Here is a 72089-nt window from a genome sequence, read left to right as displayed (position 1 = left end):
GTACGATTCTGCAAATTCGATTTTTGGCCGGAGTTTATGTCGATTTTGTCGGAGAAGTTGATTCAGGAGTTATTCTGTGATGTTTTGGCCGTGGTTGGATTGCTGTGTTGATTTGCAATGAAAAGCACTCAAAAACAGCACCAAATGGTGTTGATTTGGGGCTGATCGGAGCTTGGCCGGACTCCGGGAACTCACCGGAATCTAGAAAAATTCCGACGTGTTCTTGGTGACCCGGAATCCAACCCGTTTGACCCGTTCAGATTACCCGGTTTTGATCTGTTTTTGTCAGAAACCAATTTCTGACAACTGTTTCTGAAATTTTGATTTTTATTTTATTTTTATTAATTTTAAAAATCAGTTTTATTTATTTTGTAAATTGATTAATTAATTATTTAATTAATTAATTTATATTATAAATAATTCTGAATTATTTTCTAAAATTCAGATTGAATTATTTTCTTAATTATTTATTATTTATTTATTACTTATTAATTATTTAAAAGTGATTAATTATTTTGATAATTAATTAAATAATTTTCAATAAATCATAATAAATTCAATTTAATTTGAAAAATTATAGAAAAATTATTTCTAATTCTGATTTTCTTAAATAATGATTTAAAAATTATTTTTGGGTTTTAAAAATTAGTAATAATTATTTATAATGATTAATAAATGGAATTATCAGTATTTAATTAATAATAATTCAACCGTTAGTCCGTTTTGCGTGAAACGAAAGCCTCTTAACTCAGAAAAATGAATCCTTCTCATTAAAAATAATATCAAAGCTTAATTTTTTTAGAAGTTAGTTGATTTTGTGACTTGTTTGATTATCAGTCAAGTTACGTGCCGAGACGAGTCCGAAAAATTCCGGAAAAATGGGAAACGAGTCAGATAACGATCAGTTAAGCAATCAGCGAGTCGATTTTGGTTTTAAAAATTATTTTAACCATAAAAATGATTATATGCTTATGTGCTTATGTGTATTACGTGGTTAATCGAGTCTTACTTGCTTATATGTAATACATGAGTCAGTCATAAGCGCATGGGTAGATGTTAGGATCAGTTTGAAGTCGATTCAAGATACAAATGAAGTACGACGTGACTTAACCAGTCTGTTTTGCCAACAGAAGCTAAGCCAGCCAGGCCAGTTGAGTCGGTAATAGTCCAAGGTGATAGACATAAGTGATTCAATTGCAGTAAGTCGCGCAGAAGGCAAGTTTTTCCTCTATTCTACTTTCGGAATAGTGATATTGATTCAAATATTTATCACATTTACATTCTCTTGATTATTGTTCTTGATCACTAATATACAATCCCTATTCCTTTGTTCATATTTCATTTCAATTCTTGATTTCTCCGTTTCTTTTGATTCTTGATTCATATTCTGTTGGTAACACATGGAGATTGATATATTCTAGTGTTTGGAATATATCAAAGCATACCGATTGTCCCGGTTGCTGAGCTATGGACTGGATAAGGATATTTTGGGATTGAGTGTGTCTTAATCCTGAGGACCGGGATGACTGGTGCCTCGACGTGGGCCTTAGTGCCTGGGTACCCGACTGGATCTATATACTGAGATATGGATCTGCATTATATTCTGACTGATCAGCAGAATATAGATGCGAACTTGTGTCCAGTTTAGTTTATTTGTACTCGCCAGTAATGGCCTTCTTTCTATTCTCGTGAGGTTATATCTTGGCAGATATACCTGGGATGGCGGATTCATTTAAAATGCTTTAACACTGTTTATATGTTTGTGGACTTGTTGAGCAACTTTTGGCTCACCCCTTTTATTGTTATTCACCTTATTGTTTTCAGTTAAGAAGGAATATGAAACCAATCAGGACTCGAGTGGTAAAGAAGCGAGTCAAGCCTCGGGATCCTCTTATACCCAAGGTGTTGATCCCAATCCAGGAAGAAAGCTTTGAGTTGCCCGAGCAGGTGGAGTGTTGATAGATAGTAGGTGTGTGTGTTTGAATAAAAGTTGAACTTAGCTTAAAATGAATTAGACAATGGTTTGTAATAAAGAGAGTTTGTGAGACTTTGAATGTTGGTTTGTAATAAAAGTAGTTAGTGGTTTTTGTTTTTATACTTCAACCTAAAAAGATCCTGGTTAGTGTTAAAGGGGTTTAATTTCATTTCTTTATTAATTGTTAATCAAATTGTACAGGTTTGGTGATTAGCTAGTAACCCCCAGACTTATACCCCGGGTCTGGAGGGCGTTACAGGTTTGGTATCAGAGCTGTAGGTTTGGTCCCTGAAAACAAGAACATTAGGATTAAGATAAGATAAGGAGATCACATAAGATAGGGATAGTCAAATTAGGATGAATAGTGTTAGGATTTAGGTCAGATTAGAATAGGGAAATAATCTTAGGATTGTTAATGACCTTTTCTTTTCCTTGGTATATTATCAGATGGCATCTTCTGGTTATTCTGCATCTTCCGAGAGGACAGTCACTGGGCCAGTAGCACCAGCCATACCTCCAGTATCTGAGCATATGTTTCCTCCTCTACCACCTCCACCACCATTGCCACAGGAGCCGGTACCACCAGTACAGGGGATAGTGCATGACCCCATAGAGATGTTTGATCCATTTGAGTTCTTCAAGCCGATGGTTCCTTTACCTATTGAGCACCAGTTTATACTAGGTATTGAGCAGGAGTTACCACCACCACCATTGTTACCTCCTATACCAGTGCATGCCCCAGAGCCGGACATAGTTCAGATGATTCCAGTAGAGGGGATGGGAGAGCATCATGTGGATCTACAGTTAGGTTTACCCCAGCAGGGTGCAGGTATTCCGAGGGTTCCTTTTCAGGAGTCAGTAGGTCAGGTTGCTCAGCCGCATATGGTACCATACCATGAGTATAGAGTTATGAGGGATGAGGTGGAGTATTGGCGGGCACAGTGTCGGGAGATTATGCATCTATTTGATCAGAGGGACAGAGGACCGTTAGCGGCCCTACAGCCGGATTATTATATGAGACAGCGATTACAGTCAGTATTGATGAGTGCTACTTGGGAGCTGGATAATTTGACTCATGATGGACCTCCTTCTTTTGCAGAGTTCTACAGGGTTTTTCGCTTGGCACAGACTGTGGTCCAGGCACTTAGAGAGGAGCTTAGGCGTATTCCGCCTGGGTTCTGAGAGGGTTTGAGACGGTGACTCTAGAGTGCATGTGTATATAGAGGCAGCATAGTATAACCTAGTGAGTAGTGTGTATGTGTGTATCAGTAGTTTAACTTGTAGTAGTAATTTAACTTGTAGCGATAGTGTGACTTGTAGCCGTAGTGATGACCAGTAGCCCGAGACTTTTTGTATCAAGCATTTACACCTGAAGCTGGTGTCACATATATATAAGATGAACTTTTTTCAAATTCTTTTATTTAAATTTCAGTCTTTACAGTTTTATAGCATTTACTTTCACTTTACAGTTTTTCATATTATAATTCCTGTTGGAAAAAAAACAATTATTTTATTTAACTATTTACATTTCCAGTCTGTACACTCAGCAACTGTTTTCTTTAAATAAACCATGTTATGAATACAGGATAAATTGTTTTCCATACATATTGTCGATTGTTTATTAAACTGTTAAATAAATATCACCTGTTTTATTATCAGAAGAAGATGGCACCAAAAAGAAAGACTAGGGCTGAGACCTCTAACAGCAATTCTGAAAATCAGACTAATGAGACCATGAACCAAATGTTCCATCTGATGCAACAACAGATGGTAATGATGCAGCAGCAGATGCAGCATCAGCAACAGTAGATACAACAACAAATGTTACAATAGCCACCTCGTCCTGAGCTTCAATTACCACCAGTATTACCTGTTGTTACTTTTAAGCAGTTTCAGTCAGTTAAACCTCCAGAGTTTGAAGGGACTACTGATCCTATTAAAGCTACCACCTGGTTAAAAGAAGTAGAGAAAGCGTTCGCACTAGTGAAGGTAGGTGAGGACCAGAAGACTGATTTTGCTAGTTACTTGTTGAAAGGAGAGGCGAATTATTGGTGGGAATCTAAAAAGGCCTTAGAGGGTGAAGAAGTTATTGCATGGGATAGGTTTAAAGAGTTGTTTTTAGAAAAGCATTTTCCTCGCTATGTGAAGAATCAAATGCAGATTAAGTTTCTAGAACTGAAGCAGGGAAATATGTCCGTGGCAGAATATGAAGCCAAATTTATTGAGTTGGCTAGGTTTGTTCCAGAACAGGTTGACACTGAAGAAAAACTAGTTCAAAGATTTCAAGAAGGATTACGACCATGGATTCGTGGCCAAGTTGCAGTTTTTGAATTAACGACGTATACCGCCGTAGTTCAGAAAGCTTTGATTATAGAAGGGAAAAGTGAAAGATCTCAGCAAGACAAGGGACAGGGAAGTTTCCAAGATCGCTCCAGCAGAAAGCCGGGATTCCAAGCCCGGGCAAATTTGAATTTTAAAAGGATAGGACAAGGTTCACAGAAGGCAGGTAATCGTTTCCAAACCTCCAGTCAGCAGGGAATGGTCAGAGTTCCAGTGCCGTACTGCAAGACATGTAATCGAAAGCATACTGGTGTATGTTAAAAGGGATGTAACGTGTTATCGGTGTAAGCAGAAAGGGCACTATTCTAACGAATGTCCAACAAGTAGAACAGCAGAGATGACTTGTTTCCAGTGTGGAAAGAAAGGGCATATCGCCAGAAATTGCAAAGGATTAGCTATGGCAGCCAGTGTTCCGAGAATGTTAGCATTACCTCCGCCGCCGCCTAATCAACCCAAAGCAAGAACTTTTAACATGACCATGAAAGAAGCGGTGCAGAGTCCGAGTGTTATTGCAGGTACACTTTTGGTGAATTCTGTAATTTCAAAAGTATTAATTAATTCTGGAGCTACTCGTTCATTTGTTTCTGAAGAATTTCTTGGTAAGTTACATTGTGAAATCGAATGGTTGGGCAAAACGTTAATTATAAAATTAGCGAATGACGACCAAGTTTCGGTAGATCGAGTATGTCCTGCGTGTGATATAGAAATAGCCGGACATCATTTTTCGGTAGATTTAATTCCTTTTAAGCTAGGAGAATTCGATATTATCTTGGGAATGGATTGGTTAGCATGTCATAACGCTCAGATAGATTGCGCGAATAAGATAGTCAAATTGCGAACTGCGGAGAATGCAGCAATAATATTCAAAGGCGAAAAACAGCAGAAGAAATTTCTTACTGTGATGCAGACTAAACGATTGCTTCGACAAGGATGTGAGGCATACATAGTTTACGTGTTAGATACCGAAAGAGAAAGTCCTAGAATAGAAGACATTCCAATTGTGTGCGAATTTCCAGACGTCTTTCCAGACGAGCTTCCAGGGTTACCACCAGATCGAGAAATTGAGTTCACAATTGATCTAGCACCAGGTACAGAACCAGTTTCGAAAGCTCCATATCGGAATGGCTCCAGTCGAAATGAAGGAATTGTCAACGTAACTACAAGATCTTCTAGACCGAGGCATCATACGACCTAGTGTATCCCCATGGGGTACACCGGTGTTATTTGTGAAGAAGAAGGACGGCAGCATGCGATTATGTATTGACTATAGGGAATTGAATAAACTCACTATCAAGAATAAGTATCCCTTACCGAGAATCGATGATTTGTTCGATCAGCTAAAAGGAGCAGCATGGTTTTCAAAGATAGATTTGCGATCAGGCTATCATCAATTGAAGATTAAAGCTGAAGATATTCCAAAAACTGTGTTTCGTACAAGATATGGGCATTACGAGTTTTTGGTAATGGCATTCGGTCTGACAAACGTGCCAGCAGCATTCATGGATTTGATGAACAGAGTATTCAAGAAATATTTGGATAAATTCGTGATTGTATTCATTGATGACATCTTGATTTACTCCAAGTTAGAAGAAGAGCATGCAGAACACTTGAGAATAACTTTGGAAATTCTGAGGAAAGAGAAACTATACGCAAAATTCTCGAAATGTGAATTCTGGTTAAGAGAAGTACAATTTTTAGGGCATATTATCAGTAGAGAAGGCATCCAAGTCGATCCAGCGAAGATTGAAGTTGTGTTAAATTCGGAAAGACCAAGGACGCCGACAGAAGTTCGAAGTTTCTTGGGATTGGCAGGATATTATCGAAGGTTTGTCAAAGATTTTGCGAAAATAGCAACGCCGCTGACCAAGTTAAGTCGAAAAAGTGAAAAGTTTGAATGGAGTGATAAGTGTGAAGAAAGTTTTCAAGAGCTGAAAAATCGGTTAGTAACTGCACCAGTACTTGTATTGCCAGACGAGCTAGGAAATTTTGTCATTTTCAGCGACACTTCGTATCGCGGGTTAGGATGTGTACTGATGCAGCACGGTAACGTTATCGCATATGCTTCGAGACAACTTAAACCTCATGAATAAAAATATCCTACTCGTGATCTGGAATTGGCAGCGATCATATTTGCGTTGAAGCTTTGGAGACATTATCTCTACGGTGAAAAATGTGAAATTTACACAGATCATAAAAGTCTAAAGTATATCTTTACGCAAAAGGAGCTGAACATGCGGCAACGTCGATGGCTGGAATTGATAAAGGATTACGAATTCACGATTAGTTATCATCCAGGGAAAGCAAATGTTGTAGCAGATGCGCTGAGCAGGAAAGAAAGATTGAATCGGTTAACTTCGTGTGAAGACTTAATCAAGGAATTCGACAAATTGGAAATTGAGATTCGTATTCCCAATGAATCTGTAGAAGCTATCTACACTATGACTTTCCAACCGGAATTGTTAGAAAAGATTCGCTGCTATCAAAATGAAGTGATGGGTCAAGATGACGACCTGACGGGAGAAGAAATCACAACTCAGAAAGATAATGAAGGAATTTTACGCTTTGCGTCGAGAATCTGGATCCCTAACGTAGTAGAATTAAAAGAAGAAATAATGCGAGATGCGCACAATTCGAAGTATTCCATTCATCCAGGAAGTACAAAAATGTATCATGATCTGAAAGAAAACTTCTGGTGGCCGAACATGAAGAAGGAAATAGCTGAATGAATAAGTAAGTGCTACACATGCCAGCGAGTTAAAGCGGAACATCAACGTCCGAGTGGATTATTGCAACCATTAGACATTCCAGAATGGAAATGGGAACATCTAGCGATGGATTTTGTGGTAGGACTACCAAGGACAAAGGCAAATCATGATGCAATATGGGTAATCATTGACAGACTCACGAAGTCGGCACATTTTCTACCAATCAATGAAAGATTTTCACTCGACAAGCTAGTACACATATATCTCAAAGAAATTATGATGCGATATGGAGTTCCAGTATCTATCGTGTCTGATCGAGATCCTCGTTTTAACTCAAGATTTTGGAGACAATTTCAAGAATGTCTTGGAACTAAATTGAACATGAGTATCGCTTATCATCCACAAACCGACGGGCAAAGTGAAAGAACTATCCAAACGATTGAAGACATACTACGAGTTTGTGCGATCGATTTTGAAGGCAGTTGGGATGAACATCTACCCCTAGTGGAATTTTTTTATAATAACAGTTATCACGCCATCATTGGAATGCCATCGTATGAAGCATTATACGGGAGAAAATGTATATCACCTGTATATTGGGATGAAGTTGGAGAACGCAAAATTTTGGGTCCAGAACTAATTCAACAGATGAAAGAAAAGATTGAACTCATTCGAAAACGACTCGATGCAGCGCAAAACAGACAACACAAATATGCAGATCAAGCCAGGAAAGATATAGACTATCAGGAAGGAGAAAACGTACTACTCAAAATATCTCCATGGAAAGGATTAACCAGATTTAGAAATAAGGGTAAATTGAAACCACGTTATGTTGGACCGTTTGAAATTTTGAAGAAAGTGGGAAAAGTTGCATACAAATTAGCTTTACCGCCTCATATGCAGCATATTCACAATGTGTTTCACGTGTCCATGCTTAAGCAATATAATCCTGCTTCTAGGCATGTAATCGAGTATGAGCCGATAGAAATCCAACCTGATTTGTCTTTTATAGAACAGCCAGTAAGAATTTTAGATCGGCGAGAGAAAGTTTTGAGAAATAAGTCTGTATATTTAGTGTGAGTGTTGTGGAGAAATCCTATGGTTTAAGAATCAACCTGGGAACTCGAAAGTGAAATATTAGAGAAATACCCTCATTTGTTTTCATAGAAGATTCTGAGGACAAAATCCTTTTAAGGGGGGGAGGATGTAACGACTGGGAACTTTACGTTTATATTATATCATGATTATAATAAAATATGTGAATTAATGTATCATTTATGTGTGATTATCTGATAAACCCTAACTGTTACGTGATACGTGTATTCCATGTCATTTCTGTATTTTAAGGTATTTTTCAGATATTTTATTATGCATTTATAGGTTTTATTTCAAACGTTTTATGATCCAAATGATGATTTTAAAGCCAGTATTTCAAATAAAATAATGGGCCTTATTTTTCATCAAATGGCTTTTACAATCGCCTTGTTCTGAACATCTAGATAATTTATAAAATTTTCTCGTTTTGCGAAAAATGATTTTTTCAGGCCCCATTGGGTGTCAAAAACCCCACAAAAATCACATTTTTATTTTTATAAAATTATAGGACTTTCATTTATATTATTTCTTTGCATTTTTCCATTATTCACAATTTTTGGGAATTTTTGGCATATATATTGCATATATAAAATATTTATAAATTAAATTTTAATACTCAAAAATTATAAAAATTAGGGCCCAATATTTTTATTTAATGTATAATTAGCCCCTTAATTTTAATTAGGAATATTATTTTTACTACTATAAATAGCCTAATTTTTATTTAATTAATTATAATTAATCATTAAAATCTGCAAAATTACCAAAAATTCTCTGAAATCGGGTCGGGAAGAACAGGTTCGGGTCGAAGAATCAAGTCGTGATTTCTCACTGATTACAACATCAAATCGTGTGATTCAAGTACTCAAATCGAAGGTTGTGATCCGTTCTTTCTGTTTCTTGCATCAATTTCACGTTTTATTGCATCATTTTTGATTTTTGATTTTTAGGGTTTATGTTCGAATTAGGGCTTTTTGATTCTGGGGTTATTGTGATGTTTTGATGATTGATATAGCTTTGTTAGATGATTTACAGTCGATTCATGGTGTTTAATTGAACAAACGATGCTTGGATAGTGATTCACGAATTCTAGGGTTTAGGTCGAATTTTCAAAACACAACTCGATGATTTCTGTGAATATTTGGTTCTTGTAATGTTAGGGCTTTGATTGTATATGTTCTTAGCTTCATTTTGCACTATATAACGTTTGATTTTATGTACGATTCTGCAAATTCGATTTTTGGCCGGAGTTTATGTCGATTTTGCCGGAGAAGTTGATTCAGGAGTTATTATGTGATGTTTTGGCCGTGGTTGGATTGCTGTGTTGATTTACAATGAAAAGCACTCAAAAACAGCACCAAGTGGTGTTGATTTGGGGCTGATCGGAGCTTGGCCGGACTCCGGGAACTCACCGAAATCTGGAAAAATTCCGGCGTGTTCTTGGTGACCCGGAATCCAACCCGTTTGACCCGTTCAGATTACCCGGTTTTGATCTGTTTTTGTCAGAAACCAATTTCTGACAACTGTTTCTGAAATTTTGATTTTTATTTTATTTTTATCAATTTTAAAAATCAGTTTTATTTATTTTATAAATTGATTAATTAATTATTTAATTAATTAATTTTTATTATAAATAATTCTGAATTATTTTCTAAAAATCAGATTGAATTATTTTCTTAATTATTTATTATTTATTTATTACTTATTAATTATTTAAAAGTGATTAATTATTTTGATAATTAATCAAATAATTTTTAATAAATCATAATAAATTCAATTTAATTTCAAAAATTATAAAAAAATTATTTCTAATTCTGATTTTCTTAAATAATGATTTAAAAATTATTTTTGGGTTTTAAAAATTAGTAATAATTATTTATAATGATTAATAAATGGAATTATCAGTATTTAATTAATAATAATTCAACCGTTAGTCCGTTTTGCGTGAAACGAAAGCCTGTTAACTCAGAAAAATGAATCTTTTTCATTAAAAATAATATCAAAGCTTAATTTTTTTAGAAGTTATTTGATTTTGTGACTTGTTTGATTATCAGTCAAGTTACGTGCCGAGACGAGTCCGAAAAATTCCGGAAAAATGGGTAACGAGTCAGATAACGATCAGTTAAGCAATCAGCGAGTCGATTTTGGTTTTAGAAATTATTTTAACCATAAAAATGATTATATGCTTATGTGCTTATGTGTATTACGTGGTTAATCGAGTCTTACTTGCTTATATGTAATACATGAGTCAGTCATAAGCGCATGGGTAGATATTAGGATCAGTTTGAAGTCGATTCAAGATGCAAATGAAGTACGACGTGACTTAACCAGTCTGTTTTGCCAACAGAAGCTAAGCCAGCCAGGCCAGTTGAGTCGGTAATAGTCCAAGGTGATAGACATAAGTGATTCAATTGCAGTAAGTCACGCAGAAGGCAAGTTTTTCCTCTATTCTACTTTCGGAATAGTGATATTGATTCAAATATTTATCACATTTACATTCTCTTGATTATTGTTGTTGATCACTAATATACAATCCCTATTCCTTTGTTCATATTTCATTTCAATTCTTGATTTCTCCGTTTCTTTTGATTCTTGATTCATATTCTGTTGGTAACACATGGAGATTGATATATTCTAGTGTTTGGAATATATCAAAGCATACCGATTGTCCCGGTTGCTGAGCGATGGACTGGATAAGGATATTTTGGGATTGAGTGTGTCTTAATCCTGAGGACCGGGATGACTGGTGCCTCGACGTGGGCCGTAGTGCCTGGGTACCCGACTGGATCTATATACTGAGATATGGATCTGCATTATATTCTGACTGATCAGCAGAATATAGATGCGAACTTGTGTCCAGTTTAGTTTATTTGTACTCGCCAGTAATGGCCTTCTTTCTATTCTCGTGAGGTTATATCTTGGCAGATATACCTGGGATGGCGGATTCATTTAAAATGCTTTAACACTATTTATATGTTTGTGGACTTGTTGAGCAACTTTTGGCTCACCCCTTTTGTTGTTATTCACCTTATTGTTTTCAGTTAAGAAGGAATATGAAACCAATCAGGACTCGAGTGGTTAAGAAGCGAGTCAAACCTCGGGATCCTCTTATACCCAAGGTGTTGATCCCAATCCAGGAAGAAAGCTTTGAGTTGCCCGAGTAGGTGGAGTGTTGATAGATAGTAGGTGTGTGTGTTTGAATAAAAGTTGAACTTAGCTTAAAATGAATTAGACAATGGTTTGTAATAAAGAGAGTTTGTGAGACTTTGAATGTTGGTTTGTAATAAAAGTAGTTAGCGGTTTTTATTTTCATACTTCAACCTAAAAAGATCCTGGTTAGTGTTAAAGGGGTTTAATTTCATTTCTTTATTAATTGTTAATCAAATTGTACAGGTTTGGTGATTAGCTAGTAACCCCCAGACTTATACCCCGGGTCTGGAGGGCGTTACATGCTCCCAGGAATAAGGAGAGAAAAAGAGTGATCCAATGCAGTCCATTTCTTCAAGACTGGAAAAAGTGAGTGTGAGGAGTCCCACCTTAGATGGTAAAGGTGAGGGTGTGAGGGTGGGGAGCCAAGGTGAGACCTTGATGCAAGAAAAGAGAGATAATGAGAGAAATGGAGGTACTGGAGATATAAGGGTGGGTGTTATTGTAAGTGAGTTATTGAATGTCCAGGATGCAGACAGGGAGGGACTATCTCAGCAAACTCAAGTTGTTTTAGATTCCACCTCCTTAGATGCTGAGACATTTACTCACCCTGTTCCAGCCTATCAACTTCTAGCTGGACAGGGCAATGACAATGCAGAAAGGATGCTAAATTTGGTGCACACCACACAGTCCATGCAAAGAGCTAAGGATGCCATCACAACTTTGCCTTCAACAGCTGGTGATGTTGATTATGAGACTGGTGGCTCAGAAGAATTCTTTGGAGGTGAGGGTGGAGATAGTGAAGAAGAGCCATTGGACATAGGGGGGAAGTAGGCCCTAGTTCAAGATCAGGCATGCCATCTTGGGCATTTTCAAAGCAGTGTGATGAACACTATTTCAAGACAACACTCATCCAACTTATCAGCCAAACACAGTCTGCACTTCAATCATCCACAAATGCTAGCACCAAAAAACTTCTGCAAGCACATCTTGCATCTCTCCAACTACAGCAAATATCAGGCTACCAACAAAGTCAAAATGTCTCCCTCATCAAAAATGAAGTTGATCAACTTAAGAAAGACATGTCTGACAAGTTGGAAGCTAGACTTCCAGAGATAACAATGATAGACATCAAAAGACAGCTCAGGAAAAACTCTAATCTTGCAACCAAGGTGGATTCCTTGGATAAAAGAATGGCTGTTATGGAAGCTTCTCTTACAGCAATCCATCTACACCAAGCTCAACAAAAAGACTTGCTTCAGATACTGGTGGCTGCACAGACCTCCTCCTCTACTCAGCTTAATGATAACAAAAAGGGGGAGAAAGAGAGCTCTAGGAGTGAGGGGGAGCAAAAAGTGCTCAACATTCAAGTGAGTAAAGCAATTGTGCCAACAATTGCTTTCACAAAGCCACCAGCTAAAGATAGCATTGATCTAATTAATGAAGCAACAGCCACTTTGAGAGCATCTGAGAAGAAGCAGTTTAGTACAATAAACTGGGAGAAAATTGATGAGGATATTTAAAAGAAATTTGGTCTAGCAAAGAATTATCAGCCATTCATCACTCTCAAGTCAGGCAAATTTCTGTAAATGAAATGAGCGTGAACTATCTGGAAAAAGGCCAAACATCCTGCATCAAGTCTCCAAAGGCAGATCTAATCATGAAGCCAAAGGTGAACTACCTAAAATCTTCACTAAAGAACCCTTTGGACACAATGTATGAGACACCAAAGCTTGATGAGAAGAAACTGTTGTCAAGATCTATTGCATTTTACAAGGATACAGCTGATTCAGTATTGAAAAGGAGAATTGCCAAAGTTTTCAAAAATTGTAAGGAAATTTGTGTGGTGGATGGACACCCTCAATTTGCTGAAGCAAAAAGGGAAGAAAATGCAAGATTGAAGCAAGAAAAGAAGAAAGCTTCTCTAGATGCTAAAAAGCTCAAACAAAAGAAGGAGCAAGCTGCTATCTTGGCCAAGTTGCAAGCTGTGAAACCCCCACAACAAATTTCTGAATAACCATCTGAAACCACCGGATCTAAGGATCTGAAAATGCAAGAAGAATCAAAACAGAAAAGAAGGTTTAGATACAAACTTCACTCCAAGAGAAAAGTGAACTTTGATGAAGAAGGATTGGAAGATCAGTTTCCCAAAAAGTATACTTCTACAATAACTCAAACATCCATGCCCTTTGTGGCACATGAAGAATTCAAGATAGATCCATCAAAGAATTTCCATGGTGAACCTATCATTCCAAAGGATGAGCCAATAGACTGGGATAGTCTACCAATTCCTGAACTCAATCTACTTCATTTCATGAAGCCAAAGAAGACAAAGAGCAGGGCAGTCAAGAAAGTGAAGCCCTCAACTCTCAGATCCAAGTCCTTAACCAAAGCTCAAATAAAAGTCAACAAGGGAGATATCATGTACATCTGTGACATCAAGGAATTCTATGATTTAAACCTCTATCTGGATGAACTTGAATAAGTTAGAGGGATTGATGCTTACAGGAATCTACCTGAAAGGTTAGTATTCAAGTACAAGGGAGTAAAAAAGATACCATGGCCATTTCACAGGATTCTTCAAGAGAGTCAATCTATACTGATAAAAGTTTATTCATCCTTCAAAAAGAACTTTGGATTCAATGTGACAGCTAGAAGATTAGTTCTAAAGAAGATTGAAGAACTAAGGAGTATTAGAGCCAAAGATGCACTCCCAAAGACTTTAACCATTCCTTACACATGGAGTAGAGTGCATCTAAGGCCCTACTGGCTAATGGAATTCATGGATGATAAGGGAGTTAGAATATTCTTCAGATTAGAAGATCAGTTGAGCATCTCTAGCAATGAGACTCTTCTGGTAATGCAAGGAATGCTAGATCTCTCAAAATCTGATGAACTTGAATTTCACAGACAGCTCCAAAATCAGATTGAAGAAAATAACATGAAGCTTGGGAAGAAATCCAGACAATCAAAAAAATAGATCAATCTACTCAGACTAGAGGAGCACCTTGAAAATGATTGCGAGCAAATCTTTGTACACTTTGTCTTGTAAATTTTTCAGTAATTAATGTAGCACTTTTCAGTTTTATCTACTACTTTTTAAATCTGTATTCTTAGAGTGTTTTGTTAACATCAAGTTTCTCTTAATTTATGGCTACAATTCTAGTAGACATAAATTGGGGGAGATTGTTGGGAATATGTTGTGAACTTGATGATTTCATTAACAAAACACTTTAGTAGATTCAATTTAGTGAAAAATGTAGCACTCGACGGATAATCAAATATAGTCCCAACAGATGACTCAATATAGTCCCGACGGATGATGATTTGACATCCATCGAGTGAGTAGCTTATGTAACAATAAGTCATGTAGCACATTTCTGCAAACACGATTGTATAGACTCTGTAGTATCATATAAGTCATGTTGACTTTAACTAGATATGCAGAATATGTTGATTAATTATAAATATAAGATGTCTTGTAATTCTGCATAAGTGAAATGAAGTCAAGTGTCAAATAGCTACCTGACGGATGATCAACAAAGCTACCGATGGATGATCAACAAAGCTCCCGAAGGATGATCAACAAGGCAACCCAATGGATGATAATCATGTACCTAACGGATGATCAATTCAAACATCTGTTGACAGTGACAACACAGTCACATGCGTCGAGTATTTGCAAAAGGAATGTGGCAGCATATTCATCTGGGTTTTTGAGAACAAAGAAGCATTACCATTTCCATGCTATTATGAAGATATTCAAATATGCTGGAATAGAGTAGTGAAGCAGCATGGTATTAGACTTGATAGGTTTTGTTTTATTATCTTGTCTTATTACTATGTAATCTTGGTGATATATAAACCAAGTGTAGCAAATAGAACTACAAGAAGACTAAGTAAATACATTCTCTGAGAAACAATTGTAAGCTGTATCCTGTAGCATTTCTCTGTAAGTTTAGTTGTTCATATTTGTAAGCAGTTGTGAGCTATTCAAGTTTCACAGGGTTCTCTTGATATATATATATATATATATATATCTGGTGGATACATTCAAATCCATCAGAAAGTTTTTAAAGACTTGTGTTTTTAATTACTTGTGTTTTGATTCATCTAACTCTTCATTCCGCATTTTGCAAATCAAACACTTATATATTATTAAGTTAGAACCATTTTTCTTTAATCTGAAAAAGTAGCCATTACATTCAACCCCCCCTTTTCTATAACTCTTGTATTGTTAGGGACTAACAATCATATTGAAGAGTCATGATCAGCCTCATGTTTCCTCTTACACGGTTCTTGGGAACATTGAAGATCTTGCATTTCTTGGACTGAGAACATATGTAGGCCGCCCCCTTACTTGGATATAGATAAGCTTAAGGAAAATCATCTATCTGAGCCTTTTTGAGTTCATGAAGCAATTGAGTGTCCTCTGTGATGACTACATGTACCTTGTCAATCACTACATTCAGCTCAGATGCTCTCAAGGTTTTGAGATTTGGAAGAGACACCTGGAGACATTTGTCCACACCACCATCATTGATATTTACAACAATCCTTTTCTCCAAATAATTATCAACTTTCACAACCACTGCCCTAATGAAGTTGATGTTCTTGGACAATGCTCTTTTGTAGGTGATGTAGCTATTTTGAAGAGACATCCTCAGAAATGCAAGAAGTTCACTGAATTCTTGATCTTGATTTGGTCCTTCTACAACCTTGTTGAGTCTATCTTTTCCCACATCTTTGAATGGTTGAGTTTGTGAAGAACTTTGGCCATGATGAGTTGATGTGATAGGCTCCTCATATTTACCAGCATCCTTGGATTGTTGAATCCTAGCTTCTATCTCCCCTTTAGGCTTGTTGACAGGCGTGATTAGGGGAGTTGGTATTTATGGCCTTACATCTTTAGGAAATGATATATTGAGCTTCCCCGTGATGGCTCCCAAATCCACAGTATTCTACATTTGGAGATGTTTGTGAGAATCTACCCTGGTTTTGATATCTATTTGTTGATTTACACCAGGGATGTGAGAGCATGTATTTGTGCACTAAGTGAGTCATTGGAGGTTTGGAGAGAAGACACCTGTTGTTGAAGTTCTTGAATTTGCACGTTAGATGAGGATTGAGATTTGGAGAAAGTAGAGACCCCAAAAGTATCCTGGACAACCTTTTTAATTTCTTCCATGAGCAAGGTTGAAGGAGTGTATCTGCTAGAGTGCATCTGATCCCGCTTCAGTCTTGTGTCATTGGAGTGAGTGATATGGTTCTGGACTTGGTTGTGCAGAGCTACAAATGAGGTTCTAAGATTCTTGACACTTGAGTCCACTCCACTTAGAACATATCTTACCATTTGATCAATAAATATTGTGAATTTATTTTTTATCTCTGTTTGTGAAGGGATGATTTGGTCCATGTTTTCTCTAACCATCTTCATGATTTTATCCTGATGCCCAGTCAAAGTAATTTGAAGTGCTTTTCCAAAGTTGTGGAAAGCTTTGATTTGAGATTTATATAATTCATTGACTGCATCATAAACTTCTTGAGAAGATAAGGATCTGGCATTGATCCCTAAGATAGTTAGGTATTCCTCCCTGAACTGAGCTAATAAAACATCCATTTCAATTAAAAATTCCTTGTCCAACCATGCATCACAATTTGCACCTGACCAGCTTCATTTACAATCTTGGCTTGTTGAGCTTCAACATCTATCTGGTAGGAAAGTATGATGGCCTGATAGTCTTGGTTTGACATGTTGGATGTGAGAAGCTGCTTTGATATTTGTGCAAGGCCATCAAGTTGATCAACCACTAGATCATCAATAGTGGAGGGTTGAGCTGTTGTTTCTTGTAACCATTAGGAAATGAGATGAGGTTCTTGTGGTTGAGAGGTGGAAGGTTGATTGGTTGGGTATGAAGGTGATAGGGTAACAGAACCACCTGTGACAAGAGTCACAGTTTGACTCACAATTTGCACTGTGGTTATGACAAGGTGTTGTTCTCCACTTGTGGTAGGAACCTCCAGTTGAATTGGAGGGGATTTGGATGGGTTACTGTCATGTGCACCAGCCTCAAACCCTTGTGCTTCTTGCAGAGCACTGTCACATAAATGTGATGTTCGTGCCTCTCCCATAGCAGGGTCATTGGCAATTGAACTCCTAACCTCAATTGTTAGTACAGTTTCAGCTACGGTTGTGAGGGGAGTTGTTCATGTAACAGGAACCTCCAATTGAATTGTAGAGGATTTAGATAGCTTCCCCTCATAAGTACTACCCTCAAACCTTACAGCTTGTGAAGACTGATTTGCACATAAAGGTGCATCTGTAACTACCGTGGGGTCTTCAGTAAAAACTGATAAAGCCCCCAAATTTGTGATGGTGTCATCAAGGTCTACCCCATCTAGTAGCCTCTCCCCATCTAGATGTGGTGTCTGGGTGGTGAGCAAGGTTTCTTGAACCATGTCACTTGAAGTTGGAAACACTTTAGGATTAGATTCAAGTGTTTGACTATAAGATGAAGAAATTTTAGAAATCAGATTCTGAATCTCAGATTAGAGTGTTGGCAGCTCCCCCTGAGTAGAATAGGGAGATTCAAGTGATGTGCTCTCCTTGTGTGTGCCACCCTTATTTCTCCTTCCATACACTTGAATTTGTTCAAGTGATGGTTGTGTAGACTAATTACATGGTGCACTAGGGAGAATGCTCTTTTCAATAAAGACACCATGTTGAGAGGATGCCCCTAGAGTCTGTTTTTGTCCCTGTTTTACAACTACATCCTTTTGAGAGGTGGCTTGAGTGGCCAGGTCTAAGTTTTTAGCCTTCTTTGGTTTCTTTTTGACCAAGAGTGGCTCAGTTTCTATTTTTTCCTCACCACTTTCATTAATGATTGTTAGGTTTTCCTGCTTTCTCTTCTTTTTACTCACTTCACCCTTTTGAGAGGGTGAAGTGGTTGGCTTCTTAGATTCTAGTGGTACAGAAAAATTGTCTCAGCTTGGGAATCCCCTGTTGGTTGTCCTGTGTTTGTACTTCTACAGGTTAAGGGACCATTGTTGTACTAGATTGTGCATTTGATCTTATGTCAGGCATGGGATAAGGGTAATTCTTAAACCTCTCTATCATGAATGAAGTGATTTTGAGACTTACAGTTATGTTGTTATTTGTAGTAAATGAGCCAAATATAATTTTAGACACTTGCTTACAATTGCCTATTTTGTACTATCTATACCATTAAGTAAATGTATATCTGATACTTTATGATTTAAAGTAGATATAATAAATCTAGGAAAGAAAATTTGTTTACCTCTTGCAGCTATGGGCATTGTGAGCCTGGTAGCAAGTTCTTCCAGGATCAATAGACCAACATTCAAGTATCCGTTGTGGGCTATGGAGAACACCGGCTTCTGCACCACACTTGATATGTTATCATATCTTGTCTTTCTGCAGGTGAAGGCCTTCACTATAAAATCAAACAAGAAGGACCATTCTTTTATCAGGTTTGTTCTGTTCAGACTTGCTGGGTTGATTCTTCCACCATAATTAATGAAATCCATGAACTCAACTAGCTCATCCTGTGTTGGCACCTCCACTAGATTCTCAGTTGGAAGACCCAAAGCTGCATTCACAACTAACTCATTGAACTCAATTTGTTGGACTCCAATTAAGCTAGTCACCACCATAGATACAGAGTTGTCATGCATAATTGTCCATACTACTGATGTTATCCAAAACTCATGCAGGACATTCAAGTACAGGATTGGGTTAGCAGTTAAAGCACCTGCAAGATACAATTCAGACAGAAACTTGATAAACCCCTTGAAGGAATCAGGGGCCTGATTAGCATCAGTAAAAGCAAGGTAGTTAGTTCCATTCTTGGGGATATCAGCTCTAACATTATTGAGTGCCATTGTTGTTGAGTAAGAAAGAATGTGAAAGAAAAATGAGAGAGAAAGAGCTTGAAACGAGAGAGAAATTAGTTTGGATTGGAAAATTAGGTCACTTTGAGTTCTCGAAGGCGTAAGGATGTGTATGTCGAGATGTCTGGGTACTTATAGTAAAAGGTAAATGACTTATCGAGAACTAGAAATAAACATTTGAAATTTTCTTATCGAGAAGTCATATAGAAAGAATAGATACATATCGATATGTCATATTTCTAAGTCTTATCGAGGACTAGAAAAAGACTTATCGAGATTTTAAATAAATACCCAGTTTGTCCAAAATGGACTAAATTATTTCTAATTTTTATTTGAATAAATCAAAAGAAAATCAGAATGATTTTGTCAAAAGTATTTTACCAAAATAATTTATTAAATTAAATTATCTCAGTTCTGAGTTATTTATAAGTCTAAAATAGTACTTGTAGAGAACTCTGTAAGTTAACACTTATAGAGAACTCTATAATGATTTATCGATAAGTCATAATGAAGCTTATCGAGATGTCCCTCGAGAAGTCAGAAAATTGACTTATCAAGAACTCACTCGAGAAGTCTTAAAATGACTTGTCGATAAGTCAATTAGACTTATCGAGAACTCAGTTCACTATACTTTTGATTACTTTGATTCTACCTTGTGCTAATTTTACATATTGAAAATGCAAATCATTAGGAAAATTTTCTTAGAATTGAAAAATTCCAAGCTAAATATAAATAGAATGAAAAATAAATTTGCAGAGAAATCTGAAATATTTATAGTTCATATTTCAGTTAATTTCCAATTAAATCATATTGATTTTGATTAACTAGAAACTAATCTGCTATAAAACATTGGCTGAGTTCTTGCCTTAGGATGAAGAATTTAACATTCCAATTTTACCTACAAGTCTAGTAAAAGTTGCTTCATCCAAAAGTTTAGTAAAAATGTCAGCTAATTATTTTTCTAGTTGGAACAAAAATGAGCCCAATGGTACCATTTACAGCATGTTCTCTGATAAAATGGTATCTTACATAATGTGCTTTGTTCTAGTCCCGTTATGAATTTCCGTATATAAACAGCATCTTTGGCTGCTTCACTGGCAGCAATATACTAAGCTTCCATTGTAGAATCAGCTACTATCTCTTGCTTTGAACTCTTCCAGCTTACATCACCTACATTAAGGCAAAACATAAAACCTGACTGAGATACTAAATCGTCTATGTGTGTCTGAAAGCTGGCGTCAGTGTAACCCTTTACAACCAGCTTCTCATCTCCTCCATACACCAATAATAAATCTTTAGTCCTTTTCAAGTACTTAAGAATATTCTTGACAGTTGTCCAGTGACCCTGACCAGGATTAGACCAGTATCTGCTCGTCATGCTCAAGGCATACGAAACATCAGGACGAGTACATAGCATCACATACATTATAGATACAATTGCCAAAGCATATGGAACTTTGCTCATACGACCCTTATCATCTAATGATTTAGGGCAGTTGTCTTTTGAGATCAATATCCTATGAGACATTGGGACATATCCTCTTTTTGCCTCTTGCGTCCTGAAACGATGCAATACTTTGTCAATATATGTATTCTGACTTAGGCCGATTAATTTCCTTGATCTATCTCTATAGATCTTGATCCCTAATTTATAGGTAGCATCACCTAAGTCCTTCACCGAGAAACTATTTCCCAACCAAGTCTTAACAGCCTCTAGAGAATGTACGTCATTCCCTATTAGTAATATGTCATCTACATATAGTACTAGGAATGCCACATGGCTCCCACTAACCTTCTTGTAAACACATGGTTCATCTTCATTTTGAATAAAGCCAAATTCTTTGACTGTTTCATCAAAATGATGATTCCATCTCCTTGAGGCTTGCATCAATCCATAAATAGATCGAAGCAACTTACAGACCATCTTAGCAAATTTGGGATCGACAAAACCCTCAGGTTGTATCATGTATACGTTGTAACACCCCCACTTAAACAAGTAGAGGCTACACAAGCCAATCCTTATTTATTAATGGAAGTAAAAACAAGCTAAAGATAATTTATTAAGCTAACAAAAGTTCAAAAGATCCAAAATAAAGTTCCCTAACAAGATCCAAAATAATATGGAATAAAACATGTCCTTGACTTTATTTTCAACTAGATAACAAGCTAAAATCTGGGCAGCACTCATCACACCCCCACTTTACCCCGACTACATGTGGAAAGAAATAAATACGAGTGAGTCAAATGTCCAGTACGAATATATCATTAAAAGGTAAAGCAAAAGAATATATTTGATTTTAACAATTAGCCAAGAAGATGAGTAATATGACAGTAATTATTTAGAATCAAGGAACAAACTAATCCAAACAAAATCAAAGAAATGGCTGAGAACAAGTAAGGTGGGTATAATAAGGGCATCTTATAAAACCTCTGCTCGCTAGTAAACACCAAGCAAAGCACAGTGCAAACAGTTCCTTACAGTGCAAACAGTTCCTTCTCCGGTTATCCACAAGAAGGATAAAATGAAATGTATAAAACATTTCCCAAACAAACAAAATGATCATGATCTTAATCATGCCTCATACCCTAGAGACATGCTCGTATACTCACAACACTGATACGAGTTAGTGCCGAGAGCACCAAAGACTGCAAAAACTCCATGTGTCTCGTCTGTGATTTACCCACACAGATAAGTTTAAGAGCCCATAACAAATGGTTGCAAAATATTGCCAATGGTATTGAAAATAAAAAACTGCATGTGACAAATCAAATATACTGGTAGGCAACATGGATCAAAAGTGGCTAAGCAAAAATTAACAAGTGTACATATACAAGATGTATAACTTAACAAAATAAAATATGATAAGATAAATATGACAGGGCAATAAGTACAGAGGAAGAAAATATATTTTAAATGGAGAGAGAATGGAGGATACTCGTACCTGGAATGAGTCTAAAATATTCAATAATGCTCACACAACTAGCTCCAAATAACCTCCAAATCAATCTATAATATCAATAGAAATATAATTTATAAACGCCAAACTCTAAAACCCACTAAAAAGTAAAGCTAACAAAATTATAATATTTTATACAGCTACCACAACTAATCTAATATAGATGATCACCATCTGAAGCTAGAGTAGTGTAAATTTATAACTAACAAATAATCTTAATAATTTACAGGCTGGTTTATAAAAATATAAAAGATATTTTATTAATTTATAAAAATAATATAGAAATCTTTAAGTATATAACTTTATAAAAGTAGACAAACTTACATTATACATTCATTTAACACATTAAATTGTAACAACAATTTAAGAAAATGATAAAAATAAATATAGCATGCTCTATGCTTATCATACTGACAAGATTATCAAATTCACTTCTGCACATTAATACTACAATATTACTTACAAAATTTAAATTATCATGGCCAAGCATTAGATACTATAATTAATAACATATTGGTTATAAAAAACAATGAGACTAAAGTTTCAAATATATTATGCATGAGGAAAATATAATAATGTAATATGATTAACAAATGTAAACAATTTATAATTTTAGATAAACAAACAACCAATTATTAATTACTTAACTTAATTAACAAAATACTTTGACTACATATCTCCTGTAAAATAAAATACCATACATATCATTAGTCCCACAAATACATATTTTGTCAATTTTAATAAATCTCAATTAACTAAATCTTGTGAAAATAGATTTTATTTTACAAATATTTTTACATATTTACAAACTAGCATAATATAACATGATAATATTGTGAACAACTCACACACATAACTAGTAAATAATAATTAAGAAAACTAGCCAGACACTAACAATATTAAAATGTACCATATCATCCACTTAATGAAATATAAAAAAAAACTGAGAATCATATAATTTCTTAAACCAACTTAATGACATAAAAATTAAAAAAAAAACAAAAATAACAGGGAACATGACTAATTAGATTACTACCAATTAAACATCTTGTAGCCAGTACAAATAACAATCAATCAATTAAATCAATTAAACATGATTAAATAATAACCTAACACAATATATAAACACATAAACAAATAATATAATAATTTGCTAAAACTTACCTGAATTTAGAGCCAAAATGTGTACAAATAGTTATAAACCTGAAAATAAAATGACTAATATTAGTATACAATATAAATAATAATCATCTTAAATTACATAATTAAATTTTAAATAAACCTCCTCAAGATGTACACTTCTATGAAAGTTTTGGCCCACCTTAACCTAGCTATCTTTCTCCTCCTCTTGATCTTTAATAACCCAAAAATTTATTTCTCCTTCTCTTATAATCTTTAATAACCCAATATTTTTTAACAATGACACTCCGGTTAGCTCTTCTCTTACCTTCTTGCATATGTAGATCCAAAGCTTCCTTTCTTATGCACCAACTCTTCTATCTCACTCATAAATTATATAATACTACTCGTTTTCCATTTTGTTATCTGTCACTCTAAGATGAGTTTTTGTGTGAAAACACTAACAGGGTGACTATGTTTATAAGTAGCTCAACAAACTATGAAACTCTTATCACCTCGTTTGACTCATATTCAAATTTTAAACAAGTAAAAGATAGCTTACAAAATTCAAATTTTTAACAGCCAATTATCTACATAAAACATTATCCATAATTTGAATTTTAAAATCAATTAATAAAATATTTACTAAATTATTGCACCAACAATGTAACAAATAAAATATGGGTTATTATATACATCCTCTTCAAGGCTCCCATTTAAGAAAGCATTTTTGATATCCATTTGCCAAATCTCATAGTCGTAGTAAGCAATTATTGCTAGCAAAATCCTGATGGACTTGACCATAGCAACCGGTGAAAAAGGTCTCATCATAGTCTATACCAAGAACTTGTTTGAAACCTTTTGCCACCAGTCATGCTTTATAGGTTTGTACTTTACCATCCATGTCAGTTTTCTTCTTGAAAACCCACTTGCATCCTATAGGTTTTACCCCTTCAGGTGGATCTACTAAAGTCCATACTTTATTTTGATACATGGATTCCATTTCGGATTTCATGGCCTCAAGCCATCTTTCGGAGTCTGTACTGTTCATAGCATCATGGTAGGTAAGAGGCTCATCATTATCTATGAGCATTACATCATCATCTTGAGTCAAGAGAAATCCATAATATTTCTCTGGCTCATGACAAGCCCTACTAGATCTACGAACAACCTGTGTTTCCGGAGTAGGAACATCTTAATGTACTTCCTGCCCATTTTCCAACTCTGGTTCAATATTATTTTGTACAACTCGATCTTCATTGAGATCTATAGTCCTCCCACTAATTTTCTTTGAAAGTAACTCTCTTTCAAGAAATACAGCGGTTCGAGCAATAAACACTTTGTTCTCGGTAGGATTATAGAAACTATACCCTTTAGTTTCTTCAGGATATCCCACAAAATAACATTTATCCGATTTTGGTCCCAGCTTGTCAGACACCAAGCGTTTCACAAATGCTTCGCATCCCCATACTTTCATAAAAGACATGATGTGACATTTCCTAGTCCACATCTCATATGGAGTCTTTTGAACCGATTTAGTTGGAACTCGGTTTAGTGTATATGTAGCCGTTTCTAGAGCATAACCCCAGAAACTTATTGGAAGATCTGCTAGACTCATCATCGATCGCACCATGTCTAACAAGGTACGATTACTCCTCTCAGAAACTCCATTCCATTGAGGCATTGCAGGAGGAGTAAGTTGTGGTACGATACCACGCTCCTTCAAGAAACCTTTAAACTCGAGGCTTAAGTATTCTCCTCCACGATCTGATCATAGAACTTTTATACTTTCCCCTGTTTGCTTTTCTACTTCAGCCTTGTATTCTTTGAACTTTTCAAAAGAATCGGATTTGTTCTTCAAAAGATACACATATCCATATCTACTAAAATCATCAGTAAAAGTAATGAAGTAGTAAAAGCCGCCTCTTGCCATCGTACGCATTGGACCATATACATCACTATGTATAAGTCATAATCGTTCGGTGGCCCTTTCACCTTGTCCGGTAAAAGGAGCTTCAGCCATTTTTCCAATGAGACAAGATTTACATTCTTCGTATGATTCAAAATCAAACTTATCCAAGTAACCATCTTTATATAATTTGGAAATGCATTTCTCATTTATGTGACCTAAATGACAATGACAAAGGTATGTTTGATTTGATTCTTTCATCTTAATACATTTTTATCAGTATTTATGTTATAAACAGGAGTATCTATATCAAGAACATATAAACCATTAAACAAACGTGCAATCCCGTAGGTAACATTATTGAATGAAAAGGAACAACTATTATTCTGAATCAAAAACGAAAAACCTTTCTTGTCCAAACAAGAAACTGGAATAATGTTTCTGCAAATCGCAGGCATGTAAAAACAATTATCTAGTTCTAAAACAAGCCCAATAGGCAACGATAAACGATAAGTCCCTACATCTAAAGCAGCAACCTTTGCTCCATTGCCAACTCATAGGTCGACTTCTCCCTTTGCCAATGTCCTACTTCTCTGCAGTTCCTGTATATTTATACAAATATGAGAACCACATCCAGTATCTAATACCCAAGATGTAGAAATAGACAAATTGACTTCTATAACATAAATACCTGAATCAGAAGTAGTAATAACAGCCTTCTTCTTCTTCATATCCTCCAAATAAGCAAGACAGTTCCTCTTCCAATAACCTGGTTTCTTGCAATAGTGATAATCACCAACCTTTGGAACACCACCTTTAGGCTTCAAAGCCTTGGTCGGATCAGGTTTTGGATTGACATTCGATTTAGATCCCATCTTCCTCTTACCTTTTCATTTACCCTTTCCTTTGGCCTTCCCCTTATTCACCATCAACATGGGAGTAGGGGATGCCTTCTGAACGTTGGTCTCAGCAGTTTTCAACATAGCCAACAGTTCGGTGGGGTTTTTTTATCTATCTCATTCATATTGTAATTCATCACAAATTGAGAATAACTATTATTTAAAGATTGCAAAATTAAGTCAATTCGGTGCTCCACAGCAATCGGGGCACCCAACTTGGCAAGGTACTCAATATACCCAATCATCCTTAGAACATACGGTCCAACCGGATCACGTTCTCCCTGCTTATATACATGCAACAATTTGAAAGTATCAAACCTCTCCTGACGAGCCTGTCCTTCAAATATATGTTTAAGGTGCTCAATCATATCATAAGAATCCATATTCTCATGTTGTTTCTGAAGTTCAGCACTCATGGTCGCTAACATGAGACATTGAACATCCGTGTCATCATCAATATATTTCTGATAAACATTATGTTGAGCACAAGATGCTCCTTCAGGGAGAGGTGCAGGGCGAGGGATATCTATGACATAGAGCTTGCGCTCTTGTTTGAGGACAATCCTCAAGTTCCTCTGCCAGTCAAGGAAGTTTGTTCTTGTCAGCTTGTCCTTCTCAAGGACTGATCGCACAGAGAAGTTGTTTGAATTGATTGTCATTTGATATCTACAATGTTTAAAGTGCATAAGATAAATTAGTTTACAGATGATTATTAAATTATGTTCAAGTGATTATTCATATATATTCAAAATATATGTCTCCCACTATTTTATCAAATTAATAGCCCTATCTATTAATTCGGAAAGAGTATCTTTTATATACTTTCTAGTGAGCCAAGGTCCAAATTTTTACAACGTTTTAGTTCAGCTTTGGCTTTACTCCTAAAACATGATTCAATAAGGTAGACAACATTTGTCAATTATATCAACTATATAACTCTTGGATAGTTTAGTGGAACAACATTTATTCTTATTTATCCAATAAATCTCACCAAACTCTATGCCTCTAAGTTCACAATCATATTGTGGTAACTTAGTTAAGTTAAAACCCAAAGGTCTAAAAAGTATCATATACTTCAACATGTCGTCCCACGATAGATGGGAGTACTTCGCTCTGGCGAACCCACTCCTTATCGATCTAGGGGTTAACGCGTTGGACATATTGAAAGGCATCTAAATAACTTAATATAAACATTAGGGTTTTGTTAGTATTATAACGATCATGATCCCATCATAAAGAGATTCCCAATTTTTCCTTGAATAAAATACTTCAAATCAATACTCGTCAATAGTTTGATTTCTAGGTAGTGGATGAGTCACATCGGTCTCGTTTAAAACCCGCAGCCTTATAAGTTCTATGAACCCGTTGTTGACAAAATAGCCCCATGTCGGAAATAAAGAAGACTCATATTCATATCGTGTTTCATAAACACGAGAATCTCATAATCATTTGTAAATTTTAAAATCTTGAGTCGTTACAGATTTTATCTTGTTTAGGCATGGCATGGGTGACGTATCTAATACATACATTTATGCATGATTAATCTAATTAAAGCATGCATCATTAACTATTCTATGCATACATTCATACATCAATATGTAAAGTGCAATAAAGTAAATGTGTTTGGTTATGGGCCCATCCTATGTGATCTTTATCAAGCTCATGATAAAGATCAAGGTCAATCTAATATGGTGATGGAAATAAATACAACTACTTATTACATAAGTCTTTTTCTTTGTTTAGACTTCTTGTATACCTCGTCTTCTTCTTTGTTTAAACTCCTTGTATATCCCGTCTTCTTCTTTGAATCACCTCCATTGGATAACCTTCTTGAGTATTCAATTACATTACATGATTGAAAGTAAAACTAATCTAATAAACTTACAAGAATAACTCGAGTTACATTCGAGATTTATGATTACAAAGATTGACGACATGCAAGTAGTATTTAAAACCAAAACCAAAACCATTACACTAAGGTCGAAAGGCCATAACCATCCACCATACTCATACAACACATAAAAGCATGTTAAAACACATAATATGATTTTAAATATCATATTATCCATGATCTAATCATAAAAAGAAATATGACAAAAATCAGAAAAATCAGAATCAAATCAGAAAAACAAGAATCACTGTTTACGGGAAGTAAACGACGTCAAATGCCTTACAGACGAGTCGATGATAGCTTTAGCTATATGTTTTGTTTAGACACTCGTTTACCTATTGAATAGGGTATTCGTTTGCGTAAATCGAACACCAGACCCAGATTTCAGCAAATCTGCAGCAGCCAATTCAGAATTTGTATCTCATACGATTCTCATAATTAGAACAAACATAAATCATATATATATTAGTATATATACAGATTACATAATCATCATATGATTATACAACTCACATGAATATCATATATTCAAAACCATACATATACAAGCATATTATATCAACATCAAATCATGGAAAATCACGTACATGCTCATATATCGAAAACGGTTAAACACATAAACGAATTAAAAACTTTTCACAAGTAGCTCTGATGCTATTGAAGGGTTTTTAGCACATAAACGCAACAAAAACGTAAATTTAAATCTTAAAAATTGAACCCTCCGCAGGATCCATGCGAAAAACTATATTTAATTCGTAGTTCAATATGTTTACCTTAAGAAGATTTACGTTAATGGAAAGATGGAGGTCTTGAATGATCACCACGTAGCCCGTCGCTGGAACGATCTACGCCTTGAAGGTATGCACATGAATGATCGCCCAGAGGATGGGTGTGTACTAGCACGTTCTTGAGGCCGCCTTCTTGCTCTCTCTATCTCTCTTCAAGCTGCTAGGATTTATGTTTTATCAAATAAAATGTGTAACCCTAATTCTATTAGAAAAGATATTATATAGGCAAGAGCTAATGGGCCTCCAACCCTAAACTGAATTTTAGAGTTATTATTATTATTAAATTCAAAATTCTAATTATTGTATTATTAAGTCTCATTTAATCATCCAATAACTTACTTTTGGATTTAATATTAAATTCAAATTTCCTATTTATTTAATTAATTAAGTCACACTTAATTAATAACAAATAATTCAAATTACTTATATTTAATTTAAATCTGAATTTAAATTAAATAATCCTCCAATCATTCTTTGTGCGACCCTTTAGGTTATTATTACGTTGGCAACAATTTTAAATCTAATTTAAAATCATAAATAATGAGCGGCATCTAGTAATACATCATTGTTATCCAAGTAATAATAATTAAATCAGTGATCAATTAAATCTTTCGTGAATAATGTACAATGTAATATAATCCCTTTAGCCTTATATTATAGATCAAACTCGAGGCATGCATTGTGTCATCCTCTGTTAACGTTCAATCCTTCTTTCCTTGATCAATGAGTAAACTATTTAACAAATCAGTATTTGAGCACGGCCATGCATTTTATAGTCTTACTCAATCAAGAGGCCAATAATATCACTCCTTTAATAAAGGACGGCTAAATCCCATCTAGATCATTCATATTTCTCATATGATTCATAATGTACCCAATGTCTACTTTTATTATTACCCAGTCAAGGATAACTTTTAATATTATCAAAGTATATTAATTCTTGTATAGAAGTATAATGATTTCAGGTCAAAGGACCATTACATCATTATCACTGTGAGATTAACTTATGACACTATAAATATGTAGTACTCACAATGGGTCAATCCAGCACCATGTATTTAATACATGTGCCTGTGTTTTGACTTTAGTATCACCATACCTATGATCAATGAGATATGATCATCAGCCAACAAACACACTAGTCTCAATGTATTTATTATCGTCCCTTAACAATAATACTTGACTAGGGATCTTTAGGAATATCAATATTATTCCCATAATCTCATTTCTAAGTCACATACTTAGAGATATAGATTTACATATCATATTCCAAGAACATTTATTAATCTAACATCTTATCGCAGAAAATAAAAATATAATAAATTACTAAAGAATATCCATATAATCATAATTAATAATCCAAATGTTTCATAATATAAACATAATAGTGTATTCTCTAGGGCACATACACTAACACTTTGAACATAGGTGAACGAACCTTTCTCAGCATAGCTGGGACATCTTCATTTTCAGTTGATTTTCCTTTACCACCTACAACTTTCTTGTTGATATTCAAAGCATCATGATCAAGACCAATAGCTATATTAACAAATGGCTTGTTCTTCTCATGGTACTGACCAACCAACTCAGATGCATTCCTGAATGATTTCAGTTTCACCTCATTATTTTCAATCTTCTCTTTTAACATAGCTTCAATCTCATTGGCACATTTCAACTTATTTTTCAAATATTCATTTTTTTCCTTGAATGACTCAAGCTCCACAAGCAGTAGATCCAGCTTTTTCTTCTCACTATCAAGATTCTCATTAGCTTTTGTTAGCCTACTGACTTTCTCGGTAGCTTCTACCAAGCTAGTGTGTATGTGAAACATTTCCACACTCGTCTTTTCCACAGTCTCCTTATATTGACTAGCATTTAAATCAATAGTGATTAGAGTTGGTACCTTTGATTTTGAAGTGGAGGCTTCTCCATGCTCAAAGGTCATTAATGCATAGTTTCCAACTTCTTCATCCTCATCATCATTATCAGTGTCATCCCAACTCTTTCCTTCTATAATATAGACTTTTTCAGACTGCTTCTTCAAGAGAGCTTCATACTTTGCTTTCAGTTTCAAGTAAGCTTTATCCTTCTTCATCTTTTTAGGCTTTCTACATTCAGTAGCAAAGTGACCCAACTCATCACAGTTGAAGCACCTTATCTTTGATATGTCCACAGATCTTATTTTGTAACCACCTTTTCTAGCTGAATTGTACTAAGTTTTTGGTTTCCAATTATTGATGTTTGAAGACTGTCCCTTGCCATTGAAAAACCTTGGCTTCTTGACTCTTATATTGGAAAATTTCCTAGCCAAGTAAGCCATGGATTGGTCCATTTCATCTAGCTCATCCAAGGTGTAATATTCATTTTCCTCCAGCTCCAATACAACTTGCTTCTGAGGTCCTTTGTTCTTTTGTTCCATAGCTTGAACAACTGGAACTTGAACATCTTGCTCATCTTCACTTTATTCTCTGTCATTCACAATCAAAGCACTTGAACCATCAACAACATGACCATGGTGTGCTTTCAATGACTTTCTTTGCAGCATTTCAAGTTCATAAGTTTTCAAGATTTCATATAGAACTTCCAAAGTCAATATGCTTAAATCTCTTCCTTCTCTAATAGCTGATATTTTCTGTTCAAGATGGTCAGGAAGAGTTAACAGGAATTTTAGGTTAACCTCCTCAGCTTCATAATATTTATCATGTAGCTGCAAATCATTTATCAATTTATTGAACCTTTCAAAACTTCAGTAATTTCTTTTGGTTTAGCCATAAACCCCTCATACTGAGAAACCAGAATCCTTATTTGGTTTGACCTAACTTCCTCTATTTCTTCACATAGGATCTCTATTTTCTCCTAGATCCGTTTGGCTGTGTCACAGTTGACAATGTTATTATACATTACATTGTCAAGTGACTCTATTAAGATCAACTGCAAGCCACTATCCAGAGAGACTTTTTCTTTTTCAGGTTCAGTATATTCTGAAGGATCTTTAGGAGCATAGTGTGCTAAAATGACCATGTCTCCATCTGTAGAATCCTCAACTCTTACCATGGGGATGGAGGGCCCATTCTTGAAAATCTGAATGTATAATGAGTTGTCCATCCTGATGAACAACATCATTTTCTTTTTCCATAGTGCGTAGTTAAATCTGTCAAAGGTAGGAATTTTGATACTGCTAAGCTTCTGTGTATTCATTCTTCCAAGATCTTTAATCTGTTTGCTTTCATATTTTGCTCTGATACCACTTGTTAGGTAATAAATACAACACATAGGGGGGTGAATGTGTCTTAAATTATTTTTAAGCTTTTTGAACTATTATGAAAGTGGTGAACAAAGTAGTCTAACTTAGAGATAATATATTTTAACATGAATAATAAAATATGCACATGAACACACTATCTTTCAAAACTCACCTAAGTTTTTTATTAAAATTAAGTATGTCTTGCTACAAATTTCTGGGTTCTTTGTTGATAAAGAACTCAGCTTCTTTCTTGAGAGAGTTACAAGTTTTTTAGATCTATTTGTTTTAACTAAAACAAAGTATCCAGTATTTACTTTATAGAACAGTAAACACGGGTTTTACACAGCATGCAATAGCATGTACTAAACCCTACTTTAAGTTAACTAAAACTTTCTATTTTTGGCTTAGTGTATCTTTGCAAATCTTGCATGTTTGTGACTTTACTTTGTCAGTTAATCTTGGCCTTTGATCTTGTACTCTTCAAGCTGCTTTTTGTAGACTTTTCAAATCAGTGATTGATTTGTTTGTTGATTGATAATCTTGGATATTTAATTGGTCTGCATCTTGTACTTTAATTTTCATATCGAGATTTCCAATTTGTTATATAGAGAACTCGACATCTTGATAAGTATAATGGCTTATCGAGATCTCTTATTACTCTATAGTTGTTTTGACTTATCGAAGTCTCTGAGTACTCTATAAGATAATTTGGCTTGTCGAGATCTCTGAATTTATGCATTTAGAAAATACTTGTTGATATCTCTGAGATCTCTAGTGAGAATTTGACTTGTCAATTTCTCCAATCTTCACATCTTTAATTTTGACTTGTCGATATCTCTGAATTCTCTATTGCAGAAATGACTTGTCGATATCTCCAATCTTTATATCTTCATTTGACTTGTCGATATCTCTGAGACTTCTCTATAAGCTAATTTTGACTTGTCGATAAGTCATTCTGGAGTTCTCGAATGACTTCTCTATAAGACTTAATCTGTGACTTGTAGATTTCTTGACTTAGAATGTTTTACCAAAAACAGATTTATTCAACTCCAAGCTTCTTCACATTGTCTATGAGGCATGATCTTCATGATCTTCTTCCAGAGTTTATTCTTAGGCTTGAGACTGTTTACAGACAAATACTCCAGTCTAATCTATTTACACTTTTACAGACTTAAGTGATATAATATAAAATGCAAAATTAGATTATCATACAACTTACTTAGGGCTGTCAATTTGACTTAGTCTTGTTATAGTACATGCATGTCTTGCATAACAAAGACTTCCTACCTACTTCTGGGCTGAAGCTGTTAACATAGGGTGTTACACTCAAAATCGTACCCTGATTAATAAAGATCATGCCAAAACTCCTTATGAGATTATGGCTGACAAGAAACCAACACTAAAATACTTTCATGTGTTTGGGGCTAAATGCTTTGTGCTAAAGGAAGGAAATGAGCATATGAGAAAGTTTGATGCTAAGGCAGAAGAAGGCATATTTCTTGGCTACTCTTTGGAATCTAAAGCTTACAGGGTTTATGCGATTCCTGATCAGAAGGTGACTGAAAGCCTTAATGTAACGTTCGACGATGCCAAGTTATCAAGCCTGCAAAGAGAGAAGGATTCTAAATTTATGGAATTTAAAAATCTTCAGATGATCCTTTGGATGAAGAAGAACCTGAGCGGTATCCGAAATTAAGGACGCCCCCGAGTGCAGATTGCTCGTGCTATACCTTTAGTACATGGCAATGTTGATCCTGAATCAAGTGGTGGTAATGGTGGAAATGGTGATTATGATAATCATACAGGAACCCCTTCAAGAACTACTATTCAAAGATCATATTCATCAAGTCATGGCGGCAATAACTCAGGGGGAGCAGGAAGAGGATCTACAGTGCACACTCAACATCATGTTGAACAAGGGAAAACATCAAGATCTTATTTGTCTCGATAAAGAGTTTGGAACAGAGACCATCCTTTTAAACTGATCATTGGTGATCTTGACACAGGAGTAAGAACTAGACATGCCATACAGAATGAATGTCACTTTTCAGGGTTTCTGCCTGAAACGGAACCTAAGAAAGTGGATGAGGCACTTGAAGATCCAAATTGGGTTATTTCTATGCAAGAAGAACTCAATCAGTTTGAGAGGCAAAAGGTGTGGAAGCTGGTACCCCGATCAAAAGGCAAGTCAGTAATTGGAACCAAGTGGGTCTTCAGAAACAAGTTAAATGAAGATGGCATTGTAACGAGAAACAAGGCCAAACTGGTAGATAAAGGTTACTCTCAAGAAGAGGGTATAGAATATGATGAAACCTACGTACCGGTATCTAGACTTGAGGCAATCAGGATGTTTCTGGCATTCGCAGCAAATTCGGAATTCAAAGTTTATCAAATGGCTGTGAAGAGTGCATCCTGAATTGGGAGCTAGAACAAGAGTGTATGTGGAACAACCTCCAGGTTTTCAAGATCCAAATCTGAAAGACTTTTTATACTTTCTATTCAAAGCCTTCTACGGGCTCAAGCAAGCTCCAAGGACATGTATGACACTTTCTCAGAATTTTTACTTGAAAATGGTTTTACTAGAGGTGTTGTAGATAAAACTCTATTTTATAAAATGCATAAATCTGATATGATATTAGTTCAAGTATATGTTGACGACATTATATTTGACTCTACTAATGATGATCTTTGCAAGAGATTTTCCAAGCTAATGCATAGTAAGTATGAAATGTGCATGATGGGAGAGTTGAACTACTTTCTTGGATTACAAGTGAGTCAAAGGAAAGATGGTATATTCATTTGTCAATCTAAATACATCAGAGAACTTCTCAAGAAGTACAGTCTGTAAGATTCAACTCCGGCAAAAACTCCAATACCAACAACCTCTAAGCTTGATCAGGACAAAACTGGTAAGAAAGTCGACATCACAAGCTACACAGGTATGATAGGCACATTAATATATCTTACAGCAAGTAGGTCAGATATTATGTTTGCAACATGCTTATGTGCTAGATTTCAAGTTGAACCTAAAGAGTCTCATCTTATAGTTATTAAAAGAATTTTTAGGTATCTTAAGGGGACTCCAAATCTTGGTATTTGGTACCCCAAAGGTATAGGTTTTAACCTAGTTGGCTATACAGATTCAGATTTTGCAGGTTGTAAGATTGATCGGAAAAGTACTTCAGGAAGCTGTTCGTTTCTTGGAAGAAGGTTGGTATCCTGGCATAGAAAGAAGCAGCACTCAGTATCCACATCAACTAATGAGGCTGAATACATAGCTGCGGAGAGCTGTTGTGCTTAAATCTTGTGGATGAGGAACCAACTCCGGGATTATGGTCTATTGATGTCAAAGATTCCAATATTATGCGATAATACTAGTTGCACAGCAATCTCCAACAACCCAGTTTAACACTTAAGAACAAAGCATATTGATATCAGGTATCACTTTATCAGAGAGCATGTCACATATGGCACCGTGGAATTACATTTTGTACCCACAAAGGATCAAATTGCAGACATCTTCACAAAACCACCCGATGAAAACACATTCTCTAAGTTGGTTAGTGAACTTGGGATGTTAAATCTTTCTAATTAATTAATTAGAAGTCAGTAACTGCAATTTACCTTGGATAAATTCACTTGTTATTTAATTTTAATATTTTAAGGACAAGTAAATTTATTTGCCATTAATTATTTCTCGTAGTTCAAATATTTGTGTGCTTGCATCTAGTTGATAAATATTTTAGCACACTTATATTGATAAATTGTTTGAAATAATTTAATCATAATTGGTTAAGTTATAAGTAAAATAGTGCAGCATAATTTTGATTTAATAGATTGAGATTTTATCAATTCAATGATAAAAGTGTCAATTTTAATTAATCGAAGTTGTGATTTATTAATTTTAGAGGACTTTAAATCAATTAATATTTAAAGGGGTTCATTAAAGTTAATTTGTGAAATAGCAGTATACTTTATTTCATAAAAAATATAATATTATCAAGTTAATGATAATAATTGTATAATTATGAATAAAATTGTGAATTATCAGTTTTAATAAAATTTAAATAATTTCATATTTAAAAGAATTCAAAAAATGGTATAATAGTGGCACATTATTTATTTTGGAGTTATTAATCTATTTTTTTATGAAAAAGGATTAATAAATTGTTTAAACAAAATAAATATTGCGGAACAACTAGAAATTTTTTCTAAGTTCAAGTCTGTTACTTATGGGTCGCAAGTTAAATTTTGTGTGTTAAATAAAACTGACTTGTGACTAGAGGGAACTACCAGGTCTTGGTCTATATTTCTGCTTTGTTCACCAGGGTAGGCACAGAGTCACAACTTAAAATTTATTCTAAGTAAACTATTTCCCCATCTACAGTCGCAAGTCAAAAGGCTAGATTTTCTCCAACTGCTTACTTGCGACCTAGCTCCCCTCTGTTAGTCACAAAATAGCAGCTAAGTTGCTTACTTGCGACATGTCCACCCTTGTGGTCGCAAGTAAGGCACTTAAAGGTTTTTTTTGTTGCCTTTCTATATATATAAGTTCTTTCATTACTTTTCTTTATCCATACATATACACACAGCATTACAATCGCAAGAGAGAAAATAGGGAGTAATTTAAAATCGATTAAATACAACCAAAACTCTGCCAAAATCTATATATTTTATAGATTATTGAAGCTCATAACAAGGACTACAGTGATACTAACTTCTCTGAGTTTCACCGAGTACTTTTTGAGATCCAAAATTGTAGTGTTCTTGGACTTTAGGCCCCGTTTTGTTAAAGTTCTAATTGGTTTTAGAATGGTTAATCTATTAATTTGCTTTCTAGGGTTATCTCTTGGATATTTATTATGAGTTAATTTATGTGTCAGACTTAATTTCTCTATTTTAATTTTTCGTGCACGATTAATTTTTTTTATGATCAAAATTTTATTCTCATTTTATTTATTAAAATGGCGGAGAATATTAAGATACCGAAAACAAATTATGTCTCGGTTATATAATGTAATCCAGCTAAAACAGGTGATTTTAACAAATGAATTCGTTTTCTAAATGAGCACTCGATTGTGCACTATGCTTTAGTTACTAATGTCGAATTGAATGTTGAGCTCCTCAGATACATACGCAGTACAGCTGAAAACACATCAGATGACGATAAGCTAGGTTTCTCATTCTACACTGAGGATGATTTCAATCAATATCTTCATCTTCCTCGGGATAATTGCGATAAATTACCAAATAAATGGAAACTATATAGCTTTTTCAAAGCCGTCAAGAGCACCATGTCCAATGACATATTTCCAAAGCACTTCAACAAAAGTCATCTACCCAAACCTTGGAACTTGTTCTTTAACATTCTGTCCTACTGTCTAGCTCCCAAGACCGGTGAATTTCATGGACTAACACAGTTCAATCAGGAACTTGGGGTAGTTATCGCTAATAATATCCGAATCAACTTTGGACGTCTGTTCATGGCAGAGATCTTGGAGAACCAAGCTCATAAACAAGATCACATCTTGTTTGTCAGGTTTCTCCAGATTGTTCTTAATAGTAAGCTGACTGAAGATCAGAAAGCCCTAGTTCACAATGACAATTTGGAAGATTCTCAAGTCTTGTCCTAAAAAATGGTGGTTAAGCTGCTCAGACAGATTCCTTATACCAACAACAACCCCATTTATTTGATGGACTTCATGCAAGAGTACTTTGCTTCCATTACTCAAGAACCTGTCTCTGAGACTGAAGATGATCAAGAATCTGATGTTGGAGATGACAATGCTGCGAAAGCTGAAGCTGAACATGAAGCTGATCCACAACCTAACCCTGCGACTCAACCTATAGATGTTGACCAAGAACCTATTATTGTTGAACAGCCAGAAGAGGTTCTTCAACCTGAAGAAGTTGAGCCCACTCAATCAGAGATAAATGTTTACAGTCCAGACTTCACAAGTATGAATGAATCTTATCTGAGTACTACTTATGATGATTTAGCTGATATTGATTCATTTCACCTCGGTGAGTTTCACACACAACTTGCTCAAGAGCAAATAGTTACAGGAGGCGGTGAGTTTTTTTTCCCGCAAATTCATAACCACCCTCTGGAGCCAATAAACACAACTCAAACTCTCTTAACCCAATCCCTGGAGTATAAGGATTATATGAGTATAGAGGGAGAAACTGCACATGATGCAGCATATAAGGAAGGTACTTTGAATGAACCCATAGCTCTATCTCCATTGAAGGAAAGCAATACCCCCACTGAGATAACTGTAACCTCCCATGTATATTCCCAAAAGGATACAATGGGTGACAAGGCACATAAACAGTTACTGAATCCATCTTCTCAACAAGGTGAGTCTATTGAAATTTGTTTATCAGCCACGACATCCTGTATTGAGTCAAACACACTCTCCAATATTCAAGCTCTTGAAGCTTTAAATGAGTATATTAAAAGAGCGTTATTTGGTGAGGATGAATTGATGGTAACAGCGCATTCAACCGTATTATGGTTAGAATATCATGTTCAAGGTCCTTTAATGGATCAACTGCCTTCGCAGGTGTTAGGTTAGAGTGTTGTAATTGCTACCATATCTAGCACAACACTTACCTCCCCATGACTAATAAACCTGGATGTATCTGCGGATAGGGGATTCGACGTAGGTGCGGATCGACAACCCATTGGCGATAAACCAGATTCAAATGGTGAGCCTATGAGGAAAGTATCTTCACCAACACTAGAGGAAGCTGAGGAACAGATGCCATATATGACGGCCTCAATGATCCTCCCAGAGATTCCAACTCTGGACCTGTCGTCTCATGATGATATGCAACTTGTCTTGAATAAGGATCGGGAATCGCGAACTCCCATTGCACCACTACTGACCTCCTCAAGGATAGCTCTAGTGTTTCTTGCAGGTACATCTTCTGGATCTCGGAGCTATGAGCGGAGTGTACCCATGAGGATGAGTGATACACCAATTCCTAAACCAAGTGATAGAGTGTTGAGTGAAACACTGCGAGAAGCCTGTGAGACACCTACCTCCCAAACATTACCTATAGACATATCACAGTACGTCACAAAATCTTATCTTGTAGAGGTGGTGATGGAAGAGAGAAAGATCATCTCTAAGGACGAGGAATATGAAGATGAAGATGCCTTCTCGGATGACTGTTTGTTCTATGGATTGCCGGAGAAATTCAATCGATCTTATGAAGAAATTTAAGGAGAGATAGAATAATCAAGAGCAAGAGTTCAAAGAGCTTCCCAGAGAAGGGAAGCCAGAGAAGCAAGAGAATCATATCTTCGGGTAAACAGGAGAGGAAGTGAATGGGATGAGATAAAAAGGATAATGGACAAACCTGGAGCCTATCATAAGTTAGACCCTGGAAATATGAATCTTCTAAACATTGTGGAGAAGTACAGAGAGGATTAAGTTAATATTCATGAGTTCTATTATCAGTTCGATAGAATAATCACTGGCACTACTGTGAATATTCTAAAGAATGGATGGAAAATAACTTGTTAATCACATCGATGGACTACGAATAAAAATCTCCACTAGTGTCCTGAAGAAGCTAAACATTGTTGAACTGTTTATACTTTCATCAAAGATTCTATGGTTGAAATCGAATGAGAATGAATACTTCAGAGACAAGCTTCGGAAGATGATGATGGATGTGTCTCCTCAAACAATCCTTTATCCATTTGTGATCAAGGTATTTGCAGATGGCAGGATGCAGTACATCACCATGTATGATTAACATATAAGATCCATTCGTTTTCTACAAATCACTTTCCTGGAAAGTCAACTCATGAGCAAAAGAGCAATACTGGAGGCACCAGGAGTCAAGAGATCTGAAACAGACAAGAAAACTGCTAAAATTCTATATGCTTACAGACTCAATGATAAGATGATCAGGGATTCAGAGAGGGACATGAAGAAGGTTAACAGAGCTTATCATGAGATGGCTTTTATAAATAGAGAGGCAGAAATTAATCTTCTAAAAGATAGTGAACCTATCATCAGCACTGACAATGAAGGGGATCTAATCTTTAAGATTAATAAGACAAAGATTAAGATTAATAATTTCAGAGCGCGAATCAAAAGCAATACAATAAGCCTTGATGGATGTCAAATTGTCCACATGTAAAGCAGACAAGGTTGCTTTGATTTCTATCATACGGATACTTGATGAGGTAGTGGAAGAAGAATCGATCAATGACATTAAGAGAGTACGACGACATCTTAAAAGGATAACAGACTTCATTATGGAAAAAAGATCTACTCTGTTGTTTGAACCTATTCCTAAGCGCTCCAAAATCTGATATCTCCAGTTGATGTTTAATGAATTGAATAATTCACCTCCCATTAATGCACTTGAAATAGAAACTCGTGATTTGGTCCAAGCTAGACTGAATGACCTTCTGAATAAAAGAAAAAGGTCATCTCTTCCAGATTCACAAAATCAACAGATCCCAGAAAGAAAGCTGCCAAGAGAAAGTTTATTTAGACTCAATCCACTCAAGAAGAAGGTAGTCAAGGCAAGAAGCTGAAGAAGACAAAAACAAAGAACACATAGATTATTTGTTCAGACTAGAGGAACACTTCTTTGTAATTTGTAATTTAAGAAATATGGAATTGTATATATAATCCATTATGTATTTAATATTTTTATCTGTTTTGATGTTGTACTTTTTCTTATTGCCAATTGAGTTATCTTTAGGGATTTGCTTATTGAACTCTAACAATCAAATAGGGAGAGATTGTAAAGCATAATGTAACGTAATATGTAATCGAGGAATTATAACTCAAGATGAAACGGAAACAGATAAATAATATTAAACTGTGAAGCATAGGAACCCTGAAGATGAAGACTGGATAAATACTAAGAATCAAAAGATGGAATTAATGCTCTAACTCCATAACCAGGTCATGGGAAGAAGTTCATTAATATATTCAAGCCTCCATGAAGAATAAGATGTCAAACGACTTTCAGTATTAGTAAAATGGTTTGATTTGAAGTATTATAGATCAGGGGTTCAGTAATTGAAACAATGAATAATCAACCAAGATGTATCAGTTCAGAATTGTCAAGGAAATTAAATTAAATCAATTCATGTTAGTTGTTTGTGAACCAGACCAGTGCACCAAGCATCAACATATTAGAAAGGGTTTAATTCAGTTATACAGAAGAAATATTTTTGATACAGTTATTGGAGATAAGAAAGGAAAATATTCTAAGTCATTTCCTTACTCTAATGGTCGCAAGTAAGGGATATACATCTTCTTCCTTATGGTCACAAGTTGGAGTTAGTGCTAAGGCAAAGAAGAGTAGCTTGTGGTTGCAGGTTATGAGTTGATACAGGATATGAGCGGTCGCCATTAAGAATAATAACTCTGAGGCAACTATATACCTTATAGTCGCAACTCATAATTATGAAGATAATTCTAAGGCAACTACATGACTTGTAGTCGCAACTCGGAATCATGAAGATAATTCTAAGGAAATAATTTTATAGTCTTAGAGTATCTCCAGTGATATTTGCTTATCTTTAGCTAAAATTATATATAATAATAATTACTTAAAATTTGTTGGACATGTAAGATAATGGAATTAATTCTCTATGGTTTAAAAATAGTATATTACTATTGTTTCAAGTTATTTTAAATAAAATTTATTATTTTTATATGATAAAAGATGATATGCATTTACGGGTTTGTCAAATAGAACCAACAGAAAGGGGTTAGCTAAGTCAAGGAGAATAAACCATTGGAAATTTCTATAAATTTTATTTATAAAATATTTTATATATGTTTTATATGTTATAAACATCGAAGTGCAATCAAGATTGCACAAAAACTTGCAAAACTTGTAATTACCTGTCACTTTAACCTCAAATAAAAAATTGTTAATTCCTAAAATACTAAAAAATTATTTAAATTGATTCTAAAATCCAAAAAAGGAATTGGTGAATCCTAAATGTTAAAAAATATTAAATTACGGTATAATTTTAAATTGTAAAAATATTAAATAAGAAAAATATCAAAAACGTAATATTAAGTGATGTTTTCGGACCCCTAAAATATACGAACAAAGGTCCAGATTGTCACTATTTCAGTTAATAATGCCCAAATTGTCACTTCAGGGGAGAAAAACCCAAAATGTCACCTCATAATGTCATATAATGTTCCGTTTTTTAATACATACAAAACGGAACATCGTTTTCCGTTTTGCCTCTTATTTTTTTATTAAAGTAGCAACGTGAATTCAAGTCACGTTTTGTATTTCCTTTATTTTATGTTTTGTTTTCTTATTTTAAACTTGTTTTGATGTATTATTTAGGGTTCCAGAAACATCATTTAATGTTACGTTTTTCAATATTTATATTTATTTAATATTTTTAGAATTTATAAATGATACCATATTTAACAATTTTTAACATTTAGGGTTCAACAATTCTCTTTTGGGTTTTAGAAACATTTAAAAAAAATTAAAAAATGTTACACCGATTAGCCCTAAACCCTAGAGCCTAAACCCTAATCTAGGAACCTGAAATATTAATTTTAAATTAAATAATTATAAAATTTAAGAATGTAACTTAATTTAATAATTTTTAACATTTTAGTGTTCAACAATCCCCTTTTGGGTTTTAGAAAATAATTTAAAATATTTTTTATTAATTTATGATTTAATAATTTACAAGATATAGTGTTTTGTTTATATGTATATTTTTTAAAAAGGTAAAAACGTTAATTTATGTGACGTTTTGCTATAAAACGCTGTTTTATCTAATGTTTTGCCCTATAAAAAAATCAAAGTGCTAAAACGGTAGACGAAGTTCCGTTTTCCCATATATAAAAAAAAATTAAAGTACTAAAACGGCAGACGAAGTTCCGTTTTACCTTTAAATAAAAAAAATCAAAACGGAACACGATGTTCTGTTAAGAAATGATATATAGGGTCATCTTTTTCGAAAATGACAATTTGGACCATTTTCAATGTCAAAGTGACATATAAGGTATACACCCAAAGAAGCTCAAAAATAAGAAGAAAAAAGGACACTGGAACACAAAAAGTTACTTCAAGTAATGTGTAACATCAAGAAATAAAAAATAAAATACCAAATGCTATATTTTGTAGCGTTTTAGGTGGTTTTTCAAACGCTACACATTATAACGTGATTAAGTAATAATTTGGGCCATAATTTTCAGAAATGATAATTTGGACCATTTTACTACTCAAAACGACATTTTGATCCATTTCTCGAGAAAAATCAGACATAACAAAAAAGGGGCCCAAAACCTTCCAACAAGTACACTTCGCTAGACTAAAAACAAATATAGTCCTCCATCTGTCCCTAAATACTTTTCCCCATTTGTGTCGGACACGTTTATCAATACACGTTTTTGATTGTTAATATCTTTAATTTCGTATTAGTATTAAATATAAAAACTTCATTGTATTAAAATACTCGTAAACACGAATACAACAAGATCACTCAAAACTATATTTGATCTTATAGATTAACCGTAAATTAATAATCAATCGCTTAACGTGAACAGTAATAAAAGTCAAAATGGGTAAAGTATTGTGGTACGGAGGGAGTATCGTTCTATAGAGATCAATTCATAACTAAAATTTCAACAAGTGCACTTTGCTAAGGTACGAACACAGGTAGTATCATTCTACAGAGAGCTAAGATCACAAGCTGACAACAATAACTAAAATTCTCAGTCAGCTGCAAAGTAATATGACCACCAAGGCGGCCTGGAATCTTAAAACTAAAAAGACATTTTCTGGCAAAAGCAGAAACTCTATACACGAGATTGTTGTTGTCCCCTCATCATGCCTTTCACTAAATCTAGTATACGAAAATAATCATAAAACAGTGACGAGTGTTCTCCTTCAAGTCCATCCCTGTGATGTCTGTTGCTTCCAGCCAAGTTGTTGCATGGACTCCCACCTACAACCAAGTCAAAGCCACCAAACGAAGCCATAAATTCTTCAAGCTTATCACCATTCAGTTTCTGGACATCAGCAATGTGAATTAAATTTCCTTTCTGGTTAGTTTGCTCCCACCAACTCCTAACAACATTTTGGTTGGCTTCTGAGATCTCCACGGAGACAACATTTTTTAAACGGATTCCAAGGCGGTGGAGGGCCACTTCAGCACCTCCGATGCCAGAAAAAAGTGATAACAGATTAATGCCACCAGGAAATATATCCCTCAGGACAGACAAGTGATAGGCAACAGTGTCTACCTGAAACGATTTGTTATCATGGTGAGTATGGATTAATCGCATATAGGTAATAATGAGATCAATCTAAAGATTACAGATATCCAATTCAATTTATAGGGTATAATATACATTAACTGTTTTGGCTTTATAACTAATATACTAGACTAAATTGCACTTTATGTACCTAAAATTTAATCATTCCGCACATTGTTGGCCGAAACAAAAAAGTGCATATGCATTGCTAATTGTACTCTTTTAACACACCATAGGGGCTTCGCCCTGCTTCCGTTATAAAATTAAAAGAACCCTAAATTTTCAGAGGGCAAAAGGGTCAGAGTAAATTTTAAAAGTCATTTCTCTATATCATATATATATAGAATTTATCCCTAATTTAGAATTTCAAACCCTAATTTTAAACACCAATTAAATTTGAAACCCTGAATATACATTTAAATGTTTCAATATATGCATAAACACAAAACAACGCCCTGCAAAAACTAAATGCATCGTAGTTTCTAGCAAGATCTTCTATTGCTACTCTGGGAAATCTTCTCTTTTATTATTAATATCATTGTTTTGCTATTTTCTTAAACCATTTTTTACTTGTTCAGTCGGATTCTAGTAAAAGTTTTCCTTGAAAGATCAATGGCAGTAATAACATCCCCCACGTTGCTTGTTAAGAACTGTCAGTTGTTACTAGCACCAATTGTCATTCCAACATCAGCAGCCACAGGGATAAGTTATTAATTTATTCCATCTCCCACCATTTATAGTGTATAACCTGAAGCCTATATCAGGGTATACCAATTATTTTTGCATCAGTATTAAAAGGGATGTACACTCAACGAAACCTCAACACTTCAAGTTTTAATTACCTGTAATTCCTCAATTCATGAGCACTTGGCTTTAATGGATCATATGTGAATGACTCCAGTTGACTCGTCATCTATAGATACAAGAATCCCATTTTATTATCAAAATCAATTGATTCCAGATTTGCCAGAATAGCAAGCCCTGGTTGCCGGAATTCAATGGATTCAGAGTTGAGTTTTTTCCGGCACCGGAATTAGGGACAAGGTCTCAATGAGTATTATGGTATAGTTGCTCTAGTATGCATAGCCAATAGCTTCTTTTCTTTGGAAGGGCATAGCCAATAGCTTTAAGCCACTAAGAGTTACGGATTTTACTCGTCATCATGCAAAAGAGGAAGTAATTGACACAACATATGGGTTAGAACCTGCTGTGGCCCTTTTACCCTCAACAAAAGTAACATTCTGTTAACTTTTTAACGGCATCAGCGCGGAGCCCCTAATGCGTTAATAAAATAAAATTAGTCATGCATATGTTCACTTTTTTTATTTCGGCTATCAATGTGCAAAATAGTTAAAATTCAGGTGCATAAGGTGCAATTTAGTCATAAAACTATACACAGTACGAAGAAGATCAGATTTATAGAAATTCCTTTACATGATAAAAAAAAATTTAACTAAAAATTCTTGAAAGTGCGTATATTCAAAAGAAAAAAAGTGCAAAACAAAAAGAATAGAAGTTCACCTGGAATGAGTTACCAAGAGATTTATATCTGTCAGTTCTACTAATGCCGCCTCCTCTTGTGTGATTCTTAGGAAAGCCAAGTAGCATTTCTACCTCGTCACATTCTAAGGGCGCAACCTTGTTCCTCCCTACCCAAACTAAATTCCATTTTTTACATTCATCAATAACAAATTTCTGCACATTCATAGGTGGATCATTCTCATAACCTTCGAGAGCTTTACGAATTCTATTAGTTAATGTAGCACTCGCAATGCACGTCTGCAAGCAGTTTAATTTAGTCCTGGTATCCCATGAAGGCCACCATCTCCTTGTCATAGGCAAAGCGTCATGTATTGTTTTTGGAGGAAGTGGTAGGAGCGGACTTCTCTTGTCAATTGGAAGGTTGTGGACATAACCTCTTTTCCTTGCTGCAGCACTGAAAAACTTCGAGTCGACAAACTCTGGTTGAACATCATACAAAAAACTAGAAATGGTGTCCCAAACTCCTTTCGGTGCGAGTGCCACATTCTCATAGTAGAAATAAGGAGGCCCAGTTGCTTCTTCCGGAAGATTCCTATGAAGCACTAAGCTCCCTACTTCTGTAGGGGCTCCAAACCCTACCATTGGCTTGGGAAAACGGATTGTCTCTTTGTCTTCAGCAAGATGAGCCCCATTTTTTCTCTTCTTCAACATTTCTAACTCGTACAGCTTCCTCTTTTTCTCTGAATGCTTTGACTGTTGTCAAGGCAGAGTAAAGAACATTTCAATATCATTATTTAGCTAAAGATAAAACAAAAGAGTACCCATAAATATCAAACACCTTGCTTTCATCAGGCGGGTCCTTAAAAAAGACTTCATCTGCCTTTGCCATTTGAGCAGCAGTTATAAAATCTGTTAGCTCAGCAATTGAGGCTTCGGGACCTGTAATATGTTGAAGGATAATATAGTTTGGAGCTACATAGATAATTTGTCTGCTTAAACTTTTTGATAATAAAACAGGAAGCAGAACAATAATTTACATACAGACAGTGGTTATAAATCTGAATGGGTCTCATACTCTAGTAAAGAAGTGCCTTACACTTAACAATAGCTTGTTCGGTTTACATAACATCGCTTACCAGAATTAGAGGATAAATTTCAAAGCTCACAAACAAGCAAACTGTGTAAAGTAGTCAACGAGTTTCGTGTCAGCTAGTTTAGCTTTCCAAGGTATGCTAAGTATATGTGCATAAATAACTTCACTACTTCAGTTTTCAAAAAGAAAAATTGATTCATAAAATATGCCTTTCATGTAACTGCAACAGCATAATTTGAACTGTCTAGCAACTACCAGATCAATCTTCCTCTCCTAATTAAAACATTGCATCTCTTGGCCTATCAACAAGTTTAAATTCATGCTAAATAACTAAGTACCATATTTACCAACATCAACAGAAAAAATCTGAGGAAGTTTCCTATTAAAAGCATTGAATGCAAGGTACAACAAAAACCTGATTAGATACCAGGTGTCAACCAACTACTACCTGACAAAAATAATGGATTTAGCGATACATGGCATTCAAACATAGCAGCTCATGAAATTGTACACATACATGTCGATGCAAGATAATATTAGTAAACAGTGGAAACAAATAATCAAAAGAAATTACAACATTACACACCACATCTATCAATAGCTATTGAAGCTTCTGCAACTGAGAAATCCATATTCATCAAAGCCAATAATCTTTTGTCTTCCACCTTTGAAGTACATGTAGTGTTCTGCAATAGAATTTAACATCAACGTCCTAAAGAATTAGTTATTTTATGGAACACATTTTTCTTGCATGCATTCTATATCTATATAATTCTGTACACAAATAATTACATTAATATATAACTGTCATTCTGTAACAAACTATAAAAATCAACAACAAATGGGAAGTCGGAGAACATTTCTATTTTAAAGAATATTGTCCTGCAGACTGCAGTAGAATTTAACATCAACAACTTATGGAATTATTTTTAGCATGGAACATATTTTTCTTGCATCTATTCTATATATGTATTTATAGAAATATTAACATTGAAATATATCTGTCACCCAACTGTCTTTCTGTAACGAACTATAAAAAAAATGGGAAGTCATAGAACATATTCAGAATACTAATAATTAGACCAACATATAGAGGAAGGTAGACTGTAGGCATGAAAAATCTGCAACCTTAGAATGGTATTCAAGATGTCAGTAATGAAAAAGATACAAGTAGTAATTCACAACTATTGGCATTGGACCAATGAGACTTCCAACTCTAACATAGCTCGATAAAGTTACACAATATCCAACACAACATAATGTCACTGAAATTTTTTTTGCTCCAGAAGCCAAAGTGAAATGAGGTCATTTTGGACTTTATTTTGGCTTGTCCTAATTCTTAGCACCCACATCAGAAATTGTAGGTTAGACTAAAATTAGGTGACTGTTTATAGATTACAAAACGGTAGATCAAAACAATATCAGTGATAAAATGAATCACTAATACAACAAATATTTACAATTATACGCTTTCCAGAAGACGAGAACCAAGTATTAGCGCTTTCATCACAAGCACCCTGTCCCATACGAATAGTTGGGATAATTTAAAAAAAAAAAATATTTCACTTAATCCATTTACTCAAGCACACCCAGAGATCAGAGTTTTCTCTTTATGTAGCTAGAAACCGTGGAGTATAAATTAAGCAAAAAGTTTCAACAGTTAGTGATCTTTCTAGCCAATTCTGCTAGCTTAAAATAGCGGCATATGATATTATTCAATAGAGGAATAAAAATTACTTACAGCCATATTACTTCCACACCAGCTATCTGAATCAGAAAGATCATCCAGAAAGTCGTCATCGTATCCTGAAGAGCACCGACCAGAATTGCCACATTGCTGTTGCTCAGGAGAACTTTGAATAGCCTGCAAGATATAACAAATATATGAGCATCAAAAGACTCTCTTGGTGAAAGCGGACATTCTACATGGATTCTGGAATGAATTCAAATGTCACCTATCCTCAACAATACGGCAGACTACAGGTACGCAGTCCAGGTACACATACTCTATGGCGGTGCTTTAAGCAAATGGTATGTTAACATTACAAGTAGATTTCATTGCATAAATTACTAATGGACAAAAACTATAAACCTTAACTATGATCAGTTAACAGCAAGAGTAACTTTTTAAGTTCAAGCACAGATGCTACACTAGCATTGACTGCTCAATAGTCAATTCAGTAGCATAAGTGCTTGGGTCTTGAGATTTTCTTACACCGTGCCAACTTGTAACTCAAACGGACAAGTAAACTGTGGGTGCACTGCACATACCTACACAATCACACCAGCCACTGCTTACACGCCTATACACTATACATCTACATTTAGAGAGAGAGAGAGGGGGGGATAGAGATGCTTGTGTGTGGGCATGTAACGATGTGTACATATATAAATGGTAACTTGTTTAAGCCTGCATACAAAAATAAGTACTCCACCATTCAGCATTTACAGCATCAGAACAAGATAAAAAAACGTCAAAATGCCTTTTCTAACATTACACCCTTTCACTTCCACGGTCTTGACATAATCAAAGGAAAATACTTTTCCTGAAGGAAAATAAGTATTAAGCTTATCAGAATGATGCCATGTCCCCCCTAACGTTACATCATTTTGCTTTCATGGTCTGGGCATAACCAAAGGTGGTATACATTTCCAGATTTATCCACCTGGCCATATGTGCATTGTCGTGTGTGTAACATGCAAATTTTCAAAAACACTATTATGTGAATATACACAGATCCTTAGCACTGATCAAATAAATTGTATATAAAATTAGCTACATAATGACAATTACAAGTAAACCTGAAGTTTTTATTGAAATGATAAATGACAGACTAACTATCATATCAATTAGGCAAGTAAAATATGAAAGACATAATCTGAAACAGAGTACTAACTTGTAACGAAAGAACAGTATTTAGTATGGATTCAAAAGGGTCCTCTTCCCCTGCACATATGGAAGATTTAAGTGTTCAAAAATAAGCTTCAGTAATCTAATGGGTTACTCAGGCACGAAAAAAAAGAAATAACACAAAATAAAAGAAATAACACAAAAAAGGCTTCCTTAAATTGAACATATCGGCAATGCCAATATTGAATATACCATGTTGCTCAATTGCTTTAAGGACCAAATCTTCAGGAAACTTCATGTCATAAATCAGCCTGACTTTTGTGGAAACTGCAGAAGAACATCCCTAGGCATGCAAAAGAGGAAGTTTGCAATGACTACACAGGAACTGAGGAAGGTATATGTATACATTCAAAATAGCTACAAGATATGAAGACCGAGGGAAGAAACCAAAATCAACTTTGAAGATAATTTGCCTAAGTTATCATAAAATTATAATAGGGCAGAGAGGCCTATCGACTCTATGTAATGATCGAAATTTAAAAGGTACAGGTCAAAATTTATGATGGTCAGTCAGATGTAAATGATGAGATTTAACTATATATAAAATTTATGGTCCAAATTATTTACGGGAACAAACTCGACCAGCCCTCATCATGCTCTAAACTTGACAATTTGACATGGTGAGAAGAGAAAACTAAGATATATTATTAAACTATAAAATGATTTATATGCATTTTCCGAAAGGTGTGCATCACGAATATTAATGTGTCTTTAGACTTGAAAGTCGTGTATCTTTTTTTTGCTAGTTAAACACACTCACACACCCACCTTGTCAATGACAAGGTTTGAACCCTTGACATCCCGTAAAGGGAGCAAGGGAGATACCGCTACACCAAAAAACAGCCTTCATTGAACAACTTCTAAAGATTTATCATTCAATAAAGGCATCATCATATGGGGAAGGGGAGCAATAAATGTAAGTATATAACGCAGTTGATGATGTGATAGCATCGTGCCCTGAGAGAGAATAAAACTTGATTCGGAAAAGGATATAAATTCCCCAGATTTATCCTACGAAAACATGCTCATAGTAGTACATTTGACAGCAAATTAGATGGCAGATCTTCCTTCAACAGTAACATAATTACATATACCTCACCGCTGCCAGCGTTGACATCTCCATTCGGGACGGGAAAAATTGAACTTGAAGATGGGACCAAGTTCTCAATTTCCCTTTCATCATCTGTATCCCAGTCAATGTTGCAACTTTCATCATTAGAAGCATTATCATCCTACATTTATCAGATTACAACAATTGAAAGAAAAAAAGAAAGAAAAATTAAAATGGTTATATATATATATATATATATCAGAATGCAAAGCAACCAGTCCTTCTCTTGACATGTCAAGAGATGCCAAACTGTCAATTGAAGAATAACTATGCAAATATATATCATGTAATGTTAATATAAATACCATTGTCAAGTATCCTTTTGGGCGCGAGAAGCAGATACTTTAAACACTGTTCAAGAAAAAATATTAAATTTATTTAGTAACATTTACTAACATTTCTGGAACAGTTTAGACATAAAAACCATCCTATTGTTTATAATAATGTTGTACTCCCTTTTTGTGTTGAAATCAAAACTTAAGATGAAATTTCTCTTAAAATTCGGAATTCGGCCAAAGTGACAAAGTTTTAGAATGAAAAAAAAACATATAAATATATGATATTCATATATTTTGAAGGCAATGGAATAATCCATTAAATGCCTACTATTGCTATTCCACGACATAGGAGTAGCTGAATGAATGAATTTAGAAGTTGCTAATTCTGATGTTTCACATCAATTAACACAAATCTTTCAGGGACTTCGTCCTTACTGCATGTAATCGCATCAATAGGATGTGATTTGTAATCCTTTACAAGAAACCTTCACATTAAATATTGCACCCATATGATAAAGCGATACCTCTACCACCCCTTTTTACAGAATGAGCATGGCTTTAAAATCTAAGCATCAGATACTTGGTCTAATAAAAATATGACATGGTTTGGCAAGAAGCTCATATAACCTCCTCAGTCCAACTTAAGAGTTGCGCTAAAGTAATATAAAATAAGATAAGTAACTTAGTAATGTATATGTGAAAGCAACGTAATGCCTTAAGAAATTTAATGCCAATAAAACTATGCTGACTTCTCTATATACTCCCTCCGTCCTATTATACATGTCCCCTATATACTCCCTCCGTCCCATTATACATGTCCCTTTTAGAAAAACAACGCATATTAAAGAAAAAGTTAGTTAGATAAATTTTTCCACCATATACCCTTAATTAATGCATTGAAAAATGAGAATAGCGTTAAGTTTCAAAAAAGACACAATTAATGTAGGTATAGTTGTGGAAAATTGACCTTAAATTTCTAAAGAAGAGATGAACAATTTGGGACAATTTTATTTTTTTTGAAAAGGGACATGTATAATGGGACGGAGGGAGTATAACTCAGATTGTTTAATCAAAAATTTACTTCATAAACGCTTTTCAAATTACTAAGAAATCCTTTCATTCCATGGAAAGATGAGTGCGAACAATTGTTTGCATATCTAAGATAGTACTTTTGCTCAGAATATGAAAACATTTCCTCTGCGGTCCAAAATACTAAATTAAGCTAATAAACCAAACATTATGTAAAATATACATAGTAAATTAAGGATGAAGATGGAAAAGATTTGTGTAATTAGTATATTCAAATGGTTCAAAAGTAAACCAGCAGACCTCAAGGTATCGCTAATAAAATCTTTGCAAGTGATAATGTGTCCGTGATGAATCAAAAACCTGTCCCCCGATGACTGACAGTTTTCAAAGACCATAATTTGCATGTTTGTACAAATTCAAAAGACCATGGACTATGCATTTTGATACTATTTTGAGCATTGTATTAACTGGAAACTTCAAAAATGTTATTTTGTAATGTATTAATAGATGGTCCTTTATACTGGGCTCATTTGCATTATCTTTAAATTTCATTACTTGTAATGAAAAAGTAATTTTTGACTTGCAAGTTACTGTCAGTCTTGATACATTAATTAGTAATATATAACTCATAAATTTATAATGTATATAAATAAACAGGATAACAACAAAGTACTAGATTTTACCTTTAAACATTGAAGTAACATCACCCGTATTGTTGAACCAAATTGCAACAATCAAAATAAATAATTGAAAGTACATATTTCGTACTTTCAAAGTTCAACTTATAAGTCACTTTAACTATTACACAAGTAGTAGAATAATAACTTATTTGTAATTTTCAACATAATTGTCAATTATCAAATGAAACAAACATAAAGAGACCCAATATCATCAAAGTCTAGTTATATATGTAGACCTATAAATAAAAATCTGGTTTTTAAAGTACCTTGGAGGCAGAACATAAAATGAAAATCGTGAAATTGTGTTGTTACTTCTTATATGGACTCTGATCCTACACAAAAGACTAAAGACCTCGCTGTTCCGTCTAAAAAATATATAGCCTACCAAATGAAATTCATGTCTTGCCCCAAACTTGAATAATAAAATACACTCTTGATCAGAAATTTCACAAAAACTAAAAATTCAGTCTCTCATTTGCTACTTTAACAACATAAGTTCAACAACTTTAAAGATAATAACCCAACATGTATATGTAATACATATAATTCATAAATAGTGAACCTGATAAAGCCAAAATTCTGCTCTAATGCTGGACTACTCGAACATGTAAAGATGAATTTAAGTCCTGCACAATAAACCCAAATTTAATTTAAAAGAAATCAAGGGTTTCAACAAACAACGCATGAAAGGCAAAATCATGAAGTATAAACCCATTAAACACATATACATGCGTATAAGATGACAGAATTACACAGGCTCGGAGAGAGAGAGAGAGAGAGTTTACAGAGTAAACCCTAGCTTAGCTGGAAGGAAAGAATCACATTAAACATTTGTATCTATCTATAATGTACATGTATTATGCTTTGGGGTTGGTACAGAGGAAATAAGATAGCAGGACTATGAAACGCGCCATAAACAGAATTTCAATTCACCGTGCTTTTTTTTCTTATAAAACGGGAGTAGTTTAGTGTAATTCCGGGAGAGTGGTCATCACGCTCCTAAAATGAGAGTTCACTTTGACATTATTATTAATTTTATCTTTTTCTAGGTCATTTTCCTTTTTTATTGGAAAAACAAATATATAATTTTGTATTAGTTCACTTCTATACCAAATAGGATCTCCTTCGCTCTCTTATCTCTACTTTCATAATTTTGACAAGTTGTGAGCAACTTCTGAAAATGTAAAAAATTGATTAAATCTAAAAATCCCTATACTATTTAAAAATTTGAACATAATATTAACATCTTTTATATAATGAATTTATCAAATAGAACAGTTTGAAATTAATTAAATACAAATAATACATTTTTTTATCGTAACTAACCCGCAGCCGCTACCTTTCGGGTGCGCACTGGGTAAACCCTACGGACTCACGCAATAGCCTGCAAACCACGTGAACCAAGGTAAACCGCATTTAGCGACATTCTCTGACTCAGGAGGCATAATCATAAATTCTTCTCCCGTGAGATTCGAACCTGTGATCAAGAGGATAGTTATCCCCTCTTTAACCAGTTGAGCCAACCCTTGCGGGCACAAATAATACATTTTGCATCAATATCAAGCGCACTTGGTAAATATTCGGTTTTTGTTGAATATGAGATTTCAGCTCACCGAATCAGAGTGATTCACCTAAAAATTTACATAAAAAATAAAAAATTCATATAATAGAATGCATGCTATTATTAAATTATAATAAATTAATATCAAAATAATAGGCTGTTTAGGCATTTTGGTCATGCTTTTTTACTTGAGTAGAAGATTTCTGTTGTTATCAAGCCAGCCATTTTGCTATTTCTAAATAGGATATCTATTAGATAAAATATAGAATAATTTATCTAAAATAATATGTGATTAGACATGATAAACATTATGCATACATTACCCCCAAACTTGTGCATCATCAAAATAAATCACAACGTTGGAGACAACATGATATCAGAGTTTAGGCTGGTATAGGACTCGGGTTCGATCCCTGCCACCCCCAACATTTCGGTAGGAGTTCGATCCCTGCCATCCCCAATATTTCTCACAATTTATGAAGGACATGAAAGACAAATTTATACCCTAAAGATGCCTGGTTCCTTGACAACGGAATATAAGCATAAAAAAAAACGGTTCTACAGTACATAGCCATGATTATAGAGTCCAAAGCAAAACACAACTCAGAACACTTATTCCAAGTGAAAAACATAATCAACACAAAGATAGCTTGAAATATAACAAGTCGATTGCTTTCATCGAAAATTATTATTGAATTTCACTACGAGTCTAACATCCTCCAGAATACGATAATGGTCAAAAGCGGTGAAGCATGACCACCTTCAAGTCCATTTATGTGCCAACTGTTGCCTCCAGTCAAAGTGTTGCATGGACTACTACCAATAACCAAGTCAAAGCCACCAAAGGAACTCATTCATTGCTCCAGCTTACTAGAATTTACCTCCCAAATATCAGCTACCTCAATCAACTTTCATTTTTGGTTTGTTTGTTCCCATCGGCGCTTGACAATCAATATGCTGAGTTCAGAGATCTCCACCGAGACAAGGTTCTTCATAGGGATTCCAAGGCGATAAAGAGCTACCTCCGCACCTCCAATGCCAGAAAAAAGTGACAGAACATTAATCCCGCCAGTAAATATATCTTTCAACACAGACAAATGGTATGCGACAGTGTCAACCTGAAAAGATTTTCCATCTTAATGACTATCAATGGACGGAATTGAGAATCAACTAATAAGCAACTTACTTCAATATTATATACAAGATTCATGTTTGCAATGAATTTGCTAGTGAACATGCAACACATCAAAGGAATATGGAAAACATTTTTGAGATTACATAAATTTCAAGATTTTTTTTTTGGAAACTCTATATAGTAAGAACATATATTCACCTGAAATGAGTTTCCAAGAGAGGTATATCTGTAAGTCCTATCATTGTCAGCTCCCCTTGTATGGGTTGTAATAAAACCTAATAGAGTTTCCATATCTCTACATTCTAAAGGTGCTACTATGTTCTTCTCTACCCATATTAAATTCCATTTCTTGCATTCCTTAATGACATACTTTTTCACATTTTTTGGTGGTTCCACCTCATATTTATTGAGTGCTTTTGTAATCCTACCAATAACTTTAGCACTTTGAGTGCACGTATTAAAGCAGTCCAATTTAGTTCTGGTATCCCATGAAGTAAAGCAGTTTAATTTAGTTTTGGTATCCCTTGAAGGCCAAAGGCCATCATCTATTTGTGAAAGGAAAACCTCCTTCTTGTATAGTTTGTGGAGGAAGCGGTACAAGAGGAAATCTCTAATCAATTGGCAGGTTGTGGACATATCATCTTTTTTCTTGTAGCAGCAGAGAAATACTTTGAGTCAACAAATTCTGGCAAAATGTCATATAAAAACCGCGAAATGGTGTCCCAAACTCCTACTGGAACCGGTACGACATTTTCATAGTAGAAAAAAGGAGGTCTGGTTACCAACTCCGGAAGGTTTCTCTGAATCACTTTTCCCCTTCTTTTGTAGGGACTTCAAACCCTGTTGGAAAATATGGGTAGTATTCTCACATTGTCGAGTCAATTTGAGCCATAATTTGAGTGGACGAATATCGTGTGCGCGCGACGAGTGACACTTGGAACGTGTTCTCCTCCGAGAGAGCTTTCTGAGGCACTTTGAGTCACTCAAAATGACTAAGAGATGGATGAGATATGATCATCCAAAGTTAGTCCCTTAGTTGTGAAAATTTGTGTAGAATAATGAAAGTCCCACATTGAATTTGCAAAGGAGAATGCATAGCTTTATATAGTAAAACACTTATGTAGTGTTCAAATGTGTTACTTATGTATTGCTCCAACACCTATGTGCGCGCATGGGGTGCAAATCTTGGGCTTTCGAGGGGCAATCCGAGGCTTGCGAAGCCTTCGAGCTTGCTCGCGTGTGCGATGTGGGGACACGAATGTAGCAGAAAGTTGGCCCGAATAATTACGGACTACTTTTGCTAAATTTAATTTCCACTGGGTTTGGGCTCTTAAATTCTTAATTCATTTTTTATTACGAATTATTATAATTGATTTGGCGTGATAATAATTCTGATTCAATTAAGGATTTGATTGTTAATTAATACATTTTATTTAATTACGTGTAAAGTAGCGCACACGTTTCCCTCGAGCCTATATATTATCATTATCATGTTTAGGGTTATTCATTCATTCGAAATATATTACACAGCCGCCTCCTAAACAAAAAACCCTATTCTCTTCCGGTGATAGTTTCTTGCTCCGTTCTTGTTCACAGAAGGCGTTGTTCATGCAGCAATGTCGTTTTTCTCGTTTTATGAGGCTAATGACTCGCACAAATGGTGAGGGCCGTAATAGCTTTAAGGAGACAGTTATACGCTGGACTCAAGAACTTCTCCTTTTATATCCTTTTATTGTTCTTTCTTTTATTCGTGTATTTTGTATGTATTAATCACAGAATGTGGTTCACAATCTTAAAGCTAATATTTTTTATATCTGTGACTAATACATCTGCCTCTGTCTGTTTTATTGAGTAACAGATCTATGGACGATAACACTGTGAACAATACGATGAACATAACGGCTGATCCCAACGCACAGATCGCTGGATCTTATGGGGTTCACCAGCAGGAGATTAACTCTAACACACAGATCATAGTATCTGATGGGGGTCAGACACCTATTGGACACGTGTCTTCGGGACATGTACCTGTGGGACACACTGTCATTAGACAGTTTAGTGTGCCTTTTGGACATATATTGGCAGGATTCACTCCTCCGATTATACATGCGGTGCCTACTGGTGTGCATACACCTGTAGTACAGACGCACGTACCATATGTCACACATACGGTGCCTGCTGCACCTGTTATGCCAACTGTGTCTGCTGCACACGCTGAGAAACCTGAGAAGTTCAAAGGAACAAACTTTAAATGTTGGCAGCAAAAGATGCACTTCTATCCGACCACGTTGTATCTGGATCGCTTCCTGAAGGAAGATGTACCATTACTCACTGGTGAGAGCAACACGCAAACTTTGTATGTTGTGGATGCTTGGAAGCACTCCGAACACATATGTCAGAATTATGCGCTGAATTTTTTGGCTGACTCGTTGTATAACATGTATAGATCGAATCCAACAGCTAAGGCCTTATGGGAGTCACTTGACCATAAGTATAAAACCGAGGACGTTGGGGTAAAGAAGTGGATTGTTGGCCGTTTTCTTGACTATAAGATGACGGATTCTAAGATTGTGGTCAGTCAGATGCAAGAACTGCAGGTGATCATTCATGAAATTTATGCTGAAGGAATGATCATTAGTGAATTTTTCAAGTTGCTGCTGTGATTGAAAAGCTACCACATGTATGGAAAATATTCAAGAACTACCTTAAGCACAAGCGAAAGGAGATGAACATGGAGGATTTGATTCTCAGACTTCGTATTGAAGAAGACAACATGGGATCTGAGAAAAAGACGAATGTTGCTACTGAGAAGGCAAACATGGCGGAGCACGTTGAAAGCTCCAAGCCAAAGAAGGCCACTTCTGGTAAAGGGGCAAAATTGGCACCCAAGGGAGGGATTTCGAAATCGAAATTCCAAGAAAAGTGCTACAACTGTGATAAAGTGGGTCATAGGTCTTCTGATTACAAGAAGCCCAAAAAGGCCAACAAGAAGAAAGAAGCAAACATGGTCGATCACATGTCCAAGGAGATGGGTGACATATACTGTAATATCCGGGATATATCATGTAATTATTTTGCTATTAAATAATTATTGTACGTGTCCAGTATCTATTCTGTGAATTAATTGTTAAGTGTTATCTGTATTTGGATATTCAAAAATAATATTAATTGAGTATTTTAATTTTTATATGTCCAAAATAAAATATAGATAATTGTCATATCTTCCTAATTATTTTTATGTTGATTTATGAATTTATAAGAATCATATGAAATTTATAAAATCTTTTTCCGGGTATTTAAAATCTATTTTATAAAAACGGGAACCAACCGACGTCACCCATTGTTACGTTTTTGGAACCTGAAACTTTTCCGAGAACTCCTTCCTAACCTAATTGTAATATTCCGATCATTTTCCATGTTTCGACTTTTTCGATCCGGCGTACGGTTTGTCCTGCGCGGGTCCCGGCGCAACATTTTCGATACAATATTCATTTCGGTAAATCAATAAAACTCGTATTTTCGATAAACGGGAGCTTTTTATTAAACTACCACAATTATCACTTCGCAGTACGTGTAACCAGGCGCTGAGACCAAGACCGCAGTACAAATTGTACTGATTTGGATAATTATCCCGAAAACCGATACCGTTTGGATCAGTTTTTATAAATAAATGTACCGTTTTATATCCGGAATGATCCAACGGGATACTAATTTTCCATAAATATAAATAGCCTTCTACGGTATTTTATTTCGTATCAAAATCATTTGCAGACAGATAATTATATAATTTTATAGAGAAAAATCATATATTCATAAACTGTTCCAATAATCAAACCAACTTTTGAAGGTGTTATTGATCTTTGTTTGAAAAGCTCGAGTACCAGATTTGAAGGTCTTGAAGAGCTCTATCAGATTCCATAACCTATTTTACTGCAGAATCAAAGGTTGATTTTATATATTTTTAATTATTTTCGAATTATTTTGATTAAAAATATGAATTTTTGTTCGGATGGTTGTTTGTATGATTTGATGATTGCATGTTGTAGAGCTTGTTTTCCTGATGATTTTGATATATTATACGTCTGATTTGGAGTTCAATAACATGTTCAAATTTGAGTTTGATTTTTGAATTTCAAAATTAGGGTTTATAACCCGTATGAATGTTTTCAATTGAAATTTGGGGGTTTTTGATTCAGGGGTCATTAGCTGTTGATTTATAGTGGATTGTGTTCCTTATGAAATTTGCAATCGATTGGTATATAGCTCGTTAACAGAGGATTAGTGAATTGAAGGGAGTTGTGTTTTTAAGTTTTACGATGTTCGCCGGAAACCGGCGATGTTCTTGGCCATTTTTTGGCCAGGACAGGGATGATTATTGAATTTTGATTGCATGTATAAGTTGCTGGTAACCTGTAGATTAATTCTGGACAGTTTGGTGGCCTGAGGTGGCCGGAATCGTGTTCTCCGGCCACACTCCGGCGAGTCGACGGTGGGAGTTTGCAAAATTGCAAACAGGCCCCTGTACTTTTGGAGATGATGAAGTTAGGTCCCTGAAGTTTCCAGACTTTGCAAAAATTGGATTCCTGTTTAAAAAATGTTTAAAAATTATATTTCCTATTTATTTTTATTATAAAAATTCATTTTTAATTTCTGAAAATTCTAAAAAAAATTGTATTTTAATTCCGAAAATTATTTTTAATTCAAAAATAAATCTGAATTAATAATTTAATTAATTTTAGTTAATTTTTAATTGATTAATTGGTCAATTAATTCGAAAATTAATTGATTAATTGATTTAATCAATTATTAATTGATTTTAATTAATTATTTAATTAGATTTAATTATTTAAAAATGATGTAAAAATTCCGAAAAATAGTTTCGAGATTTAAAATATTATTCTAAATTATTTTCAAGACTCGATAATTATTATAAAATTGTTTCGAAGCCAGAGTTGGCTAATCGAGCCCTGTTTATTTACCCGAAATTGATCCAACGACCCGTTTTAATTCCGAAAAATGTTTTAAAAATCATTTTAAATAACCAAAAGCTTATTTATGACCCGAGACTTCTTTATAAATGATATATCATTGATTACGTGATGTATTATGTGTTATACGTGACTTGCTGATTGACTATGAGTTGAATAGAATCGTATGAGTTGATTACTGATAGATGCTTATGATATGTGAGCAGAAGAGGCAAGACGTAGGAAAGGGAAACAGGTAGTTGAGAAGTAAGACGGTTGAGATTGGAAGCGAGTGCCGGATAGTAAGCTAATATCAGGGAAGTGTTCTGAACTTTCTCGAGATATTATAGTACTTGATAGTTTTGTTGATCTTGCAAGTGCTTTGAAGCACAGAAACCTAAACCCTGATTCCAGTTTTGATCTTGAGCCATGGACCTTATTCTTTCTAAGCCATTGATTATTGCATACCCAAATATGAACCTCAAATATACGATACTATTCCACAAATACATACAAACTAAATACCGAACACTGAATCGAATTACCCACACACTCAAACCATTGTATCTGATGCTTTGGAAGGAAAAATCCTTGAAACCTTGAAACACTGATTCCTTTGTTATTCAATTCTTTCATTACTAAACAACTAAGCCTTGAAGCTTCCATATTGATTCTCATGAATCCTGAAACCATTTCATTATGGAGCACCCAATATTGTTAATGATTCTGTTTATTACTATTATTACTTATTCTGTTATTATGTTAGAATTGGATTGTTTTTATAAAATTATGGACCAGATTCGTGGTCAGACCATATAATGGTCAAATTAGGCCAATGTGTGCCTTGGATCCAGTAGTTAGAGCAATGCTGTGTGCTTTGCTCGGGGTTAGTGCGTGACTGATCAGCAGCCTAACCTTGGTTTTTAAAATAAAAGTATAATATCCAATTCTAAACCATAATCCATTGTTCACTTGATTTCATAACCATATTCACCTGATGATCATTATTCTCAGTTTTGTCATTGTGACTTGCTGAGCTAGTTAGCTCATTTGTGCGATGTTGTTTATATTCTTTCCAGTTAAAAAGGAACTAGTTGGTAGCGAGGATCCCCAGTCCAGCGCGAGAGCTAGGGGTTATGGTTGATCGAGTTAAGCTAGCAGGCTTCTTTTGAATAATTTGAGTTTGTAAAAGTTTGTAATAATGTTTAATACTCAGTTTCGAGTTTGAATAGATGAGATTTGATCGGTATGTAATATATTAGTGTGTTTGGCTTGCGTGCATACTTTAACCTGTTGCGATCCATGGTAGTTGGTAAGTAGGGTCACTGCATATTATTATTATCTTTATTATTATTATAAGCAGGTTATAAATAAGGTGTGTGTGTGTGGACCCCAAACTTCTGACCCGGGTTTGGAGGGCGCCACAGGTTTGGTATCAGAGCTACATGTTATAAGTCACTGACACAAGCCTAGGTTGACGGGAATGGGTAGAGGGTTAGGATTAGAAGTAAGGAATAGAATGATAGAACGTCGAGAGGTTGAGTGTTATGGTATAACCGGTATTAGTATAATTCGCGTCGTGGTTCAAGATTCTTATATTGCGATATGATTACAGATAGCAGCGATGGCCAACTCTTTTATTCCCGTATCAGCTGATCACTCAGAGCCTTCAGTTGGAGCGCCATCATCGGATCCACGTCCTGTTATTCCACCAGTATTGGCTATTCTACCTCCACCTGTGTTGCAGCCCGTACCACTGTAGGCTATTCCACCCCCAGGCATGAGGCCACCTGTCAGAGGACCCCCACCAGCTGATTCAGATTCCACTAGGCATTCAGTTGCGAGTGCCCCATTTCAGTCCACATTGCCCCCAGTTCCTTATTACCAGTATGAGGCTCTTCTATTGGAACATGATTCCTTGTTGGCTTAGATCAGAGAGCTACATCATATCATCAGGACTACAGATGTTGATCGTGGTGTGAGGGAGCTTCGAGAGGAGATTCATGTGACACGGAGGGTTCTTGAGGCTAGGCTACATGGAGCTACACTACCTGGCAGAGGCCCTGATGCACTGATGGGCTGGGCTACTGAGGTGATGGAGGACTTTGAGAGGCTGGCAGGATCAGAGTTTCCTTGGAGCTGAGTCAGAGATTCAGAGATGGAGATACTGGGTAGTGTTGTATGGTTGTGTAGTATGTACAGTAGTGTGTAGTGTGTATCAGTAAGCTTTTGAGTTGTATTTATAGACTAGCTATGCTGACTAGTGAGTAGGTTGTTGTACCCTTTTTCTTTTACTTTCGAAGCGTCTTTATGCTTGTACCACCCAAAACTTTTGATCTATATATATCAGTACATTTTTCTTTCCATTACTGTCATTTCCTTTATTGTACCTATTTTACTTTACCTTATTTATTGCACCAGTTATACCCTGTAATACCATGTACCCTGTTTTCCATAACTGCTTATATTCTGTAAAGAAACATGCAATTTACTTAGTTACAACTATTTTCAAAAAGAGATATTTCTATTTTACAAAACTTTTCTTTTATGCAAAAGATTTGATTCAAAAGCTAACTAAGTTGTTTGATTCTTTACAGAAAATACCTCCTAGAAGAAATACCCGCACCAACACCCAGAATGAAGAAACCAACAACAATAACAACCAAGATGATACAAATCAAAATGTGAACCCAAGACCCATGGACCCAGCAATAGCCCAGATTCCTCAAATCTTGGCCCAACAAACAGTTCACCTGGCACAACAACAACAAAGACAGACCAATCCCCAAGTAACTTTCAAAACTTTTCAAGCAGTAAACCCACCAGAATTCAAGGGTTCCCTAGAGCCGATTGAAGCAATGTTTGGTTAAAGGAAATAGAGAAGGCATTTGCCTTAGTAAAAGTAAAGGAAGAACAGAAGGTTGAGTTTGCAAGTTACTATTTGAAGAATGAGGCCACCTATTGGTGGGAGATGGTGAAGACATTGGAAGGTACAAATGTTATTACTTGGGAGAGGTTTAAGGAATTGTTTTTAAAAAAATATTTTCCTCAGTTTGTCCAAGATCAAATGGAGCTGAAGTTTTTAGAATTAAAGCAAGGGAACATGTCGGTAACAGATTATGAGAGTAAGTTTGAAGAATTGTCAAGGTATGTGCCGTCGTATGTGGATACTGTTGGATTTTTAATCGCAGCGGGGCATGGCAAAATACTTTTACACATATAAAATCCAAATAAAAGCATATAAATCGTGGTAAAAACATAGGGATCGAATCTAACCTTTAAAATAATTCGGAGACAACGATCAGAGATCCTTAGCAGTTGCTCCTCAAGTGTGAAGCACTCCACCGGTATCCACCAAGAAAACGATGTTAAGGAGGAGGAAGGAGGTGGAGAGAATTGGGTTTTCCAAACTTTTTGGGTTTTGGGGTTCTTATAAAAATAGGGTCTATAATAGTGTATTTATAGGTAAAATTTTAAGCTGAAATTTTCCCATAAATATTATTATTATTATCCCATTTATTATTCTTATTAATAATTAAAACACCTTTTAATTATTAATCCTTTTTCTAAACACTTTAGAAATAATTCTCTCTCTTGATTTAATTTCCAAAAATTAAATCCTTAATTAATAATATTAAGAACTTTTCTTAATTAATTAATAATCAATTAAATCTCATTTAATCAATTATTAAATTTGCCAATTAATTATTTATTTCACAAATAAATAATTATTAGCCATTATTAATTAATTCCTCCACCATTAAATCATTCTCTTTTTATGGTGTGACCCTGTAGGTTCAATATTAAGCCGATAGTAGAAATAAATAATAATAAAACTATTTTATCATTATTTATATAAATTCCCTAATTTATTAAATATGATTAATTAATTAATCACATTTATTCTACATCGTGAGGGATACTTCTCAGCATATCGCGACTATCCGGATAATATGAATTCACTGTTTAGAATACCCAGAACCTATTCAGTGAATAGTTACCGTACAATAAACTCCTTCTACCCTACAATGTCCCGATTAAATACAAGGCATGGATCTCGTGTCAAGCCTATCTAATTTAATCACTTGCTTACCATTTACTATGCGTAGTTCTATGCAAATTAGAAACTCCTTTCTAATTTCATTCACTCTGCCCAGAGATTCCTGAACTAGCATAAGTGGATCAGCCTTGAACATTCGCTTCCTTCACTGGAAGGGGTAGATCCTTTATTGATCATACACTATCTTCGTGTACAAATTTCTATACCCAGTAGAGCCCTAATAATTATCCCTGGAGACTAAGAACTAAACCAAAGCATAGTTCAGTGTACACAAGATGACTATGATGACCTCAAGTCTAAGGATACTTGTACAACTATCACTATGTGAACAACTGCTGACACGTGAGTGAACTACATCAGTTGTTCAGCTGGGCGAGTCATGTTCAGTGAACTTATTCTATAATAAGCACCTACATACTAGCTATAGTGTCACCACACAAATGTCTATGAGAACAGACATTCTTTATAATGAAGCAAGCATAGTATGTACCGATCTTTGCGAATTATTAATTACCAGTTATAATCCTACGACCAGGAACTATTTAAGTTTAGAGTTATCATCTTTTAGGTCTCACTATTATGATCTCATCATAATCCATAAAAAGCTTTATTCTAAATTATGGTATATCTTATTTAGACACTTAAATAGATAAAGCCCGTAATAAAAACAAAACAAGTCTTTTATTAATATCAATGAAATCAAAACAGATTACATAAAAGTTATTCCTAAATCCTCATACATGATTGGACTTAGGACATATTCCTTTCAATCTCCCACTTGTACTAAAGTCAATCACTCTGGTAACTAATACCCATCTTGTTTTTATGACGATCAAAGTGACTTTCATAAAGTGGCTTTGTGAGTGGGTCTGCTATGTTGTTATGTGTGTCAACTCTAATTCAATACAATACATGCAATGTTACCGCGCTCCCACTAACCCTTTTGTAGATGCATGATTCATCTTCGTTTTTGATAAAATTAAACTCTTTGATTGTCTCATCAAAACAAATGTTCCATCTTTCGAGAAGCTTGCTTTAAACCACATATGGTTCGCAGCAGCTTACACACTAGGTTTTCTTTTCTCTTAGAAAGAAAACCATCTGGCTATTTGCCAGATCTCATAGTCGTAGTAAGCCGCAATCGCAAGCAAAATCCGAACTGATTTTAACAGGGCTACAGGTAAAAAGTTTCATCAAAGTCAATCCATTGCCTTTGTTTGAATTCTTATGCCACAAGTCTGGCCTTAAAGGTCTCCACCTGGCCATCTGCTATAATCTATCTTTTGTATACCGTATACATAGATTCCATTCTGGATCTCATGGCACTATGCCATTTCTCTGAGTCAACACTACTCATAGCCTCATTATAGGTCACAGGGTCGTCATCATCAATGATCGACAACTCATTGTCATATTCAATGACAAGGACATATTACCTCTCAGGTTGACGAGACACTCTCCCTGACCTACGAATGGACTGTTCCACAGAAGGTTGTTCAGTCAGAACAGGTGTTTCCACTTGATCCGTAGTAGTTTATGCTTCTTGAACTTCATCAAGTTCAATTTTGCTCTCACTGTTTCCTTCAAGGATAAACTCCTTTTCCAAGAAGGTAGCATGTCTGGAGACAAACACCCGATGTTCGGTGTAAAAGTAATACCCTAAAGTCTCTTTAGGATATCCCACAAAACTACATTTTACGGATCGATATTCCAGCTTATCTGGGTCAACTTTCTTGACATAAGCTGGACATCCCCAAATCTTAACGTGTTTAAGACTCGGTTTCCTTTCTTTCCATATCTCATACGGAGTTTGAGGAACAGATTTGGAAGGCACCATATTCAGTAAATATGCTGAGGTTTCCAATGCATACCCCCATAGGAATACTGGAAGATTTGCATAGCTCATCATGGACCGAACTATGTCTAACAAAGTTCGATTTCTCCTTTCAGATACCAATCTGGAGGAGTCCACTGGGAGACTATACCATTTACTTTGAGATAATCTAGAAACACTCCATTAAAGTATTCACCACCTCGATCTAATCAAAGAATTATAATACTATGTTTGGTTTGTTTCTCCACTTCATACTTATATTCTTTGAACTTTTCAAAGGCCTCAGACTTGTATTTCATCAAACACATATCCGAATCCAGATCTATCATCTATGAAAGTAATGAAGTATAAAAATCCACCCATGGCTTACGTAGACATTGGTCCACATACATCTGTGTGTACCATTCCTAGCAAATTTGCAGTCCTCTCTCCATGTCTACTAAATGGAGACTACAGTGCCACAATGAAGTGAGATTTTCATCATCCTTTTTCTTTTATTAGTTTGTTCAATCTGAAGTAAATTATGTCACATTTATACAGACCATTATTTAAAGTACCACGTCCATAAAGAATATTATCTCTAAGAATAGAACATTCATTATTCTCAATAATAAATGAAAATCCAGCCAAGTCTAACATGGGAATAATATTCCTCACAATCGAGGGAACAAAATAACAATTATTTAAAATAATAGTCTTGCCCGCAGGCATATGTAAATGAAATGATTTTACATCTTCAGCAGCAACTCTTGCTCCATTTCCCATCAGTAGAATCACCTCTTCTTCCTCAAGAGTCCTACTTCTCCTTGGTCCCTGCAACAAATTGCAGATTTGAGAACCACAGGCGGTATCTAATACCCAAGTAGAAATTTGATTTAATGACATATTCACTTCTATCATGAACATACCTAAATCAGAAGCGGTAGTCTCACTACCCTTCTTCTTCTTCAATTCTGCAAGGTAAACCTTGTACTTCCTCTTCCAGTGCCCCACCTTGTTACAGTGAAAGCAAACAACTTTGCTCTTGGGGTCTTCAGCTTTTGGTGGAACCGGCATTTTCTCACCTTCTTTCTTCTTCTTGAAAGGGTTCCTCTTCCTTTTCTTAGGATTGGAACCTTCACCAATTAGAAGAACAGAACTCTTCTTAGGGGGAAAATTCGATTTCGCAGTCTTCAACATGTTGTGGAGTTCAGGCAGGCTGACATCCAACTTATTCATGTGAAAGTTCACAACAAACTGCGAGAATGAACTCGGAAGCGATTGCAAGACCAAGTCTTGGCTCAGCTCCCCATCCATGGCAAAACCAAGTTGTCCAAGACGTTCAATCAAATTGATCATCTTAAGTACATGGTCATTCACAGATGATCCCTCAGACATCCTACAACCGAACAGCTCCTTCGATATCTCATATCGAGCTGTCCTCCCCGCCACATCATACAACTCTTGTAGATGCATGAGGATATTGTGAGCATCCATATGCTCATGTTGCTTCTGTAGCTCAATGTTCATGGAAGCTAGCATGATGTATTGAGCAATATTTGCATCATCTATCCACTTACGATACACAACATGTTCATCATTATGTGCATCACTAGCAGGTTCAGTAGGCTTAGGTGAGTCAATCACGTATTCCAGCTTCTCAATCCTGAGAACAATTCTCAAGTTTCGAAGCCAGTCAGCATAATTAGGACCAGTCAATTTGTGAGCATCTAGTATGCTCCTGAGTGATAGTGCAGAAGACATAACGTACAAAGTAAATCTGTAAATGATAAACACATAAAACACTTAGCAAATATTCGATTTCATTTCAAAACACTATATGAATCGGGTCTTTATTCATAAGTGGCTCCCACTAGTTTATCTAATTTATTCAACCCCCTACGTGAAAAATTAAGCATTCATAATGCTAGTGGGAATAGGGATCCTACATTCCATTACACAACCCCGGCTGTGGCACGAAACGCCATGTAATGTTCAATAGGCTGACAACTCTTGTCAATTACATCTAATGTTATTCCCTAATCAAACTTTAGCCTCTTGAATAATTGAGTCACGGCTGTGGCACGACAAACTCAATATTCTAAGTCAAGTCTAACCCAACATTCCGTACAATTGAATCAGTCCCCAAAGGCCCACGGCTGTGGCACGTAACGACCTTTAGATTCTTATTCAATGTACACATCTCTATGTAATAGACAAGTATTTCTTATTTCGAAATCAAAGCCCTCGGCTGTGGCACGAAACGACAATGATTTAATAATAAGAACTACTTTCTATCATGTTGGAAGGCTATGACCGACACAAGCCCGTTGTATCATTGGCCAATTACTACTTGATATTATTTAATTTTAGAGGGATTATATTACGTTACAATCATAATCATATTATAAAGAGATTATTCCTTTTAAATTAAATATTTCAAATCAATAATCAATAATCAGATAATTTCCAGATCGGGTGGAGCATTGTCAAAAGGCGTCACTTAATAACCCTTTCTTACAGATAGAAATCTGTTATTGACAGAATCATCCTTTCTCTCATATCGAAAATTCATATTCAATTACGTGTTTCACAAACACAAGAATCTCATTATTGTATTTATAATATTGTTATTAAGGTTATGAAACAATTTCACTATACTAGGTTGTCTAACAAACGCTTTATGTTCATTTAAGTTCACCTAAATCTATCATCGCATGATAAACTAAGCATATATCACATATATAAACATGAATAAACATCAAGGTAGGCATGTTACATCATCTAGCACATTAGTCTAAGCATTATACATCTCTATGTATCACATGAAGCATTTAAAAGCAATTAAAATAGTCAAAAACAGCTTTAAAACACTTCATAGAAATATAAACAGTTCAAAACTTTTATATAAACTAAAATTGATCACTCCATTAGATCCGTCTCGGAAAAACAAATCCAACGATATATTGCACGCCTAAAACGGAGTTACGAAACTCCTAGAAAATCAATTTTAATGTAAACAGTCGGGCTGTAACGCATTACATGAACGCGTTACAAGCCCTGTAACGCATTCCGGTGATGCGTTACAACCCTTTTAAGCCATTAAAAGGTGTAACGCATTCCGTGAATGCGCCACAGGGTGTAACGCATTCCCGGAATGCGCGACACCCCATTTTTTTTCTACAGCCGCCTGACAGATTCTCTTTCTCGGTTGGCGTGCCTGACAACTGACCTGTGCCCTGTATGCTTTTCTATCCGTGCAGCACAGAAACAATAGACAACAGCAGTAGATATACAAATATATAAACATACTTACAATTCATATATATATATATATATATTTGATTTATTTAATTACGAATTTAATTACAAGAACTTCAAAAATTCATAATAAAAAATCTATACATCATAAAATTATGAAAAAAATACCCAGACGATCTACAACACTTGTAGAACCCAGATCAACATTCAAAATTATTCTGAGAAATGATTTCTCATCAGACAAAATTAATCCATGATATAACTTGTAAAAATCATAATTAATTCATACAAGCACATAAAATTCTGAAATTTTTACCACAGATCTATATGCATACACCTATGCTCTAATACCATTGTTGGATTTTTAATTGCAGCGGGGCATGGAAAAACACTTTTACATATATAAAATCCAAATAAAAGCATATAAATCGTGGTAAAAACATAGGGATCGAATCTAACCTTTAAAATAATTCGGAGACAACGATCAGAGATCCTTAGCAGTTGCTCCTCAAGTGTGAAGCACTCCACCGGTATCCACCAAGAAAACGATGTTAAGGAGGAGGAAGGAGGTGGAGAGAATTGGGTTTTACAAACTTTTTGGGTTTTGGGGTTCTTATAAAAATAGGGTCTATAATAGTGTATTTATAGGCAAAATTTTCAGCTGAAATTTTCCCATAAATATTATTATTATTATCCCATTTATTATTCTCATTAATAATTAAAACACCTTTTAATTATTAATCCTTTTTCTAAACACTTTAGAAATAATTCTCTCTCTTGATTTAATTTCCAAAACTTAAATCCTTAATTAATAATATTAAGAACTTTTCTTAATTAATTTATAATCAATTAAATCTCATTTAATCAATTATTAAATTTGCCAATTAATTATTTATTTCACAAATAAATAATTATTAGCCATTATTAATTAATTCTTCCACCATTAAATCATTCTCTTTTTATGGTGTGACCCTGTAGGTTCAATATTAAGCCGGTAGTAGAAATAAATAATAATAAAACTATTTTATCATTATTTATATAAATTCTCTAATTTATTAAATATGATTAATTAATTAATCACATTTATTCTACATCGTGAGGGATACTTCTCAGCATATCGCGACTATCCGGATAATATGAATTCCTTTATTGATCATACACTATCTTCGTGTACAAATTCCTATACCCAGTAGAGCCCTAATAATTGTCCCTGGAGACTAAGAACTAAACCAAAGCATAGTTCAGTATACACAAGATGACTATGATGACCTCAAGTCTAAGGATACTTGTACAACTATCACTATGTGAACAACTGCTAACACGTGAGTGAACTCCATCAGTTGTTCAGCTGGGGGAGTCATGTTCAGTGAACTTATTCTATAATAAGCACCTACATACTAGCTATAGTGTCACCACACAAATGTATATGAGAACAGACATCCTTCATAATGAAGCAAGCATAGTATGTACCGATCTTTGCGGATTATTAATTACCAGTTAGAAATCCTACGACTAGGAACTATTTAAGTTTAGAGTTATCATCTTTTAGGTCTCACTATTATGATCTCATCATAATCCATAAAAAGCTTTACTCTAAACTATGGTATATCTTATTTAAACACTTAAATAGATAAAGCCCGTAATAAAAACAAAACAAGTCTTTTATTAATATCAATGAAATCAAAACAGATTACATAAAAGTTATTCCTAAATCCTCATACATGATTGGACTTAGGACATATTACTGTGGAATTAGCAAATCAAGAACGTGTATTTGTTAACCAAGTTTGTGGGAATTGTGAGATTGAGATTTCTGGTAGTAAGTTTTGCGTAGATTTGATACCATTTAAGTTAGGGGAGTTTGATGTTATATTAGGAATGGATTTGTTATCTAAGCACGATGCCCAGATAGATTGTCGAGATAAGAAGGTAATGGTGAAGACACCAGACGAAAGAATAGTAACGTTCAAGGGCGAGAAGCAAGTAAAGAAGTTCTTAACAATGATTCAAGCTAAGAAGTTATTACGGCAAGGATGCGAGCATTTCGTAGCATATGTGATTGACAAAAATCAGGAGCCAGCAAAACTTGAAGATATTCCAGTAGTGAATGAATTTCCAGATGTGTTTCCCGATGAGTTACCAGGACTTCCTCCAGATAGAGAAATTGAATTTGCGATCGACTTAACACCTGGAACATAACCAGTATCCAAGGCCCCGTATAAAATGGCGCCTGTTGAGATGAAAGAGCTAGCGAAGCAGTTGCAGGAGTTGTTAGAGAAAGGAGTAATCAGACCCAGTGTATCCCCGTGGGGAGCACCGGTATTATTTGTCAAGAAGAAAGATGGAAGCATGAGACTGTGCATTGACTATAGGGAGCTCAATAAGCTTACAATCAAGAACAAGTATCCGTTACCTAGAATCGACGATTTGTTTGACCAATTAAA

General features: G+C 35.1%; 1 protein-coding gene and 1 pseudogene across 3 annotated transcripts; both read right to left on the bottom strand.

The window, feature by feature from the left end:
• Positions 1-43596: 43596 nt before the first annotated feature.
• On the bottom strand, positions 43597-53750 carry LOC141712075 (DNA (cytosine-5)-methyltransferase DRM2-like). Of its 3 annotated transcripts, none has more exons than XM_074514863.1 (11): positions 53601-53750; positions 53411-53474; positions 51167-51212; positions 50845-50982; positions 49943-50033; positions 49737-49786; positions 48581-48703; positions 47426-47525; positions 46585-46685; positions 45786-46499; positions 43597-44252 (listed from the first exon to the last, which is right to left on the bottom strand). In XM_074514863.1, the coding sequence occupies exons 3-11, from the start codon at positions 51167-51169 to the stop codon at positions 43806-43808; spliced, it is 1767 nt and encodes a 588-aa protein (XP_074370964.1). In that variant the 5' UTR covers positions 51170-51212; positions 53411-53474; positions 53601-53750; the 3' UTR covers positions 43597-43805. The 3 variants fall into 3 exon arrangements, with proteins under 3 accessions (XP_074370964.1, XP_074370962.1, XP_074370963.1); XM_074514861.1 differs by having other exon boundaries at positions 53577-53746; XM_074514862.1 differs by having other exon boundaries at positions 53634-53746.
• A 1334-nt stretch (positions 53751-55084) lies between these two features.
• On the bottom strand, positions 55085-56436 carry LOC141714077 (DNA (cytosine-5)-methyltransferase DRM2-like; annotated as a pseudogene).
• Between the last annotated feature and the right edge of the window lie 15653 nt (positions 56437-72089).

This window comes from Apium graveolens, chromosome 3, assembly GCF_009905375.1.
Source record: "Apium graveolens cultivar Ventura chromosome 3, ASM990537v1, whole genome shotgun sequence".
NCBI lineage: Eukaryota > Viridiplantae > Streptophyta > Magnoliopsida > Apiales > Apiaceae > Apium > Apium graveolens.
This window is presented reverse-complemented; position numbering and strand designations above follow the sequence as displayed.

What these genes read in the sequence shown, in the direction of transcription:
- LOC141712075 (XM_074514863.1), bottom strand. An exon ending in GGTGTGGAAGTAATATGGCT is followed by an intron (nt 47,526 to 48,580) that starts GTAAGTAATTTT and finishes ATTCTATTGCAG; the next exon opens with AACACTACATGTACTTCAAA. An exon ending in AATAGCTATTGATAGATGTG is followed by an intron (nt 46,686 to 47,425) that starts GTGTGTAATGTT and finishes AACATATTACAG; the next exon opens with GTCCCGAAGCCTCAATTGCT.